Raw genomic sequence first — 71,486 nt, 5'->3', positions numbered from 1 at the left:
GCCCAGAATGTGTTATACCTAAAACAATTTTTCAAATGTGATCATTAATAAGGTACAAATTCATCAACTGACACAAAAGAAGTTTTGGTGGCTTTTGTCACTAAGGGTTACCAATACACTTATTTAGGGACCAGTGTGTCAGTCGCTGTTCCAAGCGTTAGAGACTGAATAGTCACAAAGTGCAATTAGGATCATTTAGATTAAAAATCGGGGAGGAGGGCCTGGGTGGTTCAGCTGATTACGCGTCCAACTCTTGGTTTTGGCTCAGATCATGATCTCAGTTTGTGAGACCAAGCTCCGCATTGGGCTATGCGCTCACAGTGTGGAGCCTGCTTGGGATTCCCGCTCTTTCTCTCTCTGCTCCCTCCGCACCCCCCCAACCTCGCAAAATAAATAAATAAACTAAGAGGGTGGGTGATGGGCATTGAGGAGGGCACCTGTTGGGATGAGCCCCGGGTGTTGTATGGAAACCAATTTGACAATAAATTTCGTATTTAAAAATAAATAAATAAATGCAGTGTACGATGTAATAGCTTCTAGTGACTTCCTACCTCTATCGAGTTTCGAAACATTTTCATCACCGGAAAAAGGCGCCCGTGTCCATTTGGCCCTCTCTCCCCCGTTCTCCCCTCCCTGAAGCCCCTGGCAGCCACGGGGCTGCTTTTTCTTTGTACAGATTGACCTCTTTTGGATATTTCATAAAAACGGAATCCTCCAATATGTGGCCTCTTGCGTCTGGCTTCTTTTATTTACCATCACATTTTCAGGGTCCATCCATGTCCTGCCATGTATCAATATGGATAGATTCTTTTTAAGTTTATTTATTTTGAGAGAGAGAGAGAGAGACAGCATGAGTGGGGGGAGGGGCAGAAAGAGAGAGAGAGAGAGTGAGAGGGAATCTCAAGCAGGCTCCCAGCTGCCAATGCAGCGCCCAGCATGGGGCTCAGACCCATGAACCTCAAGGTCACAACCTGAGCCAAAACCAAGAGTCAACACTCAAGTGACTGAGCCACCCAGGGGCCCCAGATGGATATTTTAAAAGCGCTTTCAGTGTGTGTGATACAGGGATGCAGAGAACTTGGGCCCTAGAGTCGAACACCCTACTTCCAATGCCAACTCAACAGTGTGCCCGCTTTATAACCTTGAACACATTCCTTAGCCTCTCAGAGCCTCAGTTTCTTCATCTGACAAATAGAGGAATCTACGGTTTATTTGTCGTGAGTCAATAGTCAAGATTAAACAAGATAATGGTCGCATCACAACTGACGCCGTGCCGGGCTCACAGCCAGGTCTTAAGAAGTTTTAGCAAACACTTTTTGTTCGTGTTTTGGCCATTGCGTTTTGTTATCAGTAATGTCATTTGGAGTCACTGCTGCAAAAAAGAAAAACAAAACAAAACACAAAACACAAAACGGGGACTTTGGAGTTAGACCCACGTTGAAATCTTGGGTCTGCCGCCCACAGGCTGGATCACGTGGGCAAAGGTACATAGATTCTGGAATTCTCAGTCTCCCCAGTCCCTGAAGACAGGGCCAGGCCTGGCCCTCCTCGTTAAACCCGCAATACTTCACCTTGAAGCGTTGCCTGGCATCCCAGCTTCCCTGGGTTTATTCCATGGCTCGTGACAATCAAACGTGTAACAACGTAAAAATACACATGTAACCTTGGTCGCTTAAAAAGGCTGATGTCTGCCTGTGAATGTCGTTAGACACCCGATGATGATGTGATGGGGCGGCCCTTCACCTCTGTCGTGTGTGTCCCCAAAACCCATAGCCCTAGGCGACGCAGGAGAAAACAGCACACAAGCCCAGATGGGGGGACATTCCACAATATATTGCCCTGTACTTTTTTTAAAGTTTATTTATTTTGAGAGAGAGAGAGCGGGTGGGGGAGGACAGAGAAAGAGAGAGTCTCAAGAAGGCTTCATGCTATCAGTGCACAACTCGACGCAGGACTCGATCTCACAAACTGAGATCATGACCGGAGCTGACATCAAGAGTCAGACATCCAACCGACTGAGCCACCCAGACGTCCCTTGACCACACTTCTTACCACTGTGAGAGTCACCAAAAAAAATGACAATCAGGAACAGTCACCGACCAGAAGAGACTGGGGAGACGTGGCCAACTAAACGTAAAGTGGTGCCTGGACTGGATCTGGGAACAGAAGGAAGGACGTCAGTAAGAGAACGAGTACGTTCGGAGCAAAGAAATCGGCCGGTGTAACCTCCTAGTGTTGACAGACCAACATGGGTCCATAAGACGTCAGCATCAGGGCACCTGGGTGAAGGGTGTACAGGGGCTGTTTGTACTATCTTTATGACTTTTCTCTAAGCAAAAAATGATTCCCGAATCAAAAATTTATTTAAAAAAGAAAAACACAGTCTGCTCAGGCTGCTGTAACACAAATCCATGGACTGGGTTGTCCTGGAGGCTGGGAGGTCCCACGATCTGGGGGCTGAACATTCTGGTTCCTGGTGAGGATGCTCTTGCAGGCTCACCCATGGCCATCTTCTCGCTGTGTCCTCATGTGGCTGGGAGAGAGAGAGAGAGAGAGAGAGAGAGAGAAAGAGAGAGAGAGCTCATGCCTCTTCTTACAAGGGCACTCATCTATCGTAAGGGCTTGGTTCTTAAGACCTAATAACCTCCCAAAAGCCCCACCTCCTAACACCACCACTTTGGGGTCTAGGGGTTCAACATAGGGATCTGGGAGGCGGGGGGACAAAATTCAGTCCATAACAAACATACGTACGTGTGTGCAAATATGTCTCTGTACGTATGCGTGTGTGTGAAAACCCGCTGTGAGCCGTGGGCGCTAGAAGAAGGGGCCTTCCTGATCCTGTCCATACTCCAAGTCCTAGTCTGTCGCCCACCCCTCCCGCTTTCCAAGAAACAAAGCCGAGTTCACTGAGAAAATCAAGCTACCAAATGATCATCTTGCCGAATTTACCAACTGTGTTCTGAACACCTTTAAAGGCTCTTTCAAAACAGGAATCTCTCAACAGCTTTAACAGCAAAGTACCATTTTGTGACTGATTATGAAATGTAATTGTCTGAATATTAACTAACCGAAGCTTGAGATGCTCTCCGAGAAGCTGCGGGAAGAATCCTGAAAATGTAATAAAGTTGGTGAAATTGAAATCTACACAAATGAGAAGATTTCCTTGGGAAGTATTCATCTTTTCGAACAAAATCCCAGCATTCTCCACATGACAGACCTGCTCGGGAGATCCACGGTCTTTCACGTTCTATTGAACAGTTAGTAGGACTCTTTTTCATGATGCAAAGTGTGGTTCTCGCTTATCGACTTCACCAATAGCCTATCAGCCTTATTTTTCTAAAAATGGACATTTAAAAAAAATGTTTATTTATTTTGAGAGAGAGAGAGAGAGAGAGAGAGCATGAGCCGGGGAGGGGCAGAGAGAGAGGGAGACACAGAACCAGAAGCAGGCTCCAGGATCCGAGCTGTCAGCACAGAGCCCGACGCGGGGCTCAAACCCACGAGCCGCGAGATCATGACCTGAGCCGAAGTCGGCCGCTTAACCGACTGAGCCACCCAGGCGTCCCCTGACTAACATTTTTTTATTAAAGTTTAATTTACAGATGGATCACAAACTCCATTCTTGCCCCCTCCCCCAGGAGCTTATGGTTTGCTGGGGGCAGTGAGAGAAGAAGCTGGTGATTTCAGCCCCGCAGGGTAAGAGCCAGGCAGGGAAGGGTGGGCACTCCAGGCAGTGCGCGCCGGAAACAAATGAAAGCGATACAGAAAGTAAGTGGGCCTCTTGGGGGACGTCTCTGAGGCGAAAGGGAACCCAGGCAGGGGGTCGGAGGTCACGGAGGGCCTGGAAAAGCCAAGGTGGCCTGCCCAGCAGCGCTGGCCGCTCAGCCCTTTCCCCCTGAAGGACAGAGATTTGGTGGGAAGCGTGAGGCCAGGTTTCTGTGGAGGAAGAAAGGCCTCCCCCTGTAACTTCCTGTTCCATCCCGCTGGGGGCCCATCCCTCCCTTAGCCCCAGAAGGCGCCATGCCTAGGTCTGTGAGCTCTGGGGCCCGTGAGGACGTTTTCATTTTAATTTCTATTAAAATCAGAAAAGAGGGGCGCCTGGGTGGCGCAGTCGGTTAAGCGTCCGACTTCAGCCAGGTCACGATCTCGCGGTCCGTGAGTTCGAGCCCCGCGTCGGGCTCTGGGCTGATGGCTCAGAGCCTGGAGCCTGCTTCCGATTCTGTGTCTCCCTCTCTCTCTGCCCCTCCCCCGTTCATGCTCTGTCTCTCTCTGTCCCAAAAATAAATAAACGTTGAAAAAAAAATTAAAAAAAAAAAAAATTAAAAAATAAAATAAAATAAAATAAAATCAGAAAAGAAAGATGAGGGGCACCTGGGTGGCTCCGTCGGTGGAGCGTCCGACTTCGGCTCAGGTCATGATCTCACGGTCCGTGAGTTCGAGCCCCACGTCGGCCTCTGCCTGGAGCCTGCTTTGGATTCTGTGTCTCCCTCCCTCTGCCCTTCCCCTGCTCCTGCTCTCTCTTGTGCGCGCTCTCTCTCTCTCTCTCTCTCTCAAAATAATAAACATTAAAAAGATATTTAAAAAATAAAAAACAATGTTTTCTTTGGTTCCAAAGGTCTATCGAGTCTGGGACTACAGAGTGGCTGCGGGCTTCTCAAGGAGAGAAAACCCAAAGCCGTGACATGTTCTGACGCCCCCAAATTCCAGCCTAATCCCGACAACGAGTTGCCCAAATTCCTGTTTACCTGATGAGGAGACGCCACCGTGTGGCAATGACGTCTCTGCCAACTTGGGCTCCCGCTGCGTGAAACAAGGTTCCTGGGGAAGAAATAATCTTCTGGGGGTCACGCACGTTCGGTACCCACGGCGGAACTCCATTCCCCACGTGTCTAATCCACAATTTTAGAAAATGCATAATTCAAACCTGCGTAAAACAGGACCTCGCCCAGCCAGCCGGGGTCCAGTCAGGGTGAGGCTGCTTCTGAAAGTCCTTAAGCTCCTTACCTCCAGGTGTCATTTGTATTGTAGATGAAAGGGGGCCGTCGGGCTGGCTGTGATCTATGGTTATTTGTTTTATATTAAGGATCAACAAAAAGCAGTAAAAGGAGTCATTAGAGGATTCCATTTTCCAATTCGCTACACTTGCCTGCTCACCTTCAAAACCGAATCGATAATAATGAGGGAGAGTTAATACAAGTTCAACCAAAAGTTCAAGTACTGCTGTTGATTCTTTGACATCGCCTTTCCGCTTCTGGTCGATAAAACCATGGATCTTGTTCTGCAGTGTGGCAGCCCCGCGTGGTCCCTCCCACTGGCCACAAGATGACGGGCTCCCGGGGGGGGGGGGGGGGGGAGGTTCAGAGGGACCAGCAGGTGCAAACCACTCCTCGTGCGGGTCTCACATTAGATGGCACTTCTGCCAGGAAGCCCTCCAGACCGTCCCCGTGGGGGTCAGGCTCACCAACAGATAGGGTCTTCCAGAAATGGAAATCAAGCTCGACGTGAGCAGCCTGTCACGTGTCTCTGCGGCACGGACGTCCAACCCCATTCGAAGGTGGGCTCATTGGATCAATGATTCAGTGACCTTGTCCCATCATGGGGAGACCCTGGGCTAGTTGCTGGGGATGCAGCTGCGACTAAGTCACACTAATGTGATTAATCATGTTAATCCTCTGCGCAAGCCCCCTAGTGGCTGGGAGCAAGAGCCAAAATTCTTCCAACCCGTCAGCAAGACTCCCTCTCCTCCCCTCCCCTCCCCTTCCCTCCCCTATCCTCCCCTCTCTTCCCCTATCCTCCCCTCTCCTCCCCTATCCTCCCCTCCCTTCTCCTCCCCTCCCTTCTCCTCTCCTCCCCTCCCCTATCCTCCCCTCCCTTCTCCTCCCCTCCCTTCTCCTCTCCCCCCCTACCCTATCCTCCCCTCCCTTCTCCTCCCCTCTCCTCCTCTATCCTCCCCTCCCTTCTCCTCCCCTCTCCTCCCCTATCCTCCCCTCCCTTCTCCTCCCCTCCCCTCCCCTATCCTCCCCTCCCTTCTCCTCCCCTCCCTTCTCCTCCCCTCCCCCCTCCCCTATCCTCTCCTCCCCTCCCCTCCCCTCACCTCTCCTCAGCCACTGGGCGAGCCAGCCACCTGCACCTTCTCACTGTCCTTGAGTAATGCAGGGCCTTTGCACCTGCTGTTTCCTTTGCCTGCAGTGTTTTTCTCCACATAACCACGTGGCTCACACCCTCACCTCCTTCAAGTCTTTGTCCAAATCTCATTTCCTGGGTGAGGACTTTTCTGCTATCCTATTTGAAATTAAATCCCCATCCCCAACCTGAGTTCTGACCCCTCTTTACCAATTAATTTTCTACTAGCTCTTATAAGCTCTGACATACTATATAATATACTTATTGATTACTCCATAACGCCAAAGAGTTTTGTCTTGTCACATGATAGGCCCTCAATAAATAAATAATGAGGGCACGGCTGAGCCTGACCTGCCCCCATGGCCCTCATAGTCTTTTGTTTTTTTAATTTTTTTTAATGTTTTATTTATTTTTGAGAGAGAGAGAGTCCAAGCAGGGAGGGGGCAGAGAAAGAGGGAGACACAGAATCGGGAGCAGGCTCCAGGCCCTGAGCTGTCAGCACAGAGCCCGACACGGGGCTCGAACCCACAAGCTGTGAGATCATGACCTGGGCCGAAGTCAGGTGCTTCACCGACTGAGCCACCCAGGCACCCCTCCAGATTTCCTTTTCTTTTAGGACTTCACCCCTCGTCAGGCACCTATTTGCCTTACATCCTCCCTGGAAGCCAAAAGCCACAGGTGCCTCCTTCCTGCCTGGGCTCTCTCTGAGAAGCCGGCATCTGAGGACACAGTGAGGACGACAATGACAACCAGAGTTTCTTTCTTTAAAAAAATAAAATAAAATAATTAAACTGAATTTTGGACATTACTGGAAATCGAATACCCAAACGGGAATGTTGTCGTTCTGCTTCAGGGTTACAATCACTATGTACGAGGAATAAACTGGTCAATGAAGGTAAAGGCTAGCTCATGGAATGTTGCACTATAAAAATTATAAATATTTCAATAAAACCACGATAGAGTCTCATATTTCCTGCATTTAATTTCAATTTATTTTTTATTTCAGAGAGAGAGAGAGAGAGAAAGCGAGGAGGGGAGAGAGGCAGAAGGAGAGAGAAAGACAACCCCAAGCAGATTCCACACTCAGCAGGGTCTGATGTGGGGCTCGATCCCACAACCCTGGGAACATGACCTGAGCTGAAATCGAGAGTTGTCTTAGCTGACTGAGCCACCCAGGTTCCATCTGCCCCCCAACCCTGCAACATTTAAAATAACACAGATAAAATAAAATAAAATAAAATAAAATAAAATAAAATAAAATAATAAAATATCACAGATATTCTGTCTTTGAAAAATTGTCCCAAATAGTTGAATGTCAAAGCCGGTGGGACCGGGAGAGGAAGTTTACAACAGCGCCACCTGGTGGTGCAGTTTATTGAACACGTTTCAGCGTGAGCTAAAATGCCTGGGGTCCTCCCTTTAGTTAGTTCTACGGAAAAAATAGTCTTGAATTATTCAAACTTTTCCAGTATTGATCGTCTTTAAGAGCGCACTTCGCACATACAATTTGGCAGGAGGATATTGTGCTCATCACCTTCATCATAATTGGAGACCAGGTTCCAAACGGACCTGGTTCCAAATGTAATCAAATGTAGTCCAAATGTAATCAAATCCCAGTGATGGCTTCAGCTAAATTCACAGAAATATACAGCTTTTACAAAACGCATGTGGGGCGCCTGGGTGGCTCAGTCGGCTAAGCATCTGGCTCTCAACTTCGGCTCAGGTCATGATCTCCTGGTTTGTGAGTTCAAGCCCCACATTGGACTCTGTGCTTGTGGCACGAAGCCTGCTTGGGATTCTCTCTCCCTCGTCTCTACCCTCCCCCGCTTACTCTCTCTCTTTCTCTCTCTCTCTCTCTCTCTCTCAAAAATAAATAAGTACATAAATACATACATACATAAAACAAATAAAATAAAATAAAAATTATTTCAACACTCGTGTATAAACCGTAGCCAGCGACTTATCCATTAAAAGCACAGGCATAGCTCAACCCCTTTACCAGCCACGGTCAACTTACTCAACTTCTTTGGGCCTCAGTTTCCTTATCTGTCAAATGGTGAGGATAAACTGGCCACCTAAGATAATTCTCGTGAAGTCCCTTAGTGCTGTCTTTGGCACATAGTAAATGCTCAGTATTTATATATTAAGTTGAGGGGGGAAAGGAACAATATTCAGAAGGCTACAGGGAGGGATCCGGGGGGCTCAGTCGGTTAAGTGACTGACTCTTGATTGTGGCCTGGATCACGATCTCAGTTTGTGGGATCAAGCCCAGCACCGGGCTCTGTGCTGACAGCACAGAGCCTGCTTGGAATTCTCTCTCTCTCTCTCTCTCTCTCTCTCTCTATCCCTCTGCCCCTCCCCTCCTCATGCTCTCTCTCTCTCAAAATAAATAAGTGAACTTTAAAAAAAACAAAAAGAAAGCTATAGAATAACCCCATTTCTGCTAACAGTAATAAGTAACAGTATGGGCATAGAGGAAAATCAGAAGACACAGATTCTGAATTATTAAAGGTGTTTCCCTTTAGAGGATGGAGTTTCACTCTCTTTACTCTAGATTTACACAAGGCTTGCCTTTTCGTAAAGACGTATTGTGCTTGTAATTTTAAAATCAGGAGGTTTTTTTATATTGTGGTAAGATACGCGTAACATAAAATTTCCCATTTTAACCATTTTTAAGTGTGCAGCTCAGTGGCGTTAAATACATTCACTTTGCTATGCAGTCCCACTATGCACCTCCAGAATGTTTTTATCTTCCCAAACTGAAACTCTGTCCCCATCAAACGCTCCATCCTCCTTCCCTACCCTCACCCCCACTCCAGGCAACAGCCATTCCAATTTCTGTCTCTGTAGATTGGACTATTCTGGGAACCTCACATAAGTGCAATCATATGCTACCTGTGCTTTTGTGCAAAATGTGGGAGATTTTTTAATGCGTTTATTTTATAATGTTTACTTTTGAGAGAGACCGAGAGACAGAGTGTGAGCAGGGGAGGGGCAGAGAGAGAGAGGGGGACACAGAATCCGAAGCGGGCTCCATCCAGGCTCTGAGCTGTCAGCACAGACCCCGACGCGGGGCTCGAACTCACGGACCGTGAGATCATGACCTGAGCCGAAGTCGGATGTTTCACCGACTAAGCCACCTGGGCACCCCCAAAATCTGTTTGTTTGGTTTTTTTTTAATGTTTATTTATTTTTGAGAGAGAGAGAGCTCACATAAGCAGGGGAGGGGCAGAGAGAGAGGGGAACAGAGGATCTGAAGCAGCGGACTCCGTGCTGACAGCAGGCAGCCCAATGTGGGGCTTGAACTCTTGAACCGGGAGATTATGACCTGAGCCAAAAGTCAGATGCTTAACCGACTGAGCCACCCAGGCACCCAAAATGTGGGTTCTTAGTGGAGAAAATAGAAGTGTTAAAGCACTATCTCTGTCCCGTGCAAAGCCCTTGATCACGGTCCTATTCCAGAAGCACCGGGTCCCAAGCCCCTCAGGGGGTCCACAGGGTCAGAAAGACGTATTATGAAGTTACTTGCTTTCCATGGGCCACGTGAAGTGGGACGTCAAGAAAGACAGGATGAGTGGCAAAGATGACCATCCCACTCTTTTACTAAGGCGCTAAAGAGTTAACAAAGAAGTGAAACATTGCCACTATTCTTGGAAAATTTCTTTCGCTTTGGGAATTTTATTTACCATGAAAAAAATGTGTTATTCATATTAACATGTAGGGGGTTAATTATTTTTCCTCTTGAATTAATAGATGTCTTAATTGTTTTAAACTCTACTATGGCAAATATCAACAGGCATAATCCACGTAAACAAAAACTTTTGAGGACCCTGAATAATTTGCATCCTTTTACAAATGATTCTGAAGCCAGAAGTTCTAAGAATGGCCACATTGGGGCACCTGGGTGGCTCAGTCAGTTAAGCATCTGACTCTTGATTTCAGCTCAGGTCATGATCTCACGGTTCGTGGGATCGAGCCTCATGTCAGACTCTGCATTGACTGCAAGATTCTCTCTCTCCCTCTCTCTCTGCCCCTCTCCTACTCACGCTTGCTCAAGCTCTCTCTCTCAAAATAAATAAACAAACATTTTAAAAACTAAAAGAGGGGCGCCTGGGTGGCTTAGTAGGTTCAGGGTCCAACTTTGGCTCAGGTCATGATCTCACGGTCTGTGAGTTCAAACCCTGCATCAGGGCTCTGTGCTGACAGCTCGGAGCCTGGAGCCTGCTTCCGATTCTGTGTCTCTCTCTCTGTCTGCCCCTCCCCCGCTCGCACTCTGTCTCTGTCTCTGTCTCAAAAATAAATAAACATTAAAAAAAAAAAAAGAATGGTCACATGATGTTAACTTTTCTTATGATGAACGGTGCTTGCATTGGCGTGGACCACGAGAAGCTTTTCTCTGTTTAGATTACCTGTCAAAGTGTAAACGTCTCAGATGTGAGGAACACTTGTCTCCGGGCAGTGTCTCCAATGTCCCCTGATGCGATTATCAAATTCTGCCCACCAGCCGTCTTCACCGCTCGCTCTACCCACCCACGCCCTCGAAAAAAGCCTTTCAAATACTCCAGACCAAAACTCTCCTGATCCTAATTACCTTTTAGTCTTCTTAAGTACCTCCCCACCCATGCATAGCCTGTGAAACTCCTTCCACTTGGTACAATGATGTATAAGGGATAAAAAACTAACAAGCCTTGAGTGTGCTTTACGTTTTTGCCACAGGTAGATGGAAATGCTTACCTGCAGTGACTCAGCGGATAATCTCACAGGTAGGAGGTTATTCGGAGATAATTCTAGGAGACCACCTCTCTGCCATTAAAGGATTGCTGGGCTGGAATAAATCGTATTCATCCATTCATCACCCATCCATCCCTCCATCCTCCCCGCATATATTGAAGGAGAGAGGAGCTTTGTGCTATGCCCAGGGGAAACATCAATACATTCCTTCCCCTGGGGAGCCCACCTTCAAGTGCACACCCTAACAGCAGGTGGTAGTGAGTGCTACGAGGAAAAATAACCAGATACAGACGTAAGGAGGCTGGAAAGGCTTCGGGGCAGGTGACGTACGCGCACAATCGGGTGAAGTCAGGGAGCGGGGCAGGCTACCCGAGATAAAAGTGTTGCCAGGCCTTGAAATAGCAAGGATACCACTGCTGAAAGAGGAAGGTGCCCAGAAGTTTCCAGAAGGAGAACCAAGGCCTCTGGGGTTGCCGTAAAAAATGAGGGAAGAAGGCTAAGCGAGGCCAGGGGTCAGGCCAAGGATTTGGGGTTTTATCCTACGACTGAAAGTCCGTGGAGGGTTTGAACAGGGACCTGGGTAAAATTATCTGCATGTTAAAAAAGAGTTCCAACACCCACGTAGAGATCTGGCCGGGGGAGAGGAGGTTGAACAGGGAGGAAGGGGGACGGGAGGCGATGGCTGCCCTCCGGGGGAAGAGTGGCTTGGCAGAGGGGATAGCAACGGAGGAGACAGGAGGCAATCTGTGTGTGTGTGTGCCCAGAGGTTTTGCAGGAAAAGAGGCAGCAGGCTTGCTCTCCGCTTGGATGAGGAAATGAGTTCTCCCAGGCGGCTGAAGGGTCTGGAGCCTTCAGTGGAGCCGGGGGAAAGCCGTGGCTGGTGCTTTAATCGTCCGCATGTCGAGTTCAGATGTCAGTGAGGCCTGGGTGGCTGCGTGGACACAGCTGGCCTCAGGGGCAGGGCTGGAGGCGGTCCCGATGCAGACAGATGCACTCAGACCTCTGAACCCCAGGGTCCTGTGTTGTCAGAGGTGAGGACTCTGGAAAGGATTCATCGGTTCCTAAAATCCCAACCCAGGGCTGCTGGGGGTTAAAGGGAAAATCCCCCGGGGTTGAGGGTGGCAATCAGTCCCTAGACAAACAAAGATGATGCCTGTCAGGCGCTTAGCTCGAGGACATTTTAATTATCATTCTAATGAGCTTACAGATGCCTGAAAATCTAGGAAGTTTAGGTAACTTCTCACTCTAGAGCAAAGAATCCCTGGTCTGTCAGGATCCGGGGGAGGTCAGGGCTTGGGAATGGGATTCTGAGGGGGAGACCAGAACAGCCACAGGAATTCGGGAGTCTGATGTGTGGGCCAAAGTGATGATGAAATCTCCCTGGGTGACTAAGGGTAAAAAGGGCAGGAAAAAAGTTTTGACTTTTTTTTTCTTCTTTGGTAAGACTTTGTACAAACGCAGAGTGGACATCTTGTCATCCTGCTTCTCTGGTTTTTTCCAGAGTTATCCTAAAATGTAAATCTGATGCCACCATCTGCCCGGATACCTTCAAAGGCCTTCCCTGAACTTCCATCATTGCCCCAAATCCTCGAGACTCAGTACCTCGGGCTCTTGCCCGAACTCCAAATTCGTCCCAGGAGCTGCGGTGCTCCACTGGGACCACTTGGCACCCCAGGGACATTTTGGATTGCCTGAAGACACTTTGGGTGGTTACAAAACCACAACGGGGAGGGGTGCTACTGGCCCCCCGGTGGGCGGGGGCCAGAGCGATGGCCAAGCACCCTCCGTGGGTGGCACAGAAGCGCCGCAACAAAGAATAAAAGGCCAGCAGCCTTTATCCTTTAGTTATCTGTTCAGAAGCTGGCCTCACCCCTCAACTCTGTGCTCCACATTCTTCTGTCTCCTGCTGGTTTCCTTCCATTATTGCAACTGGTCACAATTGGGTTTACCGGTTTTCAGCCCGTCTTCGGCACCCGCCTGGAGGACGTTAGTTAGCTCTAGGAAGGTAGAAGACCAACTTTGGTTCATGGGACACAGATTCCCCCCGCGCCCAGCACCAGCGCGAAGCACTTGGCAAACAAACAAACACACGCGGAATGAATAGAAACAGGCAGAGGGGCGCCTGGGTGGCTCAGTCGGTTAAGCGTCCGACTTCGGCTCAGGTCATGATCTTGTAGTTCGTGGGTTCAAGCCCCGCGTGGGGCTCTGTGCTGACGGCTCGGAGCCTGGAGCGGCTTCGGATTCTGGGTCTCCCCCTCTCTCTGCCCTTCCCCCACTTGCGCTCTCTCAAAAATAAACATTAAAAAAAATTAAAAACAGGCAGAGAGGCCACCAACGTCCTTCACCTCTCCAGATGTGATTTTTTTTTCCCCTTGGAGCCATTAGGTTTTCAGGAGAAAAGCATGCTTTCTTAAGAAAAAATTAAATAAAACCACTGAAGTCAGCCTGCACTACCGTGTATTACATGCTCCTTTTCATCTGAGGGCATCTGAACAGAAATGCACCTCGATCTTTGCAGAAACAATGGAAGGATAAATCAAAAACTAATTTTATGAAATGGTTGCTTTATAGAAGGTTGGGAGCAGGCTGGAACGGATGAAAAGCTAGTGAGCTTCTCTGGCTATATACCTGGTCTCATGGTTTTAAGAAACTGTTTTACATAACGAAACTGTATTTAAAAGGAAAAAAAGACAAAGTAGGATCTCAAGATGGAAAACACTGAACCCAAGAGCGTATGTTGGCAAGCCCACATAAAGAAGCTTGGGCTCCCTCAACCATGCTTGCATTTCTCGAGTGGAATTTACGCAGTAGACAGCAGGGACCACGGAAGACTGGACGGCCGGACCCCACCCCCAAAGTTGCTGATTCAGCGGGTGTGTGAGCCTGAAGGTTGGCATTTCTGGCAACTTCCCAGCGATGATGATTTTGCTAATCTGGGACCACCAGTTGAGAGAACCCACTTACAAACAAGTGAAATTGAACAAGTTTGAAATCTTCCCTTAGAATGTTGGTAATAATATTGGCATCATGACTTCCTTGCTGTATGTAGTAGGGTAAAGCAAGCCATGTGGGTATCGGGAACCCAACTTTTCAGAGAATCCAATATAAAAATCAAAGAAACAAAAGCACTATTTTAATTCTGAGACAGAAACAGCCATATAGAGGCACCTAGTTGGCTATGTTGGTAGAGCATGTGACTCTTCATCTCAAGGTTGTAGTTTGAGTCCCCTCTTTGGCTTAGAAATTGCTTAAAAATAAAATAAGAAAGAAAAGAGGAAGAAAGGGAAAGTGGGAAAGAGGGAAGGAAAGAAAGAGGTTAGAGGGGAAGGGAGGGGAGGGGAGGGCAGGGCAGAAAACAGCAATATAATTCATTCAAGTGTTGTTTTGTTTTACTCTTTAAGAGCATATATATCCTTTCTCTGTTATGAAGGCCCTGGGGTTGAAGCAGCCTACCCCCAAATCACCATTTCTAATTACCATTTCCCAGAAAAGGAACCCAGGGTCCTCAGGTAAGTAACTCTCCAGGTCCGGGTCAGGAAATGGTCAAGGAGAGCTCAGAACGCCTGCCTTAAAACTAAGAAGCCTCCAGGGGCGCCTGGGTGGCGCAGTCGGTTAGGCGTCCGACTTCAGCCAGGTCACGATCTCGCGGTCCGGGAGTTCGAGCCCCGCGTCGGGCTCTGGGCTGATGGCTCAGAGCCTGGAGCCTGTTTCCGATTCTGTGTCTCCCTCTCTCTCTGCCCCTCCCCCGTTCATGCTCTGTCTCTCTCTGTCCCAAAAATAAATAAAACGTTGGAAAAAAAAAAAAAAAAAAAAAAAAACTAAGAAGCCTCCAGAGTGTTGTCCAAAACAGAGCCAACTTGAAGGAGAGACCCTGTCGGCCAGAGACCCCGAAGATTCTGAGCGTCAAAATGATGCCTGCAATTTGCTTACAACTTGTCAAATGTACAATGAGTTCTTAACAAAAAATTCGAAAGTTCATTCACCAGTCTTGTCTGGGACCAGACATTATTCTCAAGGCTGGTTAATGAAGGGGGAGAATCAAGTTTTATTTATCCTTTCTTGTTTAAGCTGTATTTCAAGGTCATCAAATAATCACATGAGGTCTTCTGTCCAATAATAAATGCAGAGGAAATGACAGAACTTTAAAAAAAAAAAAAAAATCACCTTTGGTAACATCCCTAATGTTCATCAGTGGCTGCTAAAACCCAAAGGAGAAAGGTTGATGGGGAACTTTATTACGGCTGGTTAGTCTGACACCTGAACCCACTGATCAAACTGCACTACAGGTTGGAAAACCAAATATTGTACATGTCCAGAAGTGATGCAATTGGGAGCACACAGACCCCTGCTCCCCAAAACTGAGCTCAAATCTACTTTAAACCCCTAGATTTAATTCACCAGTTTATAGGAGATAGACTGGAAAAACAGGTCAGATGAAACCACAAATATGCAACAAACCCTAAGAAGGTGCCAACTTCTACAGGACGAATGACCCAGCCTCTTCACTAAAGTGTCCTCTAAGGTGTGTGTGGCGGGAGATGTGAATTAAAACAGGCTTTAAAAAAAAAAAAAAAAACGATCTTCTAGGGGTGCCTGGGTGGCTCAGTCGGTTAAGGGTCCAACTTCAGCTCAGGTCATGATCTCGAGGTCCGTGAGTTCGAGCCCCGCGTCGGGCTCTGTGCTGACAGCTCAGAACCTGGAGCTTGTTTCCGGTTCTGTGTCTCCCTCTCTGACCCTCCCCCGTTCACGCTCTGTCTCTCTCTGTCTCAAAAATAAATAAACGTTAAAAAAAAAATTTTAATAAAATAAAATAAATAAAAATAAATAAATAAATAAATAACGATCTTCTAAACTAAGTGGATCTTGTTTGGGTCTTGATCACAACTCAACTGACCAAATCTAAGACGACACTTTTGCAAGGCTGTGTGGACATCGTGGTTGGTTACGTGTGACCATGAAAGCCCTTATCCGTTAGGGACTCACAGTGAAGGGTTGTAGGGATGAAACTAAATCGTGTCTGAGACTCGCTTTAAAATACTCGGGGGAGAAAAAAATGCTGCTGGCGAGGGTGAGGATTCATTACACGAACCCCTCTACTAAACTGCAGGCTTAAAGTTGTATTTCTAAAAAGTTAAAAGCAGAAACGAGGGACGCAATAAAGACCCAAACCAAGACTGCAAAACACCAAATCTATATTTACATCCACATATAATAACATAACTTTAAGCTGAAATATATCATAAATAAAACAAGTAATGTCTACTGTTTGACAAGTATCAACAATTAAAATAAATCAAACTGGAATGAAATAAATACATAAACAAAAATCCAACGGATTGTACCTCTATTATATGTACTGTTGTCTCAAAGGAAAAAAAAAACATACAAAACCAGTAGTATCCCAATAGTTAATACTGATGGACAAAAAAAAAAAAAAAAAAAAATTGGAGGACAAGGGCTGTGGAAAAAAGGACATTTTTATGTATTCAGAAATTGAGAAATGTGGTTAGAAAAGAGAAATCTGAAAGCCCCCCAAATTTCAGCATGACATGAATTGACTTGTTTTCAAATAGATTTGGTGATTTTTTTTTTTTAAATACAGGTTTAAATTTCAGCCCTCTATTATCTCGTATCCCCTTTTAAAGATTTACATTTATAGTCACAGCGAGCTTTCTGTAACACTCATTGGATTAGGCAAAGATCAAGTCAATCATCTTGCAAATGTGTTAAATCTTCAAAAATAGGCTATAAAAGTGCAAAACTATGAAAACAAAAATCTAGATTATGTACATATGGCTCAGCTTGTGAACAGGAAAAATGGTGGATAGTGTACTAGTCTCTCCTGATACAAAGCACTTCACTACAAGGCCAACAGACCAATCAGGTCCCCCTTTCCCACGGGAGTTAAGACTTCTCGGTCAAGTACGCTTCGTGTTGCATAATGAAACAAAACAAAAAAAATCAGGATTCTTGTAGGACTTTACTCTCGCTCTAATGCAGAAGGGCAGGGCAAGAAAACTTAACAGTGCAAATTTATTTTTGAAACAGTTTTCTTAATAAAATACCTTGTGGTTGCTAAACCCACGTACTGCTGAATAAACTCAGCCACGGACAGCACGTGGAAGGGAACAAAAGTCTAAAACATCTAGTAGTAAGCCAGCTGGTGGCCGTCCTCACTTTAAAACCCAAACTACATCTGGTTGCTCAACACAACCAAAACTGGGAAGACAACTGAGGTCAAGAACCAGATCGCACCCTCCCCATTACCAGAAGGCTCGGCAGGCAGTTCCTTATTCAGAATCAACGTGTCTACAATTAACTCGTGTACGTCCACGGTTAACCCAAAGGCCAGGCACACCAGGACTTCCAGATACAAACCTAAAATTTACCCAAACGCTTTCACGTCCTTTAAAACTGCTCCCAATATATGAAATTCACGTGTGTAATTCAGCATTTCAGGTTTTTTACATACCAATTCAAGCGAAAGCCAAAAAAAACCCTGAATTTTCCAACAAAAGTGACGAACTTGATAGAAAGTAAGTAACTCCACATAGAATTTGGTATGTTTACTGGATATGGGGCTGTCCTGAAGAGGACAGACGCACTTCTCTGTAGACACGCCCGCTTAAAAACCCTACGGGGCACAGGCTGCTCTCAGAAAAGGGTCGCAGATCGGGACTCTTCCTCAGTTGACAGACTGAAACTTGCAATGAAAGGGCACCGAATTCAGAATGGCTGACCTCAGTATATGCAGCACATAGTCACAGAGGGTCGATACTTCCGTTCACAATTTTGTTAAGACGACGCACTGAGGAGGATTTAACATAATACAAATCATCGGGAATTTTTTTTTTTTTTAAACATACATTTTCCATGAAAGAACACAAACAGCAGGAGCTGCTCATGGGGATGAGCTACAGGAGAGAGAAAGGGGACGCACAGTATCTGAACAAGCAGGTTTCGAACTTACGTATGTACAGAGTTACCTGAGGTGCAAGCGTTCGTTATAGACTCTCCCCCCCCCGCCCCCCCACCCGGATGGTTTGTGTTCAGCAGCGCTCAAGTATGCAAAAGACTCCTTATTTGGTCAACTCTAAAAAAAATATTATTCAGGGACAAAATAGAGATTTGCAGTCTCCATTTGTGTACAACCCAACTGTTCCAACTATGGTTTTTATTGCTATTTGGTACAAAAGTTAACAGAACAACTTTACAAAACCGTAGTGTTCCTGGTATGTTACATGCACGGCACGGTCACAGCTTATTTCACGAGCTTCCGCCATCTGCCTTCTCAAAGGATGGACTCACTCAATTTCATGGACAGAACACACATCCATCGGGTCCTAGGGGGGGAAAAGGTTCAAGAGAGCGGATCAAGATAAAACTGAAAACAGCTCGGGAAAATCTTTTTCCTTTTAATAAAGAAGTGTAATAAACAGAACCAAAGGGATCTAGAAATGCACGGAGTTCCCCTTAAGCTCAAATGTTGCAACGAAGGGGCGCCTGGCTGGCTCAGTGGGTGGAGCATGTGACTCGATCTCCCGGTTGTGAGTTCGAGCCTCACGATGGGGGTGGAGGTTAACAAATTAAACCTTAAAAAAAAAATCGTTGCAATGAAAGTACCAGGACTCTACACAACGCTGCGCCACCCCAGAGAATACTACTATATTCTGAACAGTGATTTAACGAAGAGGATTTCACCAAGACAGCATTTGCATCAGTTACACGAAGCCTGGCAAAGGCCACCACAAGAAACCGAAAGGTGATAACATTATCTGTTCAGCCAACATCTAACGGGTTTGATCAGTGATGGTCCCAGCAGCGGGCGAGGCAGTGAACAAAGCAATCTCCTCTCAAGCGGAGCTAGCAGTGAACTGGGGCACACAGGTAAGAGGGGCAGACGTGGGGGTGAACTGCACAAGCAAGGGGCAGCGGCCAGGGAAGTCCCTGGTTCCCGGCAGACGTCCTGAGGAAATGATGTTAACTGGTCCCGCGTATCAGAGAGAGGTCATCTGGCACCCAGAATGCAGAAGGACGTTCCAGGCAGAGGAAATGCAAGCAGAGATGCTCAGAGGTTACAGAAAGAGGCCGGGGCGGGACCAACAGGACAGTGGCATCCTCTGTGACTGACAGACTGTGCCCCTACAGTGCAAGTAACCTGTTACAAATTAGCTGTGCCTTATGATCCATCAACAATTTGTTTCGTTTTCATGGAGAGGAGGCTGAATCCCGCTCCTGCGACAACACTTCCTTCTCCTTCTACTTTCACTAAGTGAGGGGAGAAAGGAGCATAGACCTGCATCAGCCCGATGGGCCCCACATGCAAACAAGAGGGAGACATCCTGCCACGGGACCGGGAGGACATGGTGGGCGTTAGACAAGAAAAGTGTTTCTGGGAGAGAACTCAAATCTGTCCATAAACCCAGCTCTTGTCATTCAATTTATTGGTAAATGAGGTCTAGAGTAACTTGTGCGGACATCAGGCCCTGTGGCCAAACTCGGAATTAACTCAACGGAATTAACACAACTCTGAGGGTCCCGCTGGAGTCTTCTGCATATCTACAGTTAGATACATTCGCCATGTGAACCACATTGTCAAAATGCACCTCCGCGCTCCTGTCCCGCTCCCCTCCCTGAACAGATAAGGATGCACCGAGGTTTTGAACAAGCTCTTAAGCATGAGGGTTGGGGCCCAGGCTTTGGGTCATGCTAGGACAGAACTAAGAGTGGGATGCGACCCAAGTCTCGGTACCCTCATCCGTAAAGGGTGCACAGGAACTCCCAACCCAGCAACCATTTTCTGTAAAGAGCCAGAATGTAAATGTAAATATTCTCAGCTTTGCAGGCCATGCGCTCTCTGTCACAACTACCACTCTGCTGATGTGGCTCAGAAGCCATCAGCTATATGGAAAGGCATGGACACAACTGTGTGCCAGTAAAACTTTGCAGATAAAAGCAGGTGGAGGTTTGCTAATCCCTGGCCTAATGTCCCCCCCCCCCCCCCCCGCATGTGGGAAGGATTAAATGAGGTCATGATTATAAAAACACTTCCAGGCTGAGCACGAAATAAATGCTTACTAAATTCCAGTCGGTACTATTGTTATTAGTTACCATCATCATGGATATCCGGAGACCCTGAGCACTGGAGGTCTTAAGAACACTTTAAAAATCAAAAATAATTTTACTTTATATTCTACTGAATGAACTAGATGGTTTATTTTCAATTAACTAAAATCAAGAGATCATATATGCTTACCTTTCTTACCCGAAACAGGAAATCAAGTTTTTTTATCATTTGGTCGATAATGTGCATTCCCAATAAAATTCTCATAGTTTCTCTTCTGTAGCATGCTGCTAGATAAGTGTTGATATGACACAGGCCTTTTTCCTGATTGTAGAAAAAAAAAAAAAAGCGCACAAAAGCACATTACAACTGAAATGGTTTTAAGTGCCTCGAGGACATTTGCTAGCACAAAATTTTAAATCACTGAAGCTAAAATTATCTGAGTGCCATGTGGTCATTAGTAAGAATGACATTAGTAACTGTAAGTAAGCTACAATCTCGGGTTTCGGCACCAGAGTGGGGGGGGAATAAAGCCCAAAACAATGGTGGTAGACGTTATCTTAAACCTACATGCATCATGAACCATAACTGTGGGGAAGAGGAGAAAAAATACTGATGTTTGAAAAGAGGCTTTCACTTGCAACACAGAGCCCTACTCTTCAAGTAAAGGCAAAGTTTTGACTCACGTCCGTTTTAACAACCGATAGGGAGAAAAATAGACACTTCTAATCAAAAGGCTGTAAAAATTAGTATTTCATTCATCACAGGATTTAGAAAATTCACTGGAGTGTGTAAAAGCAATTGTTTTACAATTTGCTATCCCTACCATATCAATTGGCATCAAGCTATCCTTGATAAGAGTATTGTCGCCACACAGAACCCTTAATTTGAAATTAATACAAACTGAGAGGTTTGAAAATGGATTTCTCTTTGGGGCTGCACAGACCAGCAGGGCTTATATCGGACAAAGGAAGTGGTTTAATTAAGTCGGCCTCATGGGACAGCTCCCCGGTACACACTGATCGACCTCTTCACCTGCACAGGTAAAGCGCCACAGGCCTCTAAGGGAAAGAGGCCGGAAGGAGGCAGGGGTTTTGAAAACACTTCCATGGGGAGAACTCCAAAGTCATCTTCGACTTTTAACAATTTACCCACAGGGAAGGTCCCTTCCTTCTTCCTTACGGATGTCTTATGGAAATATATGATGGGTATGAAACAAATTAACTCTATTGATTCTACCAACACTGTAACCGCTGAAATGGCATTCTAACGTTTGCTTTCTGTGGGGTCAGGCCATATGATGCATAGAGCCTCTTTTATGTGAAACGTTATCTACTGCTTAAATGTTTATGCTGTGTTGATAATATTACATTGACGCATGACCCTGTACTGTATATTGTGTGCCTAGTATGTGAAGGGATTACAAGATGTATATGACTTGCTAACCTTGTGGCATTCAGAGTTTCCAAAAGATGAAGAAAGACCAAATCTAAATAAAACACTTCATCATTTAAGAAAAAAAACTGTCCATATGGGAAACGGGTGAGGCTTTTAAAATGCGCTGAATATTTAACAAAAAACGGTCTGATTCTAGAGTCCTAGCATCCAAAGAATGTCCACTGAGGTTCTCATACTTTCTGCTCCTGGTGGAAGACGCATGCTCCTAGGGGGCTCACAGCGCATCTGTCACCGGCTAGTGGGGACACTGCCCACCCACACACCACTCATACCCGCGAAGGGACAGACTGGGCTGGGCTCTAAAGGGCTTCAGCATGAAGGGTGGGGAGCCAGCACTGCCCAGGGCGCCCCGGACCTCACTAGCATTGTGAGCTGGCTGTGGGCGGGGAGTGTGGCCTTCGGCCTGGAGGGCGTGGGCCCCCGGTCTGTCCATCCCCCCCACCCCTGACCCTCAGCAGCCCCCAGGCCCAGGGCCCACCCCATCCTCCACTCCCGCGGCCTAGGGTCGGTACCCCCCTCCACCTTCCCCAGCGAGCCCAGGGCCTATTATCCACCCCTCCGCTGGCCTCCCCTTGGGGGGGAGGGGGAGGGCAGGGCCTCTTCCCCCGCCCCCCCCCCCAGCCTCCCCTTCGGCGGCGGGCCCAGGGCCTGTCCGCAGCCCCCCAACCGCAGCCGCAGCCTCACCTTCCCGGGGGTGACCCAGAGCATCCACGCACCCCTCCCCCAGCCTCACCTTCGGCGGCGGGCCCGCAGGCGAAGAGCGTCGCGGGCGCGGCGCGCGGCTTGGGCGGCAGCGCGGCGGGCGGCGGGCACACGCACTCGGCGGGCAGCAGCGACTGCAGGCCGCGCACCACGTGGTACTTGGGCAGCTCGAAGGCCCGGCGGAAGGTGGGCGCGGGCGGCTCGGCGTCGGGCCGCGGCCGCTTGGGCAGCGGCTCTCCGGGCTCGGCGGGGCGGCCGCTCGGGGGGTCGCGGCCCCGCGGCGCCCAGGGACGCTCCGCGCAGCCGTTGGCGGCGGCGGTGGCGGCAGGACCGGGCGGGGCGGGGCCGGCGGGCGCCCTGGCCTTGGCCTCGGGCCTCCGGCCCCTCTCTGGGTTGGCGGCGTCTGCCGGCGGCCGGGCGACCCCCTGCGTCCCGCCGGGCTGCGGCTGCGGCTGGTGCGGCGGCCGCGGCGCCTTCAGGTTGCTGGGCGCTAAAGTGCTGGGGTCGAGCCCCGGGGGCGGAGGGGGCCTGGCGGGCGCGGCGGGGCCCGGCTTCCCCCGGTCGCGGTCCCGGTCGGCCGGCGCGGCCTTGGCGGGCGGCGCGGGCGCGGGCCTGGCCTTGGGCTTGGGGAAGTGCGCCAGCGGGGCCACGTCCTTCCCCAGCAGCGCGGGCGGGCAGCCGGTGCGCCGGCTTCGCAGCAGAGACTTGCTCCTGCAGTTTTTGTGGATGTCGGGGTTGTACTTATGCTCCAGTCGCTGGTGCATCATCAAAACCTCGGGATAAAAGGTCTTGAAGGTACAAAATGGGCAGGTGATCCCTGGGATTAAACTTTTGCTCAGAGAAATGGCCGGGCAGCCGTGTAGCGCCCCGAGGGACAGGTTCAGAGGCTTCTCCTGGCAGTCCGCGCCGGCCTTGTGCTTGCCCTCGGCTGCCGTCGCCGTCCCCGCGTGCTTCTCCCGGTGACCGACCTCGGCCGCATGGGCCGCGCCTCCGGGGACCCCCACCTCTGTTCTACACGTGGGTTCCTGCGCCTGAGGGTCACCCGCCGCTCTCTTGGGTAACGCATCCAAATAGGCGGGGGCAGGAGTTTTGCAGACTCTATCAGTACTGTCATCGGTTGCATTTTTATTGAAATCCTGAGTATCTTTGTGAACTGGTGGGAGGACAGTGCTGCCCAGAACATTCGGAAAGGCAGAGGCCATCCCCTTAAGTTGCTTTGCAGGTGGGCTGCCTTTAACATCTTTGGCACCATCAAAAAATCTTTTCAAATTTTTGGTTTGCGCACTGTCGGGGGTAAGTAGTGCATCTTCGGGCTCCTGGTTTTTCCCGTCGTTCTTGACTTCCGCGGCAACATCAATCTGTTTGTCCTTGTGATGTCTCTCCAGGTGATACCGCAGAGAGGTCTTCTGGGCTGCAGCATAGTCACAGAATTCACATTTGTATGGTTTTTCACCTAAAACAACAAATGTCACTGTATTACACGAGTTTATGGAAAGCGTCAAACCAGATCTTTGGAAACTAGAATCATCTAAGAGAGAATGTAGGGTCTTTCCTTTTCCTTTCTCCCTGCTGACCTTCGTATCTGGGGTTTCTCCCCAGCTGCTTGCTTCATCACCCTCACTCCACTGAGTATTTGAAAATGTGAATAGCGTCTTAAATAGTGCACCTTAAACTTACTTGATCTTAAGCCTCGTAAACCATTATGGTACAGCTGCTTCTACAATCTCAAGGCAATTCTAAACATATTCTCGTTTCATCCCAAATCATAAAAACCAATACCAAAAAAAGCTGTGGCATTAAAACATACTAAAGATAAAGAGCAAGTTGTAATAAGATGAGAGGCTACAATAGTCAGAAAGTAAATAAACTAAGTTCAAAATCAGGAACAGCTCGAGTTACAAAATGACACTAACAGACTGCCATTAGCACACTACACGTTGACTCAAACTATTCTCCAAGGATCTAACAGAATAGTTGAACAACAATATTAAAAAAAGAAACACAAAGAACCGCATCATAATTGTTTAAGCCAGTAAGAATTAAAGATCTAGGAAGCTCCTTACCTGTGTGCGTTCTGAGATGAATATTGAGGTAATAATTTGAACGGAAAAACTTCCCACAGTAACTACATTCTCTTGAGGACGTAAGATGCTTTATTTTTCCTCCATCATCATTTTTATCTTGAAGCAGAAACAAAAATATTTATGTAAGAAGACAGCTCGAGTACATGAGTAAGACAAGTGGGCTTTAAGTATTTTTGATGGAAGCATTTTTGGAAAAGCATAAAATAGCTTTTATATATTAGTGCTGGGGTAAACCAGAAACGGTAGGAACATACCAAACACTGTTTGGAGGTCATCTGAAGTCTTGCAAGCTTTTTAACATGCGTGCCTTTTTTCTTTTGTTTTGTTTTGTTTTTTGTTTCCTGAGTACAGCCAACTTAGTGGATCGTTAAAAGAGTCCGTTCCTCATTTGCCTCAATCACAGGAAAGATCACTTAACAGACTGACATGCATGGGCAACTTTCTGTTCTCCCAACACATCTGCGACATGCCTGCTGGACCTACACTCGCTGGCTGCAATAACCAGCTTCTTCAGAGTAACTGATTTAGAAAACTGAGCCAATATGAATTGCCAGTTTTCCCAACCAGACAGAAGGCGATCCTAAGATCAGGCCAGCTACCACTAGAGGGTAGCAAGCACAACCTAATCTTCACAGAAAATAAAAGGTTTGGCATTGGGTCAAACACCTTGTTTGTCAAAATTTAGCATGTTTTGGAAAGCAAACCGTATCATTCGCCAGCACTCATGTGGACAAGATATACCTGAGACCAATCAGAATCTGTCCCCAAGTGACAATGGGTTAAACTTGAAACTTCAAACTCTACACTGACCAGGAGAATATATCTCTGCTACAAGAGAGTAAAGGTCTGCCGGGGACGCTCATTTAAAGGGTTATTGTATTTAAACTCCAGCCCTCCAAAAGACCGTTCGACTTGCTCCAGTTAAGATACCCACTCTCACAAAACTGAGTGTCAAGAGTTCTAGATCAACCTCCTCTTACTACACACACTACACAATGAGGACAAGAGAAGTGAAGTCATCTCTTAAAATTGAGCATCACTAAACTGGCCATTTTGCCTTGAAAACCGAACTCCAACCTTTGAAAGGCCTCCGTTCCCTGCTCCTTCCTCACTCTGCATTTTGGACTGTATATATTTGGTTTACAGATTTACAAAGCAGTTTATAAGCAAACCTTGGGCAGCCTCCAGTACGACAGAGACCAGATTGCATGATTCCCCCTCAACTCCCCGAGGAAAATGTATCCAGCTCTAAACATTCTCAAACAGCAGGAACAAGCACTGATGGAAAAAGATGTCATGAAGACTTAAAGAATTACACGAATAACCACTGTTAAACCTATTTTCAAGTAGAACAAATATAAAAATAAAATGTTTACTTTGTCTTTTGATCTTCTTTAAAGTAAATCTAAAAGAAAGCCAGGTTGATGGTAAAAAAAACAGTAAGCCAAATGGAAACCACCCCCGTCATGATACAAATTAAGGAGAATCAATTCTCTCGACACAGAATGCCTAGCTTTGTCTTCCAATCACACCCACCTAGCCAAGTCTGAACTTTACTGCAATTTCCTACTCCCAAGTATGCATCAGAATTTGTTATGTTGCATCATACCCAAAAAGTTATGAAATGCCTCTCTTTTAACAAAGGACACGAAATGCCCACATATACCTGGTTCCTGCTCCTTGGGCATCACCTCTGAGTTTTAAAGAACTGCAAACTTTTTTTTACCAATAGGCTGTTGAAATGATCCTTGGGAGGTGGAAGACAAGGGTTGAGGAACCAAATTTTGCAAACAGAAATCAGGGCAAAGAAATGTTAAGCAACCTGTAATCCGCCACAAAACAATGCAGTGGGAGAACCCGCCTCCAGGCAAGTCGCGGCGCTCCCAGCGATTATCATGGGGCATTCTATCTGCCCAGCCACCAAGATTTCCACCCGGTTCTCCGGCCCACACCACCCACACCACCCGCTGGCAGAATGTGACTGGCCATTTCATTTCTTTCAGGGCAGCTGGCGGACCTAATTATCTCCCCATTTACTACTACATGCCCCTGAGAATGGGACCCACGCTAACAGGGACCACTATAAAGATAGAGGTCTGTGTTCAAGGCCTTCTTTATGATGTCATTAAGACACCATAATGTGCTTTCGAGATTCCCGAAGGCTGTAGTATGCTAAGTGCTAGGTTTCCTTGTGTCCCATCCAAGTCCAACCATTCTAAATACTCCAGAGGAACTAACAGCTTGTTCTCACATCCATCACGTGACCAGAAAAAGAACCAGGGCACTGGTTTGGGGAGGATCATCTGGTCAAACTCATCTTGGGTCTCACACTCGAGTTCTGACTAGCCAGCCATCAAGTTACAGTGAAAGGCGGCAGCGGCTGAAACCAAAGACCACTTTTGTGAATGATCATGTTTCTCTAAGACTAATTCACGTTCCCATCACTCGGCTGCTGAAGACGCAGGGGTTCTTTTAACTGTCTTCCAGCAGGAGAGTCCTTTATTCAAACCAAATCTTACTTAATGGATATGCCAAGTCTCTGGTTTAAGCGCAGATGGGCAAGGCTTGAAGCACACGGGTGGGATCTCTCTGCCTTAGATATAATGTCCACTGGGCCTCAAGACACAATGTGTCAGTGACAGCTTCTGTCTCCTATAAAAGCCATTAGGACACTGAAAACCTGAGCAGCGAGATTCCTTTAAAACATCTTTGGTGCGTTTGCGTTCCCTCTATTTTGAGCACAAATGGACTTAGTTCCTGAGCTAACCGTTAACGAACACTAGTCCCCCCAGACATGAGAGGAGAGGGTACCAGGTAGCCCCAAACTCTCTCAGTACCCTTGCTCTGGCTGATCATCATTCCCAGTGCCTTTCGTGACCCTAGAAAACCATCTGGAATAAATGCATGAGGGCTGGGTACTGAAGGAAGGGGAAGTCTGTTGTATCGAAGGATACCTTGTTTTTGTAGATGAGATCAGGTTGGCCGGAAGAACGGAGCAAAGCCCAGGGTCTCTCAACCCTGACCTCACGGGACACTGGGACCACACAATGACTTGCTGGGGGGGGGGGGGGGGGGGCGGGGCGTGCTGGGCACGGGAGGACACTCGGCGGCATCCCTGGCCTCTACCCACCGGACGCCAGCAGCACAACACGAACACAGTTGTGACACCCAAAAAGACCTCTAGACACTACCAGGTTCCGCTGGGGGCAAAACTGCCCCAGTTAAGATAATATGCGTCGCTTGTTAGCCAGATATTAAAAAAAAAAAAAAAAAAAAAAAATCACACAGTTTTCAGAACAGGAAGAAAGCTTGAGAAAAATCAAAGCCCTGAGAGGTTAGGTGAACTTACAACGAGGAGGGTACCAGAAGAGCCTGGACCCAAACCCCGGCTCTCCGACCCTGACCTGCCAGCGCTGTCCGGGGCTGGAGGCGGAGGAAGGACAGCACGCAACGGAGCGCCTCACTTACCCAAATGGAGCCCTTCCGGAAGTCCGTCCTCAGACCCATCTTCAGAACCGCCTTCTCGATCGACGGCTCCATTCTCGTCCAGGGCGGTGGTTAGGTCCGGAGAACACGTCCTAGGCTGCCTTCCGTCCACGGACATGGTTGGCGATTCGGCGTCGGCCCTCCGATCCTTCTTGTGGACCCTCGAGTGCAAGACCAGCTGGTGGTAGGTCCGGAAGGCTTTGCCACACTCAGAGCAGTGCGTCGGCTTCTCTTTGTTCCCGGACAGCTTTGGGTCGGCTTCCACGGAAGGCACTTCACCGCCGGAGGGTCTGGGCTTCTCCTTGTCCTGGGAGAGGCCCGCGCAGCCGCTTTTGCTGGGCTTGGGCTTTCCAGAACCTTCGGAATGGCTTTTTCCGGCGTTCCAAATCTCTCCGAGCTCTTCTTTTTCGGAACACGAATCATCGTTGTCGGTGCTGCCCTCCTGCCCTGGCTGCTCCTTCACTTCTCGGCAGACGGCGACTTTTCCTTTGGTGGCCAGCTGCCAGGCCTGATAGGTGGTGAACGGATCGAGCTGAGGTATCCATTTGGTGGGCTTCTTCCCGGTCTCGGGGTGCGATTTGGGCCTCAAGTTCAAGAACTGCAGGAACTCTTCCCCCGGAGCTGGCATCCCCCCCTGCGGAGAGTCTGTCTGTGTGCCTCCGCTGCCGGAAGCAGTGTCTTTGGTGTGCATCTTCCTGTGATCGATCAGACTTTCCTTATTTGGAAACAGGAAGCCACAAACCATGCAGATTTTGTAAGGAGAGGAGATGCTCTCGGCCACGTGCTCCTGAACCACCTCGTTGATGGTGGCGGGGCTCTCGGCGCCCGGCTGCAGTTTGCTCTTGGCCCCCGCTTTGCCGGTGTGTGTCCGCATGTGGTTCTTAAGGAACCAGGGCTCCTTGAACCTCCGTCCGCACACATGACAGCCGTAAGTGAAGGAGTCCTTATGCTTCTTCATGTGGATCTCGACGTCGAAAGCGACTCTGAACGTCTGCCCGCACACTTCACAGCTGAACTCTTCGTTTTCTTTGCAGCTCTTGTCCTTTGGAGGCTCCGTTCTCACCTGAGTCTTGTCCAGAGGACTCAGGTACTCCGCTTCCACACGCAAAACGGCCGGCTCGCAAAGGATAGGCCGATGTTGCATCAGGACGTGTTTATTAAGGTCTTCTGAATGCGTGAAGGTCTGATTGCAGAACATGCAGTCCAAGGGCATATATCCTTCGATCTGGATTATATTTTTCTCTTGCGTAGCTCGGAAAGGAACGGTGGTGGTCCCTTTTATGGACACGGCATCATCTATCTCCATCTGGGTACCAAGAGAATTGCCAATAACTTCTGGTCCATCCATATACACCAGCAGGGACTGAGTTGGCATGTTTCCTGGCACTTTAGGATTGTATACAAAATAAGAATCCGGTGGAGGGATTTCTGGAACTGGAATAAGGCCACTTGTAAGACTTGTCACTCACGCCCCCAGCAGCCCTGGACTTAAAACGAGAACAAGTATTTGTTACAAAAGTTCAAAAGCAAAGTATATATTCCTGTAGCTTCTTATCTTCAGAAGTCTTAGGAAGCTCGGTGGCAGAGCCAACCACTGGTTCTTTGCACAAACAAGGCAGACAGACTCCCCAGCGCTTTGATTCAAATATGAGTCAGCACGGAGCGTTCATTCTCTTTGTCTCCATTGAGTGAGTGATTCAATTGAGCAAGAAGTCAATCTCAGCAACCTGGAGACCAGGGATTTCCAAAACCTAGAGGGGGAAAAACAAAAACCAAAAACCACAGAAATGGTTAGTTGGCTGCGGCCAGAGGGAAGAGAAGCCCAGTGTGGACGACGCACAGCTGGTCCACTCGTGGGAGAAGAGGTGCCTCGTTCGTCCGCTCCACTTTCGACTAACATCGCGCAATCTGGTAAACATGCCCGTTAATTAAATCGTTAGCATTTTACCCAATCGGGACACTTACCAAATCGCTGGATTTTCATCCAGGGAAGAAACGGAAAACGTGGTGCTCTAATGATTGAAGTCTAAACTTTAAGATTCAAGACAGAAACGGTTAAATTCAGCTGAATGCAGTTTAAATGCCACTGCAATGCAATGTGTGTCCTTACAAAGAGCCCCTGCAAATCTAGAGATGATACCAACTGTGAAGAATGCCAAGTAAGGCCCTCTCTAAATAAAACGTTTAAAGCCCGAACTTCAAACTGTCTTCTATACAGTCAAGAGACACAAATGCCGAACAGCACCCTCGAAGATCACACACGCACAGGCCAACAACACACACGAGAACAGGAACCTTTCCTAAAATCCACATTCAAAAACTACAGAACACCTCAGAATGAGGCTCATCGTGGCCAAGGGGAACCTGAATCATTTTGGTTCACAGGATATTCTAGCCCTCAACCCACCGCCCAAATCCCAGCTGCTTTTTCAGAAGGCAGAAACTGCCTTCAACAAAAGTCAGGGTAGGGCTCCCTTGTGCACACAACAAATAAGGAAACACACACACCAGGCTACTCGGTGAGGGTACACTTGAAAATCCTCCACACGGCAGGGTCAACATGGCTCAGTCTTTCATCAGAAAACGGGTCCTCCCACTTTTAACCCACCCTTCCCATTATGCACTGGCCAGGTGAAAAATGGATGATTACTTTATGTGGCTCTGCAGGCTCAGATTTAGAAGCCAATTTTCATTCTTGGAGAAGAATTAACCTCCAAACCCAACACCCTCCCCTCCACCTTTCTGGCAAGCACAGAATTGTTTCTAAATAGACTCAGCTACTTAACCTGAAGTCTGTTAATTCCACCCAACAGAACAAAAAGACTTGCAAACTACTCCCACCACCTTGACTTGACTTTCCTTCTCTCTACTTCCTCAAAGAGCAAGGGCCTCTAGGCTCAGAGAAGACAAGGAAACATTTCTTCCCCTTCTTTACACTCATAATAGAAGAAAATTCTCATGCTCTTTGCTATCTTTAGTTTTGAATACACTAGATCTTTAACATTAAGCTTTTCTAAATAAGGCTGCAGATCAAAGATTAGGGAAAAGAAAGAAGGTACTGAAGTGTTTTATCTTAATTTCTGAGTCCTTTGTTGTGATCACAATGGAGGATAAATGTCTTGGGCTGGCTACCAGCTTGGTGGGCTTTAACAGAACACTCCAAAGGCCCGAGTTCTAGTTCTGGCTAAGTCACAACCTTAAAGTTGTCACCACCACCGACCTACCTCACCTTCATCTACCTACTGCAGGCAGTTAAATTACAGGATCACCCTTAAGAGTTCCCAATGTCTAGGGTTCCAGGGGCAGAGCTACATGTATGGACAGACAGACACCAAAGAATATTTGATGCTTTCCCAATCAAGATATTAAGTGATATTTGAAAAACGTAACTGATAATTTAGGGTTCTATGTAGTCTGTATTTACTGAATGCCGGTGTACCAGGTAATATTTTAACTGAAGAAATAACAGTACCTACTCTAGACAAGCAGTTATCAAACTGACAACACTGTCTTCACTGGCAACATCTAGATGAAAAACAGAGAAACAACTCAGTGAGTCCTACACAAAACGACACAGATTAATTTCAATTTGAATAGAGGCTGTCCTCTATTTGAGGTCCTTTCTATCTGGGGGTTGCAAACTAGCTTTTTTAAAATGAAAGAGTGGCAATAGCAATCAGTACCTTTTTTAATGTCCTAATTTGCCAAAATCAAAGTTAGTCCTCTATGTTGGACCTGTGTGTGTGTGTGTGTGTGTGTGTGTGTGTGTGTGTGTGTGTGTATGTCAGAAATTTTACTACTCTCTGATATTTTAAGTTTGGGGGAACTCCAGTTTCCTACAAATAATCTTTCCCCAAAAGACACCACTCCTAAACTCAACCTCTGAATTAGAAACATGGTGTGGGTACATAACATCCCTATTATTTCCAATCCAGGGTAATGACGTGACCAGAAGGAAATGCCTCAGTTTAGTTTCAATTTTTATCTCTGAAATGTTCAAATATCTGGGTTAAAGAAGTCATCATCAGCTTCTAACACAAGACCTAGAGGATTAGTAAAGGAGGCACAGTGCAAAAAAAAAAAAAAAAGAAAGAAAGAAAAAAAAAAGTAGGAGCGGAACAGAGGCCTGGAGATGAGGGGAAGGACGTCCTAGGCCCCCCAGCTCCAGCAGTCTCCTACGAGGGTCAGATGGGGAAGGAGAACCTCCCAGGCAAAACCTGAAGCACTTCCTCCTCAAGGGAAGCTTCTGGCACAGATTGTGATGGCCATCGACTGTGCCCAACTGTCCTGAGCACTAGACTCCCGGTGAGTCATGGCAATCCTTACTACTCAGCCAACATCTGCAAACCCTGGGCCACCTGTTTGAAGATCCCAGGAGCAGAGACCCTGTCGACCTTGTTCACCATGATGTCCCCATGCCTAGAAGGGGTCCCTGGCATGGGGTCGGGCCCTCAATAAACCCCTGGTGAATAAATTAACAAACACTAACATCATCAGTACAGGTATACAATCAGTAATGCACATCTCTGGCCACAGTCACCAGTCTGAACTGATCTGATATTAAAATTAACCCGAATGTTCATGAGAACTTCTTTCTACACGGCTCTCCATGGCTGCCATCTAATTTACCATTCTCTGCAGTTTCAAGGGTGTAATAATAAAAAAACAAGAATCCTAATTAATCCTACCATGAAGTTGACCAGCATAGGCAAAACCTTATCATTTAGATTTAAAACTACGCTCCTTACTGACCCACCAAAACAGACGTGCAGGACAAGCTAGGAAAATCTGACAACAAATGCCTCGGACTCTTGACTTAAGAAACCGTCTGCAGACTAAACACTTCCTTAAACTATAAACCAATTACCTGTATCACTTAAAACCAATCTGCTAAACAAAACCCCCAATCTTTAACAGTGACTGCAATAATACTTGAATAACAAAACTTACCAAAAAATACACATTCTAATCTAATTACTGTTAATAACAACCATTCCAGTCGAGTGAAGTGCACACCCACACACAGCCTTCCTAGAGCCTCGTTCTCCAGGTGGAGCAACACAGAAGCCACGGCAGGCACACCAAGGCACTGCCGGCCCAGGAAGTTGTCTGTCTTCACAAAGAACTGGAGGAGGAAGGAGGGGGAGGATCTTAATCCGACCCCTAGAATCTAAATGCTTTTAGTTTGCAGAGAAGTTGAGCGTTCAGAACATACTAGGCTTCCTGAAAGGCAGTTTGCAAAATTGTTTGTCAGTGTTTAAAAAAACGTTCTTAAACCTTTACTCAGGGAGACGATACACTTAACCTTCAGCTATACACCCCCAAGGCACCCGAGGCAAGAGGTTATCCGGCATAACCTCGTATTCCGCAAGAGTCCTGGTGATTACTTTATACTGTGATTAGATACTTTAAAAAAAATTTACAACAACATAATCTTTGAAAAACAGTAGGAACCATATTGCTTAGAAGTGCCTAAAATAGAAGTCTAATGCTCTTTAGGCCATTTCTGTTTTTTGTTGGTTTGTTTTGTTTTAAAGCAGATGCTCCTTGGGGAGTAAAGCTCCGGAGATTCTGCCACTATCTACAGATTTTGAAATTAGCAAATATTACACATTATACAATGCTTAATGAAAAAAATACAATAATTTGTGCTTAAGCACAGCAAATTAGAAGGAAATGCCACCTTGCTGACAATTGCTGTGACTTGGGAATAGTCCTTCATGTACAAACGTACTCACACTGTTAACCTTTACAGACAGCATACCTCCACTTTAGCTAAACAGGTTATCTTACATTTTTTGATATGGAATATTTATGACCCTATGATGGAGCAAGAGGAATTCAAAGTCCTCAAAAACTGTCAAAGACACACAATTCTGTTTATAACTAAGTAATATGCAGTATTCCTGCAATTCTACTTTTTCCCTCCGAGTCACTGAAGTGTCCAAATATATGATCATTAAAGTATTTCACCCAAACAAACTGCTAGTCTCTGGCCTGTTTCATTTGTATCCTGTAAAGGGCGAAATTATCTCCAAGATCTGGTCAGGAAACTTAACAGTTTTTCTATAAATGTTCCTTCTGTACGTTACACATAGGAGTTTTTTCCTTAATCCGACAAGTGAGGAGAACTGTACATAGTTACGCCACAGCGACAATCCAAACCTGTAACTTTAAATCCTTCAACACGATTTCAAGGAAATCACCAAGGTCACACCCATGAGCTGAATGGTCAACCCAACTTTCCTAATATAGCTGTGAAAAGATGTTTAAAAGTTCAGTGAAAAGATTAAAATATGCAAAAGGTTATATTCAGCATCACAATCTAAAACTAGTCAAAAGCAAATGGCTTAAAAATAAAAAAGCCATTGGCCGGTTCAAAGGCAAAGCCTGGGAAGATCCTACGGCCATCTCATTTTCCTGAAACTATAATAAGGGCTCAGTTCTAAATACAATTAGAGACCAGAGTACTATAAAAATATACAATCATATTCGTACATTTGAGTCTCAGGATTAAAAACTCTGCCTGATTCATTCCAAATCAATTAAGGTCAGTTAAAGGATCTCAACGTGAACTTGAAGCCACATAACTAGTTTTAGTTTCGGTATTATCAATATTAACAGATCCTGGGGTCTGTAAACTGGCTTTGACAAATCCCATCCTGATCGGAAAAAGAGAACTATAAGGGAAATGAATAAAACAAGAATTTTAATGCAGCCATCAGATGAAGCCTTGCGATCTGTGAGATTCCATTCCTGCTACTTCACCAGTAGTACACCTTAACTACTTTTGGAAAGATGTTAGACAGAACTGCACCAAAAAGAGAGATTTCAATAAAAAAAAAAGCCAACCTATCTTTACCTATATTCTCTCGCTCCCCACAAAGGAAACGCTTGTGTATCTGCACACACAGATAACTGCATATATAGGTATAGAAGGAACTAGAACCCTAACCCTACAACGCTACCCCACACACCTACACCACTTTTTCCACAAGGCCAAATGGTGAGTGCTCTTGATTATACCCAATTTAACGAACCAGATTAAATATAAACATGGGCACGGCCTTTTAAGGCAGGCGCTCTTTCTTTAGCCAACATTTAAAGATTCCCCTCCCTATCTCTGTTGAGTAAATACTAAGGTTGTAGGTCTGGCTCTTTTAAGTCACCTGTTTGCTTTCAAAATTCAGGGAGAAGCTCTCCTTTCAATTAATACGTATATAATCACTGTTCCTTAGATTTGTATGCTGGACTGAAAAAAAAAAATTAGCCACCGATTTTAAAAAACCCAAAACACACGTCTTCTGGTGTAAATGAACTGTGTTGAAGTCACCCCGATGGACACAGGTAGGAGAAAAAACAAACAAGCAAACAAACAAACAAGCAGTTCTCCTAATGGGATTCGAGAACAAAACAGATGTGGACTCTAGCTCCGGTCCACAGAACCATAGTTTAAATTCAAAACGTTTCCTGACACGCTGGCAACTAATGAACAACGATACACAAAACACAAACGAATCCATTAAAAAACTGGCATCTGACTCCGGGTAACAGAAGCTCTTCAGCCCGAATTGAAGGAATGCGGAGGTCAAAAACAACTTAGGTAAAGCTTCGGAACAAAAGCCCAGGAATTCAAACTAATTCTCTCATTTAACTTCCCCGGCTGTCTTTTCAGGTTTAGTAATTTTATTTCTCAACGTGATCATAAAATTACCAAACTGGCCCCTGATTTCCAGTAACTCAGTTATGTAGTTAGCCTGGGCAGGAAGTAATGGGATGTTAAGAACAGTCAGTCAACAAATGTTCAAATGTGAAGTCGTTTAATGAACATTCCAATGTTAAGCATAAAGGGGCGGTCTGTGGCGGCAGCTGGCTGCTGGGGGGGGGGGGGGGGGCCCCAGCATTTATTTGGAAGCCAGCTCTAAACAAGAGTTGAGCTTCCTCGTCCCGAACGGCAGATTTTAGAGAAGGACGGTGGTCGCACTTCCTCAAAGTCAGACTTCCAGCTGCCCTCGTGGTCTCCATTCAAAATCCTCTGCCCCACACACCACTACCAATTTGCCTAACTGTGTTATCGGTCGGAGAGGAATCGTCCAGATCGCCTCCCTTCCTAACAGCCAACACTTCAAGAACTTTCTGCTGCCCCCAAAAGGAGGCCATTCGGTTAGGACGATCAAGCTTTCCCTCTCCCGAATTTCAGAAATTTCCTGCTGTCTTTGTGTAATTCATTCTTTCTTCCACGTGCATTTTAATCTGGTTAACACCCCTCCCCCCCCCCCCCAATCTGGAGGTGAGGTGTACAAATCGAGACTCTTCCAGCCTCCTTTAGTTTACAGGCTGTAACTAAACCTTTCCCTACTTGGAGCATTTAATATGATTAGGATTTCTTTCATTTCAGCTCAGTAGCTATTCTGTAAACACCTTCCAGGTTTTTACTTGTAACACCTCAGTAACTCTTTGAAAACTATTAGGTGTATTCCAGATGTAGTCGTTTAAATTAAAATCTCCTTGCACTTACTTTATTCTAGTGGAATACTCATCAGCTTATACAACGGTCTCAGGTTTCTCGTTCCTACTGTACAATTCTAAACCTTGAAAATATATAGCCATTGTTCGGGACCTGGGCTTCAACTTCCCAATTCACTTACTAAACAAACTGCCAGGGGGTTACACTGAAATAGGAAATTAGCAATGAGCCATTTAAAATAAGTCATCCCCAGCAACCTCAAAAAAACTAACACACAGGCCATCCTGGCATGTGTGGGATGGGACAATGTGAACACTGAAAGACAATGAAATGGTCTTTGAGCAAATGGAAACACAGCTTCACGTGAAACATAAAAAAGGGTCCAGATCATGCACAGTCCTAAAAGAGTCAGATCAAAGTATCTTTTTTTAAATCAAGTAGTAGATAGTAGGCAGTCAAGAGTCATTAAAACTACTCAAAAGTTCTTATCAACCAATATCATTTTTGTGACAACAGGGAGAAAAGAATGTAATTTGATAAAGTGGGAAAACACATCTTTGGGGACCCCTGAGGCTCTAATCAAGCGTCTCGGAATTAAGAGTGCTCCAGGGTTGGGAAAAGGCAACCCTGCTGTGGCAAAAACATGCCATTTCATCATAAATGTTGTTAAAAGAGAGTAAAGTGATTATCTGAAATGAGGAGAGAGGGACTCTGTCGTTGCCAGGCCATTATATTCCTTAATGATTTCATCAGTTTGTAAGCGACTGGATGATGAAGTCTTATTTTCTGATTTCCTCTTTAAAGGTCCACTGGAAGGGAGACGGGCGGCTACTCCTCCCAGAAGTTCCACTGCCAAAAAATGGAGGCTTACAAAGAGAATGCAAATCAGCCTCCACCTTAAAGAGTAAAGGCAAACCCTAGCACTCCTCCGTCCTCTTCCCCTCTACTACCTGGGGGGGGGGGGGGGATATCAAGCTGTTATCTAAATAGATTCTTCAGGGTGAAGGGGGAAAATATTTTCTACAAATTTTATCAACGTGGTGTATTAGTTCCTTTTTTTGATTAGGAAGTGAAAGGGAAGGATATGAACCCCAGACCACTGCTAAACTTCGATCTTAACAAGTTATTAAAAAACAGCAAAGGTCACACTGCCAAGCGTTGGAAGGTGCTGTGAAGATAAAAGGTTGGAACCAAGTTGGACACTAAGGAAAAGTGTGTCCTTCGCCTGGAGAAGTCATAATCCTCCCCCACTTCCTCCCCCAGCACGCAAACCAATGTGGAGCCGACAAGGAGGAGGCTTCCTCTTCTTCACGCTAAATAATTAACATTCCAAGCAATCAGATTATTAACCCTATTCGAACAAACAAGCCAAATAAATGGTGTGCCTTGTGGCTACTGACAAGAGGATTTTTAAGTAAGTCACACTGCCTCTTGAATTTAAGACCTTCTATAACTGATTAAAAATGGAAGCAATTTGGGGCGGTGGGAGGGGTTTTTCACTAGAACACCAGGATCAAACGCACACACACTAATACGAGTCTTTGGGATACTGAACAAAACAGTATCTAAAATAAACAGGACTTCTCAGAAAAAGTCATCTACCATTAAAGGACACACCTTAAAAGTTCCTAGACACATTAACTAAGCAAGCACAAACCAGTGGTTTGACTGCTATATTTTTCAGACAAAAAGCAATTAGGTTATTACTCCGCACTTGCCCCTCCAGACACGACAGGCCTTTTTAGAAACGCTAGATTATTCACTCAAAGTGTTATAAAATTTAGTATTTTAAGTCTTAGCTGATATCAACCTGGGCATCCATCCGTGGGGGGGCGGGGGGGGGGGTACAGTAACAGAACATTTCTGAATGTACTTCTTAACATATACAAAAGAGAAGGTGCAAGGCCTCCCAAGACCCCTACCTAGTCGCCAGGCCTGGCCGGCAGCTGTTGCTACCCTGCCTTTTCTTTTGTTGGGCTTAATCTCATGTCAACTCATTCAACCAACTCAAAAGCGATGAAGACATAATTGAATCAACCTGAACTAAATCAGACCTAGGCTTCTTAAAACATACAGCTTAATGGTTCCAAATGATCTAGAAAGCGAGGAAACCAGCTAGTATGTAGCATGTAGTAGTCAATACCACAGGACCCCAAACTGGCCCAAGGACCACTGCAACAGCCCTGCATTTAATACACGTTTAGGAATGTTCAAGCCAGCGCTTCAAGCCCTATAGGCTGATTCAGAAAGATAAACTGAGGCTCAAGGAATTTCAAAGAGGAACACAGTAAAGCCTTAAACTCCAAAGCGACTATTCTTTTCTTGGGGAAACAAAAAAAGAAAAAATAAAGTTTCTGCTACTCCCTGTGTAAGCAGGCCACTGGGGTCCCAGAAGTGGCCACTGGTGGCTCTTTCCTGTTCCTGTAACTAAACCTTTAGGAAAAGTCCCCGCCTGCCCACCCCACCCCACCCCCATCCCACCCGCCCAAGAATGCTACTTCCCGTCCTCGGTGGCCCTTCCCTGAATCCCAAAATGCGGGTTCCAACCCGGGACCTGGACGTCTGTCCCGATCCCCGGGGCGCAGGTACCGGCCTGCAGGTCTGGCCCCCATCCGGGCAGGACCGCTCAGGCCGCCCCAAATCCGGCCTCCAGGGGCCCCCAGCAGCGCCCTCGTCTCCCCTCCCCATCCCGTGCAGCTCGCATTTTGGGGCCAAAGCTAGAGAGAAGAGGGCTCTACATCTGAAACTGCGCGGTTTCGCCACTCAGCGCCTCCTGGCAGAAACTTCCCTTATAAAAAAAAAGAAAGAAAGAAAGAAACACTTATAGGCGAACATTTCAATCCTTCCTGCCCTTTAGAGTTACTAGTTCTGCTTCCAGCTGGCTTTGGGACTCCAAGTAGAATTAAGTTATAAAGATATTCTTTAAGCGTTTAAGGGCTATTTAAAAAGTTTCAAAAAAATCTTTAAAATTAAAGAGGGAAAAAAAAAAAAAACACCTTATCACACACATCCAGGAATCGCAGCCCGTGCACCGCCTACTCAGGGATGGGTAGGAGACCGGGAATCCCGGGGACGGATTTGGGGGCGCCCGGGGGCTCGTTGGGGTGTGCGTCGGGGTCTGCGGCGACGCCAAGCCCCTCCCTCGGCCCCTGTAGACGCGCCCTCCGCCCGGCCCGTGTGGACGGTCCCGGCCATTGTTTGCGGGGGACGCCTGTTAGGACGCATTGTTTTGGCTGTTCCCAAGTTGCCCCGGCCCCCCCTCGGGGCCATCGCGGGGGGCTCTGCGCCGGCCCCCTCACCTCCGCCCGCCCCCCACGGCCAAGCCGGCAAACCCGGAGAGCCGCCCGGCGGAGCCACCCAACTTTTCCGGAACAGCCCCCCACCCACCCACGCACGCACGCAGCCCCCGGCTCTCTCCGGCCGGCCCCCCGGCCCGGGCCGGAGAAGGGGGGACTCCCCCGCCCCCAAGCCCTCCCGTCAGTCCCCGAGAGTGAGTGTGATGGTAAAACACTGTACACACCGGGGGCTCGCCCGGCACCTCCTCACTGCCGGGATCGCTCCGTAGCCGGGTGGGGAGGGGGCGCCCTAGAGGAGCGGAACAGAGAGCACGAGCGGGGGCCGGGCCGGGCGGGGCGGGGGTCATCCGGGGAGGGGGGCGAGCTAACGAGCACGGGAGACTCGAGGGCGGCTCGGGGGGACTCCGGAGGGGGCGCGCGGCGCCCCTGGGCCCGGCGCGGGCGGGGGGCGCACCCCCTTTACCTGCGGCTCCGGCTCCTCGGCCATTTCCTCGCTCGGCGGCGGCCGGGACTGAACTGACACCACACGAGCGAGCCGAGGTTTGAATGAGGAGGGAGCAGGCGAGGAGGGCAGGGGGCGGGGAAGGCAGGAGGGAGGGGAGGCGACGGGGAGTTTCTCTCGGCCTTTTGTGCGGACACCTCCCGGCTTCCGCGCCCGCACCGGCCCCCCAAAAGAGACGGGGGGCCACTGGACGCGGGGCGAAACCATCTCCCCGGGCGCCTCGAGAAGCCGCGCCTGGAAGACCCACCCCCCCAACAAGGGAGAGCCCCCCCGCCCCCACCCCTCCCCCGCCCGGGGGATTTGGGGGCCGGGCTCACCTCGGGCGCGGGGCTAAGGTGAGCGGGGCGGGGGTGCGCACGGGGGGCAAAGGCGCGGGCGCCCCCTACTCGTCCGCGCGGGGACAGTGCAGGCGCGGGGGGTCCCTAGAGCCGCCGGGGCGCGGCGCGTCCGGCGCTGGGGGACTGTTGGGTCAGAAAGTGCTCTGGGAGCAGCTGTTGCGCCCTCCCTCGGCCCGGCCGCTCGGAGATGCCCCGCCTCCTGCCTTCACCGGCCGCGGCGGCCCCGCCCCTGAGCCCCGCCCCCGAGCCACGTGGTCCGCGCAGGCGCGCCCCTGCCCCGCCCACCGCCGCGGACTCCGCCTCCGGGACGCGAGCGAGCCAACGAGCGCGCGCACTCCCGTTCTCGCCTGAGATTCCCGCGCACGCGCGCGCCTTTCACCACCCCCACACACAGTTCCCCCCCCACCCCCCGCCCCTCCACACACACCGCCTCCCGCCATCCGGCTAAACGTAGCCCGCGCGCGCTCCGGCGGTTCCAGTGACAGGTACGCAGGGAGGGCCCCCCCCCCCCGGGGGCAGCGCGCAGGCGCAGATCCAGGCCTCAGCCTCGCCGCCTCCCCCTCCCTCGCAAGGTGTGCCCAGGCGAGGGAGGGGCGGGTAGTAGCACTCCGGGTCATCCCGAATTACCAGCAGAAGCCTCTGCGCCCATTTGAGCAGGCCAGAAAGTGAAGTGCACAAGCATATCTTCAGATTTTCGTCAAGTGTGAGCAAGGTCGCGGAGGTGACATGATTAAAATGGTTTAATGGGTATCTTGATAAAGCTATCCTGTAATTGTTGTTTTTCCAAAAGGGCTCGACTTGCGCCGCTATTATAACTTGAGATTTCTAAACTTGGCCTGGGTTCCAAGAATCCACTTGGCTTTGATAGAAACCCACGTGGAGGAAACCGAGTTTAAACTGCGGGGGGGGGGGGGACAAAACTAGCCTTGCCCCCTCCTTCCCAGAAACAACGTATTTAGAGCGTTTCCTACCCTTCCCTGCTCACAAAAGGAGAAAAAAGGTTACGATTCCGAAGGCCTGTCTGTGTTCCCTCATTTTAGGTTCGCCCCAGGAGGAACCACAGAAGCAACAATCACAACCACTAAGTTTTCTGCCCCAAAATGCAAACGAATTCAAATGTAAACAGAGCTAGGCAACTCACCGAAAACAAAACAGCAAAGTATTTTTTTTAATGGGATATGGGTGTATCCAAAATGGAAAAACTTAAAACCTATCAAGAAAGGCACTTAAAGGATATATTTAATAAATGGGGAGCTATATAAATGCTCTGCTGGTGAGCAGTGGAGTTCTTAATAGAAAATGGAATTTTGAGAGACAGCTTCTTAGCAGAGGGGAAGAATTTGCCAAGTGTGATGTTTTGCTGGCATTTTATATATAACTACTAACCCCACATATGGTCTGGTTAGTCTTTTTTAAAAAGGAAGTGAACCAATTACTTACTCACAATTAGCAGTGCCAGAAGTAAATTCTTCGGCCAGAACTCCTTTTTTTTTTTTTTTTCCACCCAAGTACACTGATGTTGATCATTTCTAGTACTAAGGTTCCTTTTCTCAGAGAAGACAAATACCTTCTTTTCAAATAGTTTTTAAACCCTTATAAGTAGTCACATCCTAAAACGCAATCCAAGGGCACTCTTCATAAACAAGAAACTTCATTTAACTTCTCCAAACAGCGGGCTTGGAGCATTGCTACAAAAACAAACTATGAGCAAGTGGAACCAGGTTGAGTCTCCACATTAAGTGTAGCCTTACTCTACATGTTAATGGATAACCTTTGAACTCTGAAACCTTGAATGCTGTAAACACAATAGCACTGATAGTTAAAATTCTAGTGTCAAAACTGAGCAAAAAGAAAAGTCCAAACTTTTCAGAAGGGATAGGGCAACAATCAAATGTTTTGACAAATAATGGTTCCACTAAGAACAATGAGGCTTCTGGCTCTCAGACCTTGTTGCTCCTGAATCATTTTCTGAGCAAAAAAAAAAAAAAACGGTTGTGCTTTTTCTCTGTGCCCTTACAAAGCTACCACTTTGTTAGCATAATAGCATCCTATGGTTTGTTAGTTACTGTTTCTCTCCTCCTCCCCCCACCCCACCCCCAAAAACCTTGTATATGTTGTAGCTTTTAAAATTAAAAGAGAATTGTCTTCACTGATCTATCGGCTCAGAGTTTTGTATGCCATCCTTATGTTTGAGCAAAGAATTACAAAGAACCCTGTTCCTGGAGATGTGCCAATAAAACTGGGAAATCGTTGCAAAAATTCTGCCAGTGACTGAGTGCTGGGTTGCAAACACGTAGTGTGTTTTTAAATGGACATGGAACGATCTGCATTTGCTGTAAGGGCATCTGTGAGACACAGTCTCCCCCTTTAAAACAGGAAGACTCACGCTTAAGATTTACTTGGAAAGCATGCATAGTCAAAACAATTAAAAGTGGAAACTCCAAAAGTAAAGGAGAACACTGGGAGCATTTGGTCTTGTAGTAAAAGCGGAAGAACTCATTATTATTCTATGAAATGAAAATGGAAAACCAAGCGTTGGTCTGCATAAACTTAGCTCCACCCACGAGTAATCCTGTTTTGCCATCACTCCTAGCTAGACTATCTCTCAAGGAGTCAGGTGCTGCGGAGAGGCAAGCAACACAAACAAAGAATAGGACCAGAAACGTCCCTTCCCATAGAAGCTGATGCTCTGCACATGTTACTTGGAGAAAGGTCGAAAAAGCCCCACTTCACCTCTCCTTAACGCGACAAACATCAGCTACACCTCGTTTTTCACAATTATCCAAACAGACCGGCCCTCCTCAAGATATATTTCCCAGTGTACGCTTAGAAAATTGCACCATTATCTCTGATTTAATCCTCGTGATAGGAGACCTCTTCATTTCCCTAACTTCTGGTTTTCTCTCCAGATGCTGCCTGCGACACAGCCTTCTCAGATCTAATAACAAAAACAAAAACCCTTCTAATTTGCTACATTTAACATTTATTGGAATCATCCTGGGAGACTTCGCCTTCATTAGAAGAACAATGCAATACGATCTTCCCATTTCACAAGTATTTATTTTCCTGTGGAACTATCACAGAAAAACAGTTTTGGAAACTGTACGTAAATCCTTGGAGCTGAAATGGAGCCAACATAGACACTCGACTTAAAAGAATGCAGTGTTCAGAGCAGGAAAACCTGAAAAACTGCAGTGAGGAGTCAGCAGGAAAAGAAAATGAAAAAGTTAAGGCGAACCTTGCCAGCTCCTGCTAACTACAAAGGACATTTGAGAAGGAAACCAGGGCAGCCCTTTTAACACGACTGAATGCACTAAATTAAGGACGGATCACCCAACAACTCCAGGGAAAGCCACACAACTCTCCTTCCAGTAAGTTTCTTGATCCCACTCAAGTCCTCTCGAAATTTTAAGCCCTCTATAAAACATCGCAATAATAGACGATAAAAATAAATCGCAGAAATCACCTTTCAGAAGTGGAGGCAGCGTCTGGAGCCTGGAGACTTCTCTCGGAGTTTGCCAGCCCACCTGGCTCGGAACAATACTGCAAGAGATGAGATTACTGGTTTTTCCAAGCAAACCGAAAAGGGAGGGGCCAAGTATAAGGCTCAATTCAAATTGAGGTTTTGATGCAATCATGACTTGATTAAATTAATCGACCTTGATGATGTGCAAAGAGCACAGTTGATTTTTAACTGTATCTGTCCCATTCCCCCTCCGCTCTTCGGGCTCGACTTCTGTTTTCCGCCAATATCCTGGATGCTTTTCAAGGCTGACTTCACTCACAATGTAAATGTATAAACTTTCTTTAAAAAATGACATGGGTCGGGGCACCTGGGTGGCTCAGTAGGTTAAGTGCCCAACTTGAGCTCAGGTCATGATCTCATGGGTTCGCGAGTTCGAGCCCCACGTCGGGCTCTCAGCAGCGAGCCCGCTATGGATCCTCTGACCCCCCTCTCTTTCTGCCCCTCCCCCACTTGTGCTTTCTCTCTCTCTCTCTCTCTCTCAAAAGTAAACCTAAAAATAAATAAACATAAAATATACACATATATATTAATTACATGTGTCACATGACTTTCAGAGCACCCCTTGAAACCTTTCTGCACTCACCTGATATTCTAGATGGGAGCTCTGGCACAAGGGGAGGGGTTGGAGGAGGAAGGTGACTAACAAAGTTTATTGAAATTTGATGCCCATTCTCATCTCGATACATGGATCCGCCCACTTACTCAAGCCAAAACCCAGAAGTCCAACTCTATTCCATCTCCATCACCCTACATGCACCTTTAGTCCACTAATTTCTATGTTAATATAGCTCAACGTTGTCCACTTCCCTCCGCCTCTAACACAGCACCATCACCTCTCACCCTCTCCTCCAAATACATGGAGCGCGTAAGGCGTCTGCCACCTTCTTCCTTTCTAAGTTTGCCTTAATACAAGCTCCACCCTAAGTCCACGAGATCTTTTACAGGGTAAATCAGATCCTGTCACCGCCCTGCTTAATGGCTTCCTATGGCCTGGGGAGGGGAAAGGGGGGTTAAAGAACAAACTCCAAGAGCTGGCCTCCCCGACTCTGTACACCTGGCCCCTGCCTAACCTGCAGCTTCAAGTTTTGGAAGCCCTTCCGTGGGATTCTAAGCTTCAGCCCTGAGGCCTTCCCTCTGACCCAGAGCCTTCAGACCTGTGGCTCCCTTTGCCTGGCACCCCCTACCCTTTCTTTCAAGATGGTGGCTTCTGTGCCTGGGAGTGGGGAGGCGGTGGCTTCCCTCTGACAAGGTTTCGGGACCTCTTCTCCCCACGGGTCCTGTCTCAACTATTCCATTACACCTTCTGAGAGCTGCATTAGCCTTAGAATATGATTTAGTCTCTCTAGGCTGCAGTTTTCTTCTCCACCAAATGTGGTGATGATGAAGAGGTGGAAGAGCAGGAGGAAGGCCTTAAAAGTTCTCATCACAAGGAAAAGAACTGTAACCATATGGAGTGATGGATGTTAACTAATCATCTTGCAACGTATGCCTACATCAAATCATTATGTTGTACGCCTTAGGCTTATACAAGGTTATATGTCAATCATATCTCAATAAAACTGGAAAGGAAGTATATATACTTATTAATTATGTAAATACCTATTTTTCTATAAGACTCTGGAGAATCAGGGGCGCCTGGGTGGCGCAGTCGGTTAAGCGTCCGACTTCAGCCAGGTCACGTTCTCGCGGTCCGTGGGTTCGAGCCCCGAGTCGGGCTCTGGGCTGATGGCTCAGAGCCTGGAGCCTGTTTCCGATTCTGTGTCTCCCTCTCTGTCTGCCCCTCCCCCGTTCATGCTCTGTCTCTCTCTGTCCCAAAAATAAAATAAAACGTTGAAGGAAAAAAAAAAAAAATTTAAAAAAAAAAAAAAAGACTCTGGAGAATCAAATGAGACACACTACAGAGCTGTGAACCCAGAGTTTTGCAGGGGCGAGTGGGGGGGCCCGGCATTGTTCTAGGCACAGGAGACAGAGCTTGCGGGAAGCAAAACAAAGCGTTTGTCCCTTTTTATTTATATATTTTTTTAATGCTTATTTATTTTTTAGAGAGAGAAAGAGACCGAGCACAAGTGGGGGGAGTGTCAGCGCAGAGCCTGACCCGGGGCTGGAACACACGAACCAGGAGGTCGTGACCGGAGTGAGCCAAAGTCAGAGGCTTAACCGACTGAGCCACCCAGGTGCCCCAGCGTTTGCCCCCTTCTAGAGGGAGACAGACAAACACATAGACAACAGATAGTATGTCTGCCTCATATATTGATAGAGCTGACCCCTTCCTCACCCTTGAAACACTTCTTCCCTTGCTTTGGAACCCCACGTTCTATCGATTTCCACCACCGCCCCCTCTGGTCCTCACTGGAGGCTCCTTCTCAGAACCCTTGGCTGGTTCCTTCGCCTCTCCCTGACCTCCAGCCTTGGAAGCACCCAAGGCCCATTGCTGGTGCCCTGTGGTCTCTTTTCCTGTTCATTCCCTAGATGATTCCATCCACAGCCCAATGGCCCAAAAGGCCATCTAGATGTTGAGGGCTCCCAAACACATATTTGTTATTTATTTTGAGACAATGAGACGGGGAGGGGCAGACAGAGAGGAAGGGAGAACCCCAAGCAGGCTCTGCACGGTCAGCTCTCTCGGAGCTTGGCCCCGTGAACCGCCAGCTCGGTACCGGAGCCCAAACCAAGAGTCAGACGCTTAACCAACTCAACCTCCCAGGTGCCCTTCCCCTCAACTCTGAAAATGTATTTCCGACTACCACTCCATCTCTGCATAGATGTCTGCCCACAGCAATGATCAGTAGATGCGCTCACAACAAACGCATACCGAAAGGAATAGTAAAACACGCAGCTTAGCTGCAGAGAGGTCCGGTGGGGAGGGAATTGAGATTTGGGTCTTCAGGCCAGTCCCTGGGATCTTGGCTCTCTTTCTTCATCTGCCAATGGGGATGCTAACCCCTTCCCTGCCTGCCTCATTGGATGGCTGGCTTGTCGGGGTCAAACCACAGGGGAGCTGGGTGTCTGACAACACAGGGCGGCTTTTATGACGACTCTGCCCCTCAACACTGAGTATCCCTCCACAAAGGGCTCTACTTTTTCGTGGGACTATTTTTTTTTTAATGTTTATTTCTGAGACAGAGCATGAGCAGGAGAGGGGCAGAGAGGGAGGGAGGGAGACCCAGAATCGGAAACAGGCTCCAGGCTCCGAGCTGTCAGCACAGAGCCCAACGCGGGGCTCGAACCCACAAACCGTGAGATCATGACCTGAGCCGAAGTCCGTTGCTCAACCGACTGAGCCACCCAGGCGCCCCACGTGGGACTGTCTTTGAGTATACCTGGGACTCTGGCCTCAGCGTCCCTGGCAGCACTTACAGGAGTCCTGACACCCAAGCTTCCACCCTTTGCTGAGAAGAGCATACGGGCTCCTTGTCCTGTTTTCTCCTCTTCCTTCCATCTCTCCCTCCGGGGTGCGTTAAGGGTCTAGTGGGCTATCTGTGTAGCTGGTTAGAGATTTCATTTTCTTTTGTTTTTGTGGTTTGTGTTTTGTTTTGTTTTGTTTTTTTGGTCTGAATCAGACTGTTAACGCCACTAAGGGCAGGGACTTGTCCAGACTCCCACCCAGCAATGCCTCCTGCATTTATTTCTCTGCCTCGGGATGGATGGATGGTGCGGACCAGAGCACCAAAGTTTCAAAGAGATCCTCTGCCAACAGCAGAGCCAGCAGGCCGGGAGGCTAGCTGATAAGCGCTAACATTTACTGAATTCTTAATGTGTGCTTTTTCACTTTGTAACTCATTTAACCCCTCTAATGACCCTGTGAGGTAGGGTTTATATTTTTCCATTTATTAGACAAAGAACCCAGGCAGAGAGGGATTAAGCAGCTCTCCCAAGGCCCAGAGGCAATAAAACGGCAGCCTCCTTTCCTGTGTCGACACTGGCCAAGTCTTACCCCCACACCCTGCTGGTGCTTCCCCAGGACCTTGAACCAAGCCCAGCATATAGCAGATGCTCATTAAATACTGGACGGAAAAATAAGTAAATAAATAACTGCGTGCCAGGCACTTTACATCTATTATCATCACATCCTCCTAGTAACACAACGGCTACTTTTAGCCTTGCTTTAAATGCAGAGAGGTCAAACATGCATTCAACCCACAGAATGTGGCCAGCATTGTTTGCCACGGGCCTGGGACGCAACTACGAGGGAAGGGAGCTCTACGTGGACCGAGCTACCATTCCAGCAGAAGCGCAGACAATCACCTCTCTGTCACATCGATCTTTTCAGAAGTCACATTGATCTTTTCAGAAGTCAAATCTGATTACATCAGGGTCCTGCCTAAAACTCCCCATGTCTCTTAGAATAAAAACAAAATCCCTGATAATGCGGCAGGCGGGATTGGTGGGGGGACTTTATCCCACCAACACTGGGATGTGACTGGAAAGAAACGCAAGAAAAACTGACCCACTGAACTTCAAGTTAAGTGTTTCTTCCTTGAGAGATTCGCTCCTGAAAGGTGGCACCTGGTGCAACAAAGAAGACGTGGCAAACCGGAGGACACCGTTTACTTTCTCTCCCGTGTGGAGGGCGCGCTCAGAGACTCAGAGCTGTCACCGATAAGCCTACCTGGCCACTAGACTAGCCAAATCTTCACCCCTTGAAGTTATCACTGCCTTTGCTCTAACAAGAGGAAACTGAGACTCAAGATGAGTAAGTAGCCCGCCTGAGGCCACCCAGCTGACAGTTGGTTCCCCAACCTTCCAGATGACACGGAGGCCAGCGGGCCATTTGAACCCTATGTCAAACCCCAGCTCTGTCACCAGCCGAAATCTCCTCTCTTCTAAAAATCTACACTGATGCACATTTCTCGACATCCTATTTCCTGAATGTTCACTAGTCAGCCATGAGTGAGTGTCTCTGGGGCAGGGTTGAAACATCCTCACCCAGCATTCCTCCCCACCCCCAATCCTGGAACAACAATATTTCACTTGGTTGCCCCGGGGCTAGCCCCTCCCACCTCAGTCCCTCCCTGGCATTCTTGATGTACCTGCTTACTCTTCCTCCAAGTCCTCCAAAGTCCCCAGTAGACTCCAGATCTCCTTTGAAGGTAGGGAAGAAAGGTCATGCAAATTCACGTCCCAAAGGCAATTAGCAGAGTGCTCTTTTGCACACAGCTGGGAGGCAATAAACATCTGTGAAATGAAAAATGTCCTAGGGACGCCTGGATGGCTCAGTAGGTTGAGGTTGAGTGTCTGACTCTTGATTTTGGCTCAGATCGTGATCCCTGGGTTGTGAGATCGAGCCCCACATCAGGCTCTAAGCTCAGCATGGAGCCTGGTTAAGATTCTGTCTCTCTCCCTCTGCCCCTCTTCCCCACTTGAACTGTGTCTCTCTCTCTAAAGTAATGGAAGGAAGGAAGGAAGGAAGGAAGGAAGGAAGGAAGGAAAAGAAAAAATGTCCCAGAATGAAAGAAAGAAAGAGAAAATGTCCTAGAAAGAAAGAAAAGAAAGAAAGAAAGAAAGAAAAGAAAAGAAAAGAAAAGAAAAGAAAAGAAAAGAAAAGAAAAAAAAAGAGAAAATGTCCTAGAATGGATCTCAACTTTCCATGCCTTCCTTTACATGGCCCCTCACAGCTAATCAGTTACTCAGTTTTACAGATCCTATCATCCAAGTAGCTCTCAAGTGCACCCTCTCCTTTCATATTCCTACCATCCTGTCTTTTCCTTCTGATCTGCATAATAATTTCATAACCGGGTCTCGAGTACCTGTCTTCTTCCCAGCCTAGTAAATTTTTCCTCAATACCACAAATAACCATCCTTCTGCTGCCCTGTACAAAATTCTCCAATTTACCCAAATAAGTCCTAGTTCCCTCTCTTAGGATGCAAAACTACACCATGGCCCCAGCCAACCTTTCAGCCAGATTCATTCCATAAACATTTATTGACCACTCCTTTGTCCCGGGCACTGGCTAGGTAGTAATTAAAGAGTGAGGTACAAAACAAATTGGATTGCTGTCCTCATGGAGTTTATATTTTCATAGGAGAAACAGACATTAAACAAATTAAAACAAACAAAAAATATATATATTAGCATATAATTATAGTAACTACCCTGAAGAGATAATCACTCAGGGGCTCAAAGAAGCATACATAAGGATATTCATTGCAGCCTTGTTTATAATCGTGACAAATAAGAAACAACCTACAAGTTCATCAAGAGAAAAATGACCACATAAACTATGATATATCCAAATTTAAGAATATAGACAGCAGTCAGAAAGAATGAAATAGTGCTATATATGCCCATGTGCTAAATCACCAAGACATGATGGAGTAAATAAATAAATGAAGCCACAAAAGGTATGCCATTCTTTGGTTTAAACACACACAATAGTATATTCTCTAAAGGAAATGCATATATATATATATATATATATATATATATATATAACATATGTATGTGTACGTTTGTATATTATATATAATATATACACGTGTTTATACTACACAGGGATCAGAAATATATAGGCTGATCATTTCACATTACATACAAATATCGAATCATTATATTGTACAACTGAAGCTAAGAGGTTATATGCCAATCATGTCTCAATATAAGAAAGAAATGTATATGCAAATGCATGAATATAAAGCTGGTTAATTCTCAAATACGGGCAACGATTCAGGACCCTTTACTGGCAGCTAAATATTTTAATCTTTTAACATGTAAAACACACTCATATTTGACCCACATAAGTAAAAATTAGCTGCCTATTAGCATACAATTCCAAACTACATTAAATACTCTGAGAAATTAAAAATGGAGAATGAAATACTTAGTATTTTCATACACTGCTTTTTTTTCCCACATACTGCTTTTTAATGAACTATTCTCTACTCACCCTTCTCCTTGCTCTGTGCCCACTACCTGTCCCACCTTCATTTTGAATCTCCCCAAACCCACATGCCACATATGTCCAAAAATCAGTCTGTAGTCATCCTACCCATCCCCCACGGTCCTCTCCACATGCCACTATGCTCTTTGTTCGGTCACTCTCTTTGTTCAGTGCCTCCTTTATGACATTTGCTGGGTTATGCCCAGCCCCGGATGTTGTCTGAATGGACTACAGGCTCCTCAACGGGAAGGCCGGTTTCCTCCAAATCACAGCACCCAGGAAAGTATCCCAATATTCAGCTGTTCAATTGAAGTAAATATGCTCCCTGGTTCTTCCATTCACTCATTCATTTACTGTCTCACTCAACAAATAGTAAGACCAACTGGGTACCAGGCACCGTTTTAGGTGCTGGGAATACAGCAGGAAAGCAAACCCGCCAAAATGCCGATCCTCACGGAGTTAACACTTAATGTTGTCGTGAATTAAATGATCAGCGCTATGGGGCACCTGGCTGGCTCAGTCAGTGGAGCACGGGACTCTTGATTTTGGGGTTGTGCTTTCAAGTCCCACACTGGGTATAGAGATTACTTAAAAACAAAATCTCAGGGCTCCTGGGTGGCTCAGTCGGTTAAGCATCTGACTCTTGATTTCGGCTCAGGTCATGATCTCATGATCTGTGGGATCGAGCCCCACGTCGGGCTTTGCACCAACAGTAGTACAGAGCCTGCTTGGGGTTCTCTCTCTCTCTCTCTCTCCTTCTGTCTGCACCCGCCTCCCTCAAAATAAATAAATAAACTTGAAAAATTTTCTAGTAAAATCTTTAGAAAAGAATTAAAGAATTAAAGGATTCGTGTTATGGAGACAGGGGGCGGGGAAAGGGGCCAGAGAGTCGAGGGAGCCGGTGAGGGTAACGTTGAACAGGCTAGTCCTGGAAGACTTCTCAGGTGGAGACATTTGAGTAAAGATCAGAAGGGGTGACAGTGGGAGCCACGTAGAGGCTCCCTCTGGGGAGAGAGCACTCCCAGCTGAAGGATCAGCATGCAAAGACCTTGAAGCGTTATGCCCCGTGGTTCAAGGAACAGCAGGGAAGCCGGCGTGATGCTGTGACTGGCATGGAGCACTAAGGGGACACAAGTCATAAAACGAGGGTGGACGAGATCCACACCATGTGGGGCACTGTGAGGACAGGACGCTACTCTGGATGAACCTGAGCTCCAGTGAATAGTATGAACAGAGGAATAATGATCTGACGGAGGTATTAAACAAACTGATAAACCAAGAGTCCTCCTTTGCCGCAATCACCCAGATATTTACGCGTGTCCATATTTTCAGTACAACAGCACAACAACAACGACGATAATGGTAACAGTGAGAAGAGGTAAGACAAAGCGTAACAAAAAAGGGAAAAATAAAACAATTTATTGAGCCCCTGCTATGTGCCAGAGTCTTAATTCCACACCTGATCTACCCGACCATAGTGTTTTCCCATTCTCCTGATAACCTGTAGACTTAAATTCATCTGGCAGAGGAGGAGACCGTAGCCATTCGAGGTTAACTCACTTTCTGCCTTACTAACTTCTTTAACTTGCTTGAGATTCTACAACAAGAATGAAGTAGAATTCTAGCCCGAACAAATTCCAAAGCCCATGCTGACTCATGCCATTCTGTTCTGTACTAAGCGGTTGACTTTGGCCTCGGAGACTAGAGAATAATAATAGTGACCATTGATTAAGTACTTCTTATGGGCCAAGTACATTATTTGCACCATTTCTGGATACCCAGGCAGAATTGGTACCCTCGTCACCCAGATTAGAAGCCACACCTCCGAGTGGTGAGACAGGTAGTGAGTTCTAGGGCTGAGCTCTTGAAACGGGTTTCCAGGTTCAAACCAAGACCCTGGGCTACCCAACTATTGCCTTTGCCGTCTCACTGGAGCTCCCTCCCCACCTCCACCCCTGGCCTTTTACAGACGGAGGTAAGAGTAATCACTGACAGGTGTATTTGGAGGAATAAATAAGTCCTCACTACTAAAATGCTTTGGGGGAATTTGGCACATAGGGAGCGTTCAATTAGGACAGGCTGGTGTCACAAAGACCATTGCCCACGGCCACACAGGAGCTCACCCGCACTCAGAACCAGGTCTGTTCTCAACCACTGCACGGCCCTGCCAGGGTACTTATTCTGGGCGGGAGAAGAGAAGCAAGAGTGTTTCTATGATGTGAGACAGACAGAGCTGGCCCCGAGTCTGTCCACTCCAGAACCTGAGCAGCTCTTGACCACCAGAACGACTCCTCAGTGTAGACAAAGCAAGTGGAAGTCTTTGAAGAAAGATACCTCAATCCGAGTGATCGGAAGCTGGGAGATGCCTACCTGCCTTTCAGGGTTCTTTGGACACCTTCTCCAAACTGGAGGTCAAGCGAGACCGGAGAGGCACCTAAAGAAGAGGGTCAGAGGTGAGTGGCTCCAGGGAAGCGTGCCAGGTGGCTGAGCCCCTGTCTCCCGACCACAGCTCTCCAGCCACACCCTCAAACAGGATGCTGGGGTTTGGGGAAAATACTGGAGAGGAGATTAAGGTTAGAGCCACGCCCCTGGGAGGTATAGAGTGACCAAGAAATCAGGAGTCTACACTGAAGATTAGCCGTCTGCCTTGGTCCTCCGTAGTGCGATGGACCCAAAGCCAGCTACCCCACTATTTCACTCACAGCCAATGGGCTTCTTCGGCTCAGCAGCTCCCAAAAACGAACATGCAGATTTTCTCAGAAACCGGAACTGAATCAAACACGGTCCTCAGAGCCAGCTTAGACCCAAACCCTGGCTCCCAGCTCAGCTGCTGGGAAACCTCAGCCTGCTGACTCGACTTGCCTGCCTCACCTGTACAATGGGAAGAACATCGCCGCCCGCTGCACGGGGCCCGCTCTGGAAGGTTACAGGAGCTAATCACAACCAAACCTTAAAACGGTGCCTGGCACACGGCCATCAGCTCAGTAAACATCAGCCAAAATGACCTTAGTCATTATTGTCTCCGAACGTCTCCGTTCTAAAACAGCCCGTCCGCTTAACGAATCCCTTTGGCTTCTTTGACAACTTAAAAAAAAAAAAAAAAAAAAAAAAAATTGTGGTTAGCACATTTTGTTGACGTATTTTTACAAATACCAAGCCTGCCCGTCCTCTTAAAAATATTTTAAGAGATTATATTTTGTCCCCACTCGCTTTGAGGAACTGCTTCGGAGCCACTGAGTGGGCCAAAAACAGCAAGAAAGCAAAGGAGGATAATAAAACCTCTTTCCTGAACTTTTTCCAGAAAAACAAAAAACAAAAAAAAAAAGAATTTCAAGATTCAGATTCTGGGCTTTTAAGGACCATCTTGCTAAGTATTTTCTTATCAAGTTCCTTCTTGTTTTCTCCCCTCCCCCCCCCCATAAACACGACAGTAATGAGATAGTTTCTTCTTTCTCCCTGCCTCCAAAAAAAAAAAAAAAAAATCTGTCCCATAAATTTCTCCCAAACCCACGCAACCGAATTTTCTACAAGGATTTGTAAGAAACCGAGAACCCTCTGAACAGAAACGAACCGCTCCTGAAGCAGTTCTCATTTGAAGTCAACAAATAAGCACAACGTGTCCCCAAGGAAACAAAGTAGAATTTGGACGATAAAATGGCTCTGCCCCTAATCCCCGGTTCCCCGGTGCTGCAAGGCTGCACTCGCAGGAAACACATATGCCATCAGAAGTCTCTGCTAGTTTCCACCAGTATTTCTGCATCAGCCCGCTCAGCCGTACGGACCCAAGTAAGACACCCAGCTTTAAAAAAAAAAAAAAGGAAAAAGAAAAAGAAAAAAAAAATTGGTAAAGGAAAAGAAGAGCTCGCTGACCTGATCATTTCTACCTTCCTCGGGTGGGTAGACAGAGACCAGAAGAAATGCGGGCGCCCCTCCCCCGCCAGAACCGGGCTTCCCGTCTGGGTGGAAACTATCTCATTACCACATTTTCAACAAGTAGACCCGGTTTCCTCGTGTAATCAGAGTTAGTCTGTGGTTGTTTGGCAGTCTGTGCATGCCATGTTTTTAGAGCTATAGAAAATGTGTATTTATTTATTTTGTGATGGCTGCGACCATATGACAAACAGAAGCCAGCCTTAGCCAGTGATTTATAAGAGCTCGGGGAAGCAGTGCCTTTAAGCATTTTAATAGAGGCGCTCTCATCCTTTGTAAGTGGAAGTGTAAATTGGTACAGTCCTTTTGTAAACAACTCCGCGAGGCAAGTCAAGGGCCTGACAAATGTTCATACATTTGGGTGCAGCAAGAACATTCCTGGAATCAGTCCTAAGGAAATAGTCCTAATAGAGGACAAGGGGGCTGCGAACAAAGATGTTCATGGCAACGAGATTTACTAGAAGGGGAAGGAAAATACACACATACTCCCTCCCCGTATATGGGGAAACACGCGAATAAAGAAAGGGTTCGTCTTCCAAGTTATCCCCGCTCTTGCCCACGGCCATTTCAAAATTTAAAAGCTGCGAAAATATGCCACTGGGAAATAGTTATAATAGCAAGTGGAAAAATCAGGACGCAAGAATCACATTTTTAATAAAATAGAAGTCTTCTTATTAGTAAGCAAAAAAGGGAGATACAGGTATATGTAAAATTGTTTCAATTGGTTTTCTTATCAGGGACGTTTTAGTATGGACTGGGTATTATGTGATACCAGGAACTTACAGTTAATTCACTAACTGTGATAAAGACATAGTAGGTTATTTGAAAAAAATGCACGTATTTTTTAGAGATATACACCGAAACATACAGGAGGAGAATGACGTGTTAGAATTTATAATACTTAAGCAAATTTTTAAAACAGGAGAATCGAAGCAATGTGCTTAAAATTGCAAAACGGGGTGAGGGCTATGGGGGGGGGGATTCATTTTACTATCCTCTCTACCTTTACATGCATTGCAAAATTTTTATTAACAATTTTTAAGGAGGGGAGCTCACTCTGTTGAGCATCTGACTTCAGCTCAGATCATGATCTCACGGTTCGTGGGTTCGAGCCCTTCCTCAGGCTCTGTGCTGACAGCTCAGAGCCTGGAGTCTGCTTCGGATTCTGTGTGTCTCTCTCTGTCTCTCCTCCCCTCACACTCTGTGTCTCTCTCTCTCTCTCTCTCAAAATAAATATGTCAGCATTAAAAAAAAATGTCTTTTAAAAAAAAATTTAAGGGGTTGTTTTTTGATAACAGAATATGTAGGACCTTTTTTTCTTACCTCCAATTTTTCTGAAATGATTTTTCTATAAAAACAGGAAGAGTTGGCAGTCCCACAGAGACGTTTTTATTGCTGTGTAATAGTGGTGAATCCCCAGAATGCTGTGGTATGCCTGTGTAACTTCACTGAACTCATAAATGGCCCAAATCCTCTCTCTGGGGTAGCACCCTGCCATCTAAGACCATGCTGTAAATGTGATCGGCTGATAAAAAGCCCAGCTGCCACGGACCATTTTAAAGGTTAGGAACCATCTAAACACACACACACACACACACACACACACACACACACACACCACTTCTTGCCTCTTCAGTGCTAAGTGGGAACAGACTGGTTTTACTTCCAAAGTTGCATGCAATAATCATGTAAGCATCAAACAGCATGGAGTTCAACATGCCACCAAGCTGACTCAGAAGGAAGGTTCCACATTCCTTAATTAGCAGCATCAGAAAAGTAGCACTTCCTGCACTGGAGTTTCCCATTTCATCCAGCTACTCATGGGCTCAACCCACCCCACAAGTTCTCACAGAGGAGTGCCATGAAGTCTGGAAACAGAGACAGTGTTCTTTAATTTATCTTAATAATTCCCTTTGTTCCTCTTTATTCTGCTTTGTTTTACTCGTCACACTCTTCATCCTCTTGTATGCTGATTTTTGCAGATTGAAAGTGGCCGTGATAGCATCATGTATGTCCTTTGTCTCCAGACTTCACAGACACGCTGGAGATACTGAGATCACGGTTGGGAACAGAATACGTGAACACTTCACCGACTTGAAGATACAGTCCTCTTGGTTATTAATAGCCAAAAAGATTCAAAGTACTGGACCAGAAGCTTCTTTTTTAGTACCAATTACTTAAATTAAGTTTCTGATTTGTATTAAAGTTCTCTGGCACAACTCAGGCAGGACGCAAGTGCATGAGGAAGATTTCCAAACAAGATTACACGGTTTTCCAATGTGATATATTTGATCATCTTTGAAAAGGCAGGGGCAACACAATTGCAACCTTAATTGAAATGTCAAATTCTCATTGGATTTAACCACTGTAACAATTATTTATTGTGAACTTCAGAGGTTTTGGAGAAATGTACAATAGCCCTAAGCAGGTGACTGACAGATTTGACAGATGCTTAAAAAAAATACTATTTGGGGAAAAAAAAATACTATTTGGGGAAAAAAAAATACTCTTTCGAAAACATTATTTTTGCCCTTTGAGGGACCCTAAAAATCCATTCTATGATGCATTATTCCATTTTCCCTTTGCAGTCTTCCCTTCCTCAATCTATGTCTTTTCAAAGAATTCTTCTCCTCTTTGACCACCAGGTTGATAGATTTATATTTGCTTTTTAATTAAGTACCTTAACTGTAAGAGAGTAGATAAGAAAAGCTCATAGTCTAACACCCCGGGAGAGAGCAAATGTTTGCCTCAGTGGCAAACCCACGTTCTCAGGGGTCTAAGAGCAAAGAAGTTCCACTTGGGGATTTTATTTCCTCTGAAAACATCTTCTGGTATTTGAGAACGTCTGATGCTATTTAGTGGGGCAGACCAACCCCTGATTAGATCTTTTAAGAACAAAAGCCTTTCCTTCTGACCCCAGAGAGTAATGAATTCCTTGTAACACTACATGGTAATTATGATGAAAAGTGTATTTTAAAATCAATGTACTTTAAATAACAATTACATCAAGTTGAATCCAGAACCAAATTAAATCGACTTTGGCCTTTTGGTGTTCTTGGGTCATGTAAGAGCTGGGTTTGACTTTATCCCTGACTCAGTTTCCCTACTCCCTCCTTATATCACAAGACCCTGTAAGGGGCATAAAAAGTGCCCCATGACTATGATATTGTCTTCTTGGAGACCTAAAGATGTCATATATATTTTTTCTTGAAAATAAAGTTTATAGGGGCGTTTGGCTGGCTCAGTTGGAAAAACACATGACTCTTGATCTCAGGGTTGTGAGTCTGAGATATACCCATATTGGGTGTAGAAATTACTTAAAAACAAAATCTTAAAAAAAAGAGAGAGAGAGAAAATAAAGTTTATACAAGCAATACATTGTAAGACCTGACCCTGAACCCAAGAAGCTGAGTCTTTTTTCAAAGAAGTTGAGATTGAAACACAATTGTTTTTATTAATATTTGGGGGATAGTCTTCACATGCAAGTGAGAATTTTGCTCATAAAAAATGATATCCGAATTCACTCTAAAAAGTGTTGTCTCCTTCCATTTCTGTACATTAGCAAATGATTTCTGCCCTCTTCTTCACTTTTCCAAATTATGAAAGATTTTTATGGCTTTCTTCATCTTCCAAGTATGCTGCAAAACACTGTAAATATCAGAGAAACACTGGAATCTTAACACTGGAATCATTCAAAGTTTCTGCTTGGAATCCAGGGCACCCGCCATTGACAGCATAGTCTATTGTATTCTGTTTACATAGAATCCAGATGAATGGTACCCACCTGGAGCTGTTCAATGGACTGAAAATAATCTTAGCAAACGTGTAATGGTTTGGGTACAGCCACTGCTACGTCATCATCTAGCTGGGGCCACTGCTGCTGCCACTGTCTGTTAGATAGGACCTTCAAACCCTGCTGGCCTTCTTGATATTTCTTTGCCTATCAGTGGATCATTAGTTGGAGCATTTCCTTAGTCATAGAGCCTGGCCGTTCGTTGGGATGTTCTCAGTAGGAACTACGGTTGAAGATAACAGAATGGTTATTTAGACGTGAAGGTGGGGGGGGGGGACACCTCTTTCTTCTCAGGGGCTCAAGATTGTTTCGTTATTTTCTGATTCTTGAACTTTTAGTTCTTCTTAAGAACAGAGATCTGATTTTTTTTTTTAAAGCTTTCCGATGACATTTGAATGTTTAAGTCTTTTGAAAATATTTACATTTTCCAAGCAGCTAGCAACACTCTCTGTCTTCTATAGTTCTTAAGATTAGGGAAAATAAGAGAAAGCTAGAGAGTTGGCAAGCAAGTGTATCATAACCTGGCAAAGAAATTCCTGAGCAAAACTATATGGGTTTGAGCTTATTGGAACATTTGAAAGCAATTAAAATGCTTCCCCCCCCCACCCCAGACTTATTTTTGTCCTTTTTTACTTTAAGCACACAGAGGCGTACAGCTGAAAAATAATATGACAAGCATGAATGAGTCATCAGGCAGATCAAGCCAAGAAGCTACTGTCAGGGGTCTTTAGGAATATATTGGATGGAATGTCTATTATCCACGCTTCGGCTTATTGGAGGGGTCAAGACCAGCCCTTTAAGAAAAACTGATCAGCTTCCCAATATTCAAATTCCTACTTATTGACCTGACACAGAATATCCTGCCTTGTGTCAAAAATACCATCTTCCAAACCGTGGGGATAGACACTAAAAAGAGGCCTATGATTCAACTATATATAAAGTGTGTGTTGAGCACATGTAAACAGAAGATAGTAGAAGCCACGGGAGATGAATCAGAATTATTCAAGATAACTCCACAATGAGCTCAAAGAATATCATTAGGCCTACGGACCTGCCTTATTTTAAATACAAGCGCTCTCAAACTTGACAATACTTCTTAGGAAAAATTACAGGGTGTATACTCCAGTATGCAGTCGACAAGTCCGTAAAAATGCCACTTTATTTTTATGATTGGAAGCCTTCCTGTTCATGGTAGAAAATTTGAAAACCGCAGAAAATACCCCGAAAGCCAACACCATACACTCAGAAACAGCCACGGTTCCTACATTGCTGGGTTTCCCTGCACCTTTACTCATTTGTTTGTTTGTTTATTTATTTTCCCTGCACCTTTTTAAAAAAGACACAGTATTTGGTGTCTTTGTCCAAATTTGGCTGCTTTGTCCTCATCTGATGGTTCACAGTGACGGTTTTTCTCAGGTGTTAAATAATGCCAGATTCTCCAGTCACGTCTTGTTTTCTTTCTCTTTTAAAATCTACAAAATATGAATGCTGTACAGACCCCCAACCGGCTCACCCATCCGCCTTCCACATACAACACCTTCTGGTCAGGGAGGGTGGTGCAGAATATCTCTGAAAAGTGAAACAGAAAAAAAAAAAAAAAAAAAAAAGTTTCACTCACAGTTGAATTCAAACCCTAACAGGTAAAGACTTTCATACCAGGAAACTCTTCCCCCCCCCCCCTTTATCTTAAGATATTTCAGAGCAAATTATCTGGGAATAAAGACCACAAAAGGGGTATTCACGTTGTAAAGGTAAACCAAATTGAGAGGGTAATTGTCTCCTTAAAAAAAAAAAAAAAATCTTAGCTCTGGTCGTGGTGACCTGGAGGGAGGGCCCCGGGTGGCTGGAGAACCACAGTGGGAGGGGTACCGAGTTTCTCTGTGTACCCTTTGTGCTTCCTGAATTTGATATCAGAAGAGGGCATTCACTTCTTTTAAAAATACAGACGTAGATTTTTTAAGTACATATGTCTGACTTAAGGGATCAAGCTCATTAAAGAAAAAACGTAACCACCTCTGTCTCCCGAGGTTCCTCACCTCCTCCTCTCACCTTCCACTTTAGAATCAAACGGCACTAAAAACAGGACACCTGCTCCATTTTGACCATGAGTACATTGTCAGAGGGGCCTTGAAGGTGCCTTCCCAAGTGGATTACCTGACCACATAAAAGAGAGACAGGTAATTTATGAAAGGAATCTTCGTGGCATTTGTACTTTGTCTATTTCCAGCCTGTTTCAGCTTTCTCGGGACCCACCCGACCTCGGGGATGGTGAGTGGGCTCCTGGGAGTGAAACCGATGTCCGATTTGTCGATTTGTCGCAGTCCAGAGCGAGATGCTACGGTGAGCTCCACGTGAGGGCTTCCTCCACGCCTTCCCACTCCGCCGTGTGGGATTAATTCAGACATTTTCTGAAGTATTTACTTAGACGCACTCTCCTTCTGAGTCAGTATGGACTTTGTTCATCCCATTTCCTTGAAATATGTCCACCTTCATGGGTGAACACAGGAGCGCGCTTTCTTCCAGAGCACACGTGGATAGTATGTATTTACAGAGACGTCAAACAAACAAACAAACAGACATACAAAGAACAAAACATGTAATATTTGAGCTTTCCTCCCAAAGGGAGGACAGGTGCTTCTCTGGCTTGTAGTAAACGTTGCAAGATTGGTCATTTGATACATAGCGTGAGAATCCACTGCGGGGCGTCTCTCTTTTTTGTCTTTCTTTCTCTCTTCTCATCAGACTGTGTGTCTGGCTTGGAGAACCAGCCAGGGACCCAGGTAGTGGTGAGCCCAACAACCTGCCACACCAGACTCAAGTGACAAAAAGCCTGATTGCGCAATATTCTCAGCAGGTTGGCTTTCCACGTTCTAGAAAATGTTTTTAATGGGTTTGAGCTCCTTTCACACCAAGCACTTTGGGCTTGAACTGTCGTGCCTTGTCATGAAGTTGTGTTTTGAACTGTAGTGAAAGTCGGGATTTTTCTCTTCCTCCTCTTTTGTTGTTTTTTTTTTACCCCCCCCCCCTTTAAAAACAAGATAAGCCCCGTATGCAAATAGAGTCCACAGCGACCACCACCGTCCAGGTTCTCAGCTTTATTTCTCCTGCTGCAGAGCCTGCCTTCACCCATTATGCGCTATTTGCATACCTTTAACATTAGAAACATTTATTCCAGGAATGAGTCATTGGAGGCATCTTCTGGGTTTACAGCTCGGAAACTGGATTCAGGAGCATTAATGCCAGAAGAATGGATGTCTTCTGTATTAAAAACCTCGGGATTGTTTGTGTGTAGAGAGAGACAGAAAGAGAGAGTTTCTGTTTTGTTTTTGTTTGTTTAATTTGAAGAGCGAAATGTGCTCAAATGCATTAAAGATAATGCTTGAGATATATTTAGGTACATGCTTCACACCCTAAAGCAATATTCGGTATGAATGAGAATGTCTCACTCTGCGGGAAGAGAAATGGCAGACTATATACCCTTCCTGAGCTGGCTATAACCAGCCTCTCAAACGAGAGTGAGGGCTGAGTACCTTGAGCATTTTTTTCCCCCAGCTCTACTGCGATATAATGGACACACGACATTGTGTAAGTTGAAGGTGCACAACCTGTTGATCGGATACATTCGATTTTGACAGATGTCTTTTAATGGAAAAAAAAAAAAAAAAAAAAAAGGAAAGAGAAAGACAACCCCAGTGCTTTTCTCAGAGAGAACAGGAAGCCTGAAGGAGGAAGTATGTGACAGTTTATTTTTCAACAAGCACACAGTGTCAAGTGAATGAAATCCCTCTGGAAGCTGTAAAAAAATGGAGGCTGGAAGGTGGTTGTGTTCAGGTAGCACAAAAGGCTTCTCAATATTTAGAACCTTTTTTTCAAAGCTAAGTTATTAATGAAATCCAAGATTGCACTTTTCCAAAAGGAAACACTGAGTCATTCATGAAATGATCTAAGATTTCGAAACTTGCTTACACCATTTTTTTTTTTTTTCTCCTCCTTTCCTACCTGTGCCAAAAGCAGGCTCAGAAAAGCCAACCAGTAACTTGTGGCCTAAATCCAGGGAGCCGGCCAAATTAGCCGAAGAATGGAGTAATTTAACAAAGACTCCCGATGCCCCAGAGGGTTCCTGTCTCACCCCATTGGCGGGCCAGAAAGGGCCTGCCAGCCTCCCTGGGTCCAGAGCCGAGGGGCCTCTGTCCCCGCCTCCCTCCGAGGGAGCCCGTGATTAACCAGTTCTGGCACAGCGGTTATTTGGCCATACCCCTGGCCTGCCTCCAAGTTTCGTGTGGAACAACAAATGGGCGTGGGCCCCAGATAGGCAGGCCCGTGTTCCAAGGAGGCAGTGAACACTCACGGCCACGAGCCCTGCACGATGTGGCCAGAGCTGGGGTACGGCCGAGAATGCGTTCGGGGAGGGAATGCCAGCTTCTCGGTCCGTTTATCGAGGGTGTCTCCACTTAGGCCATTAAATAGTGTCCAAAGACCGTCAACACGCGTGTGGGTCAGGAATAAAGTGTGAGTCAGGTCGTTCTGACCCCCTCTTCTCTCTCTTGCTGCGGAAGAGGGTTTCCAGGTACTTGATTATTTTATTTTATTTTATTTTATTTTATTTTATTTTATTTTATCTATTTCATTTGTTTCATTTCATTTCATGTATTTTAGGAGAGAGAGAGCACAGGGGGAAGAGGGGCAGAGAAACAATCCCAAACAGACACCACGCTCAGCACAGAGCCCTTTGCAGGGCTCGATCCCACGACCCTGGGATTATGACCTGGGCAGAAATCTAGAGTCAGACGCTCCACCGACGGAGCCACCCCAGTGCCCCGCAGGTACTTATTTTTAAAAGCATGACTTTAGGGGCGCCGGGGTGGCTCCGTCGGTGGAGCGTCTGACTCTTGGCTCAAGTCGTGATGTCACGGTTCATGAGTCCAAGCCCCATGGTGGGTTCCGCACTGACAGCATGGATTCGACTTGGGATTTTCTCTCTGTCTCTCTCTCTCTCCATCTCTCAAAAATAAATAAACATTGAAAAAAATAAGTAAATAAAAACACGACTCTAGATAAGAGTACTTTATGAATGACACCACCAAACTTTCTGAATAGGCACAGGGGAAAGCTCCCGTTTTCATCTTTGCAAACACCCAGAAGTCCATGTAGATAAATCATGTAGACAAGGAAACAGTGCTTTGGTCCAAACAATACAGGAAACGCCTGGAATGGCGCCTCCTTAACACAACGCCCTATGTTTGCCTTGTACTATTCAAAGGATTTTACAGATACATTATCTTCAGACGACTCTGCGAGGTAGAAGGGGGAAGCGCAACTTGCCCATTTTACAGATTCGGAAACCAAGGTCCAGAGAGGCCGTGGCCTTTCTAAGGTCACAAACTCAGTCAACTGCAGAGCCCAAACTTCGGTCCAGGACTCCTGACAAGGAGGCCCGATCCTCCCCCTCCTCGCCCCGTCCCTTGTAACCAGGCTCCGAATGTTCCCTTCCGTGTGATGTTCCCGGCTGTATGTCCGGGCTCTGTAGGCTCCCGGGTCTGTTGCTTTTGCCCCGCAGCCTGTGTTTCCAATTCCTAGGATTCCCAGGAATATTCAAAATCTTACTTCTGCCCCCTACTTTGAAGATTCTGGTCCTTTTTCACAACAGGGGATGTACCTATTTGACCAGGAAGTGGTCTAGGCTCTGGAGTTCGTGTAGAAAGACTTCCTCTTTTTCTCCCTGAATTTATTATGGTATTAATTTTATCCCAACACCTAAAAACAAAAAAATCCCAGACTCCGCACTGCGTACGAGGGACTTTTCAAAACAAAAAACTCTCCTCCACTAAGATGTTACTAACAATCACCAGGGATTTTAAATTTCCTGTGTGTGTGTGTGTGTGTGTGTGTGTGTGTGTGAGACTTTTTCACACTTTTTTTTTTTTACAAAGATTTTTTTTTTCCTGGTCATTTAGGAAGCAGCATATTTTTAAAAACTATCTTATTGTTTTTGTGTCGCTCACATGGGCGGTTATCACTAACACCAGAAGGAAAAATATTGCGGACCTTCATGACAAACCATTACACTGACATAGGTCTGGCTTATTTAGAATATGCCCAGTAAGCACTGGTTAAAAATTGATGATTCGGGGCAGTCTTTCTCCAGTGATTTTTGTAAAATACCTAGGAGACCTTGAACATTCTGTTACACTTTTACAATCACGGAGAGGAGGACGGAAGGTGGTGTTCGCGAGGGATATTGCTTTATTACTCAGCTAAAAGTCCCTTTGGCTCTAAAAGTCCCTCCTCCCGGCGGCTGCAGGCTGGGAGAAGTCAGCATTTTCTCTCTCCCTAACTGGTGCTTTTACCATGCAGAAGAGACTCCATTTTCAAAATCTGTGAAAGAAAATTTTGTGCTTTTAGCGAATGACTTTCCCCCTAGTGGGCAGAGACCGCCCCCCCCCCGCCCCTTCTTTGCGAAGCAAGAGCCACTGGGTGAGAGCAATCTGTCACCAGCTCACGTGGCTGTGATGGAAAGCCCTTTTACATGCTGTTCACCATGTCTCAGGCACTGTTGTGTGCTTTTATCTTTTTTTAATTAAAAAAAAATTAAGTTTATTTATTTTGAGAGAGACAGACGGTGTGAGCAGAGGAGGGACAGAGAGAGAGGGAGACAGAGAATCCCAAGCAGGCTCCCCGCTGCCAGTGCAGAGCCCGACACGAGGCTCGAACTCACGAACCAGGAGATCGTGACCTGAGCCGAAGTCAGAAGCTTCACTGACTGAGCCACCTCGGGGGCCCTTTCTTGCACATTTTTAAATATACAAGGAATATTTTTATGTATTTATTTAGTTTTAGATTTTATTTTTAAGTAATCTCTACACCCAATTTGCCCAACATGGGGCTTGAACTCATGACCTGAAGATCAAGAGACAAACACTTCACCAACGGAGCCGGCCGGGTGCCCCAGAAATACCTCCTAATCTTTAAACACGGAAAGTGGTAAATGTGTCATCTTTTAGGAAGCAGGTTTGGATGCCAATAAACTAAACCACGAGTCGAAAAAGCATCATTTTTCTTGGATAATTCAGACTTTTTCAGTGCCCTCATTCTGTACTGAATAACCATCCATGATGAAATAGAAAGAACATTAAGTCAAATTGTACCCACGTGGACTCTACGCCTTTCCCTGGAAACTTCTTTCCTGGGGCCAAATTCCTAATATCGGTTCTGTTCTCATGGTTATCTCTTCTTCCTCCTCCTAAACAGAAAGTGCGAAAATAAAGGACTCGGTTTTTAAACACACACACACACACACACACACATTTTTAAATGCAGCACACACACTATGCATATTACAGTGCAGTTTTAAAAAGAGAAAGAAAAACTGTGTCTGCAACATAAGACAAGTATGCAGCACTCACACGGGTCATTAAGACTTGCCTTTATTATCATGTTGCTAACCACTAAGGGACACATGCAATGCTGTGACAAGCATAATTTAATTAAGCTTTCCATTCGATGTTGTTTGAAGAGACCTGAAGGCTCTCACCGTAAAGTAAACCCAGTGCACATCCCACAAGAAAAAGCGGAAACGATTTCACCGAACGAAGGAACTCAGCGAGCTTTTTCCTTCTTATCGAGCAAAATGGATTTACGCCGATGAGCCAGACCCCGTGAGCGCCAAATGCTGCCCCGGTGCCTTCACAGCGAAGTCGCCTCCCCCCCCACCACACACAGGAACACAGGATGTTTACTCTTTACCCAAACCTTAACCAAAGGAAAATACAGCAAACGAGTCATCTGTGTAAAATCCATGGGCTTCTTACGTCTTTGGCATTCCAGATCTTGGATTCAAATAAATAAAAATATTTACGAACCGATTCATCTGTAATCTGAGTGAAATCATGACCGTGTGCAATATACGAAAATCGTACCCCCCCTGGACAGCCACTCAACAGCATACTTCGATTGCAGACCTACTCTGCTGGGCAGTATTTTAGGGGAAGGCGGTCTATTGAGTCCTTTAAGACTCACGGTCCTTGGGGGCTCCTGGGCAGCTCAGTCACCTAAACATCCAACTTCCGCTCAGGTCAAGAGCTCAAGGGTTCGTGAGTTCCAGCCCCACATCGGGCTTACCGCTGTCAGCACAGAGCCCGCTTCGGATCCTCTGACTCCCTCTCTCTCTGCCCCTCACCCCCCCCCCCCCACAGCTTGCGAGCATGCTCTCTCTCTCTCTCAAAAATAATAATGATGATAATAAATAACTACACATAAAAAAAAAGACTCACAGGTCCTTGAAACCATACTTACTTTCTTACAGCCATGACAAAATGGAAGTCTTGCAAACTGTGGCCCGGCACCTTCCCTTTGTTTTTGTTTTTCTTCTTCACTGAAAATGTATCGCGCGCCTACGGTGTGCCAGAATCCGGGTTGGTGCAGAAATGCAAACTTGCACGCGCCAAAAGGTCCTGGCCAGAGGCAAAGTTCTATTTAGCCGGGTCGACAGACGTTACAGGCGACAGGCGAATTCTAGTGGAACCCAACCATTTGTAATCATTTGGATTACTAACAGCTTGATTAAGGATGCATATTGGCCAGGCCTTCCCTGGGAGACTAGGGGTCACTTGCATTCTGAGTGTTACCCCAGGGGAGTTAGATGCAGGAGTCCTGAGCCGCACCCTGCAGGAAGTCTTTAACTACAGTCGGAATAAGTGATCAGAAAAATTACACGGCACTGTGGCGGCCGGCTTCTCCCCGAGGAATAAGGGTCAGTACTTGGGCCCTGTGATACTTTTCAGGGCCCACAAAAATTTTTTTATTTTAATTTCTCCCAAAGCCAGAAGAAAAATGAATCTGACAATAATGAATATATAATAATGGTCCAGCCGGGGTTATATGCATCTTGAGGCCAATGCCATGGCAAAATAGAATTTTTAATATCCTTTTTTTGGAGGAAGGGATTCACAAAGGCTAAATAATACTGTGGGTCCCTAACTGCTATGGTTTAGCCCTGGTGCTATGGGAATATATATACAAGGGATCTGATCCTGGAGGTGCCGGGGGGTGGAGAAGGCTTCCAGGTAGAAGGGACCATGGAGCTGATATCTTCAGGGAGAAGAGAAACCAGCTATGCTACAGGCAGTGTAGGGAGGAATGAGCAGGGGAGGTCAGAAAAAGAAGAGGTTTCTAAGGAGAGGGAACAGAATGTGCAAAGGTCCTGAGGTAGGAAGGAGCATTTTTCATATCCACTGGAATTTAGGCTCCATGCTTGTTCCATTCTCAGCCTGAAAGGTGCCTGACCCACAACAAGCATTCAATAAATATTTGTTGAATGAATCGGGACCTTGTCTCTTTTTCAAAAGGGTGTGACAGCCCACCTAGCTTTATCTCTCCTTCTGAAACTTTCCTAATCAATATTGTCTCTCTGTCCTGTCTTCACAGCTTACGAGCTGTGTGACCTTGGACAAGTTGCTTAACCTCTCTGTGCCGCTTCTATTTACTCACACTCACCTGTAAATAACCCTCGATCTTTCTGTGAGGACTATCTTAGTTAATATGTGTAAAATAGTTAGAACAATGTCTGGTACATAATAAGTACTCAATACATGCTAGTTAGTTTTATTATTTAATCACATCTTACTAATCTTATATTCGTGTATCTTTCAGTAAAATGGAAAAATCCTTTATGTGCTGATTCGATGACTTTTACCTTGCTTCTCTCAAAGCAATTAGCATGATCCAACCCACAGAGTAAATATTCAATAAATATTAGGGAATTGATAAAAATAAAATTTAGCAACAATATTAATTAGGATCAGAATCAGTTGTAAATAAGAGAAAAACAAGGTAAGAGTTTATTTTTCTCCATAGATTTGTGTCTAACATTGTGTGACACTCCGTCATGTCAGAACCCGTCCCTTTCTATTTTCTTGCTTAGCCAGCCTTTCATGTGGCTCCAGCCTCAGGACCCACCCTTGCTGCTCAAGCTCCAGCCATCAGACCACATTCCAGTAAGCAGAAAGAATGCAGGGAGGTCAGAAAAAGAGACATGTTCCCTTAAAGACAATTCCAGGAAGTCCTCTATACCACTCCCCCTTACAGACCATTGGTTAGAATATAGTCTCGTAGCTACGCCCAAGAGCAAAGGAAGCTTAGGAAACATTCTTGTATCTGGGTGGCCATGTGCCAGCTAAAAGTTGGGATTTTATTACTGACAGAGAAGGGGAGACAGAGATATTGGGGCCACTGTGGTCTCTGTCCTGGCGGCCTGGCCAGTTGAGTTTGACACGTGATACTCCAGAGAACGGGAATGATCTCAGCCCTCTCAAAGGAAGCCGGTCACATTGGGCCTGGCTGTGATTTTTATAAAAGCACTGTTTTATGGTCCTCTTCAAACTCTAATAATACCTTTAGAATTGACGGCTCTCCATTTATAAATGTCCGCGTTCGCTAATGATGCAACTCCCTGAGGAAGAAAGACAAATGCATAAAGCCAGATGATTGCATAATTTTTACAAAGGTTTTCTTATATATGTACAATTTCAAGCAAAAGAGAGAGGAGGGAGTAATGACTTTCCATCTACCCATTCTACAGTTTCCGCAACTATCAACTCGTGAACCCTTGTGTTATCTATTGACCGAGCCACGCAGGTGCCCCATCAAAAAGTTTTTAATGTGATAGAAGGTTTTTTGCCAGTGTTTGAATTTCCCTTACTGTCTCAAAAAAAAAATAATAATAAAAATTAAAAAAAATAATAAAATAAAATAAAATAAAATAAAATAAAATAAAATAAAAATAAATTTCCTTCATTGTTTCACAGGTTTGTTGTTGTTGTTTTTTTAAGTTCATCTGTTTGAGAAACCATCAAGGTCTTGTCTAGGGCCATACCACCCTGAAGGTGCCCGCTCTCGCCCATCTGGGAAGCTAAGCAGGATTGGGCCTGGTTAGTACCTGGATGGGAGGAACCAACAAGGTCTTCCCAGTGTGGTCGGACGGCATGCCTCTAAGTACCTTTTTTTTTTTTTTTTAATTTTTTTTTTCAATGTTTATTTATTTTTGGGACAGAGAGAGACAGAGCATGAACGGGGGAGGGGCAGAGAGAGAGGGAGACACAGAATCGGAAACAGGCTCCAGGCTCTGAGCCATCAGCCCAGAGCCCGACGCGGGGCTCGAACTCACGGACCGCGAGATCGTGACCTGGCTGAAGTCGGACGCTTAACCGACTGCGCCACCCAGGCGCCCCTCTAAGTACCTTTTAATCTGGCTGCACAGCTCAGCACCGTAGCCACTGGCCACATGTGGCTATTTAAATAAACTTATTTTAATTAAATAAAAAATTCAGTCAGCCACACAAGCCACGTTTGAAGGGTTCAACGGCCGCTTATGCTGTGCAATAGCACCTACCACGCGGGACGGTGCAGACAGAGAATAGTTCCATCGTTGCCGGAAGTTCGGCTCCAGCGGAATAGCACCGCTCTAGAGGATGCCCGACCCCCTTTTTTCCTTGCAACTTATTTGTTGAAGAAGCTGAGGGTGTTTGTCATGTAGAGAGCCACACATTTTAAACTCTGCTGATGGAGGGGTGCCTGGGTGGCTCAGTCCGTGAAGCATCTGACTTCGGCTCAGGTCACGGTCTCCCGGTCCGTGGGTTCGAGCCCCGCGTCCGGCTCTGTGCTGACAGCTCGGAGCCTGGAGCCCGCTTCGGATTCCGTGTCTCCCTCTTTCTCCGCACCTCCCCCACTCACACCTGCCCCCCCCCCCTCTCAAAAATAAATCAACAGAAAAAAATTTAAACTCTGCTGATGGCAACCCCTCATGGTCAGTCAACATGCTTCTCTGTCTTCTGTGTTCCCCATAAATCAACAGTTAGACTTACCACCTTGATCCAATTCAGAGTTGATTCCTTGGGGTGGAATAAGATGACAGGGCAACCCAATTGTAGGTAGTGTGTTTAAAAAAAAAAAAAAAAAGCACACAGAGAGATCAAAATCTGGAAGGACGTACACCAGAACATTATCAGTAGTTATTTTGGGGAACTAGAATGACCTTATTTTTTGCCTCATTCTTGCTGATCTCTATGTCATTACTTATTCCACAGTGCGCATGCCTTTCTAATGAAAAGTAAGCAATACCTGCTATTTACCGCAAAAACAATGTGCCAAGCACAGCGCGCAGCGATTCACTTACATTAGCTCATGGAACCCTCGTGACAATTCTATGAGGTCATTATGATCTCTGCTTTGCAGTAAACACTCAGAAACATTAAGTACCTTGTCCAAGGTCACGTAGTCAGTATCTGGTGCGGTCTGGATTTAATCTCTCCAACTGCCTGACTCTCGAGGGATTCTGATGTTGGGCAGTGTGGCGTGCAGCCTGAGAGACTCAGTTTCTGGAAAATCCCGTCAGGTTATTCCGAGGCAGACCCAGGTCTGGGAACCGAACCGCATCCCTGCCCAACCACACGACGCCGTCCTCCACAAACATGCCGTCTCCCCCACGCTCACCCCTGCTCTCAGCTGGAAAGCAGTCTACGTCTGGCACGTTCGAAGCATAAAGCCTGACGCCTGCCCCGAGCGTCTGCTCTGAAAAGGCACCTTGGAGACCACGTTTGAGACTAGTTGCCACCCAACTTCCGGCTTCGTGTGGGGCGTCCACTTGTGACACGCTATTAAGACGGGATAGGAAAAATGGGGAGCGTGTGGACGTGTGCATGTGCGCGCGTGCGTACGACGTCTGGGCAGACGGCCGGGGAAGCTCTCCCTAAAGCAGGGGTTGACGCACGAGGGACCGAGGTCTCCCATCCAGCCCACTGCCTAAGCATGCTTTTTCCCCAGCCAGTTGGAATAAAACCATTTTTAAAGAGGACAAAATCTTGTGACACATGAAAATCACAGGACAGCCCCTTTCAGCGTCCATAAATAAAGTTTTATTGGCACACAGCGCCGCTCGTTGTTTGCGGTCTGCGGTTGCTTTGGCATGGCAATGGAAGGGTTAATTATTGCCCCAGCGACCACGTGGCCCAAATGCCTAACATGTTTACTCTGACTATAGGAGCAGGTGACACAGTACATTCGAAGGCCTGAGGAGGGACCGTGCCCGGTTTATTCCTGGCAAGACGAGGACCTG

The 71,486-nt window shown here is 46.3% G+C and overlaps 1 protein-coding gene and 1 long non-coding RNA gene across 8 annotated transcripts; both read right to left on the bottom strand.

Annotated features, from left to right (window-relative positions):
- Positions 1–16,026: 16,026 nt before the first annotated feature.
- ZNF217 (zinc finger protein 217) lies at positions 16,027–54,610 on the bottom strand. Of its 7 annotated transcripts, none has more exons than XM_030309374.1 (9): positions 54,526–54,610; positions 53,527–53,739; positions 53,026–53,089; positions 43,718–43,794; positions 27,631–29,399; positions 24,142–24,258; positions 22,110–23,531; positions 20,111–20,242; positions 16,027–18,197 (listed from the first exon to the last, which is right to left on the bottom strand). In XM_030309374.1, the coding sequence occupies exons 5-8, from the start codon at positions 29,021–29,023 to the stop codon at positions 20,133–20,135; spliced, it is 3,042 nt and encodes a 1,013-aa protein (XP_030165234.1). In that variant the 5' UTR covers positions 29,024–29,399; positions 43,718–43,794; positions 53,026–53,089; positions 53,527–53,739; positions 54,526–54,610; the 3' UTR covers positions 16,027–18,197; positions 20,111–20,132. The 7 variants fall into 7 exon arrangements, with proteins under 7 accessions (XP_030165234.1, XP_030165236.1, XP_030165232.1 ...); XM_030309376.1 differs by lacking the exon at positions 54,526–54,610 and adding an exon at positions 48,808–48,859 and having other exon boundaries at positions 53,527–54,412; XM_030309372.1 differs by lacking the exon at positions 54,526–54,610 and having other exon boundaries at positions 53,527–54,412.
- Positions 54,611–65,254: 10,644 nt separating this feature from the next.
- Positions 65,255–70,363, bottom strand: LOC115509956. The gene is made up of 3 exons (XR_003967542.1): positions 70,237–70,363; positions 68,768–68,825; positions 65,255–65,618 (listed from the first exon to the last, which is right to left on the bottom strand). It is a non-coding gene; the product is annotated as an uncharacterized LOC115509956 (long non-coding RNA).
- Between the last annotated feature and the right edge of the window lie 1,123 nt (positions 70,364–71,486).

The sequence above is a fragment of the Lynx canadensis genome, chromosome A3, assembly GCF_007474595.2.
Source record: "Lynx canadensis isolate LIC74 chromosome A3, mLynCan4.pri.v2, whole genome shotgun sequence".
NCBI lineage: Eukaryota > Metazoa > Chordata > Mammalia > Carnivora > Felidae > Lynx > Lynx canadensis.
This window is presented reverse-complemented; position numbering and strand designations above follow the sequence as displayed.

Coding starts and splice junctions, on each gene's coding strand:
- ZNF217 (XM_030309374.1), bottom strand. CDS start 29,023: ATGCCAACTCAGTCCCTGCTGGTGTATATGGATGGACCAGAAGTTATT. Junction 23,532..24,141: donor TCATCTCAGAACGCACACAG/GTAAGGAGCTTC, acceptor TTGTTGTTTTAG/GTGAAAAACCATACAAATGT. Junction 20,243..22,109: donor CTGCGGGCCCGCCGCCGAAG/GTGAGGCTGGGG, acceptor TTCTACAATCAG/GAAAAAGGCCTGTGTCATAT.